The sequence below is a fragment of the Peromyscus maniculatus genome, chromosome 7 (assembly GCF_049852395.1).
Source record: "Peromyscus maniculatus bairdii isolate BWxNUB_F1_BW_parent chromosome 7, HU_Pman_BW_mat_3.1, whole genome shotgun sequence".
NCBI lineage: Eukaryota > Metazoa > Chordata > Mammalia > Rodentia > Cricetidae > Peromyscus > Peromyscus maniculatus.
Window position 1 is genome coordinate 9,023,347 of NC_134858.1, and position 72,089 is coordinate 9,095,435.

The 72,089-nt window shown below is 37.3% G+C and overlaps 1 pseudogene; it reads right to left on the reverse strand.

Moving 5' to 3' along the window:
• Nucleotides 1–25,711: 25,711 nt before the first annotated feature.
• LOC143274178 (cyclin-G1 pseudogene) lies at nucleotides 25,712–27,220 on the reverse strand (annotated as a pseudogene).
• Between the last annotated feature and the right edge of the window lie 44,869 nt (nucleotides 27,221–72,089).

Here is a 72,089-nt window from a genome sequence, read left to right on the forward strand (position 1 = left end):
AGCCCAAGAGGTCAGAGCAATAGCTAAGAACTAAAACGTAAAATCGCCTTTCTTACCCTTCACTCCTGCTGCTGTCCTTCCCCTCAGCAAGAGACCTACTTCCTGTGTATGTCTTTTTATTGACTTTCTGTTCTGCCTTCTCATTGGTTGTAAACACAACCACATGACCTCCTCATCACTGCCTGTCTGTACAGACCTCCAGGGCTTCTATAGTTGGTATTGAGATTAAAGGCGTGTGTCTCCATGCTGGCTGTATTCTTGAACACACAGAGATCTGTCTGTCATGTGATCTGGATTAAAGGTGTGTGCTACCACCACTTGGCTTCTGCTATGGCTTGCTGTTAGCTCTGACCCCCAGGCAACTTTATTTATTAACATACAGATAAAATCACATTTCAGTACAAATGAAATATCATCATAGAGCTGATGATTGTCAGTTTTTATCTCTTAAGCTTATAGTTTTATATTTTTACATTTCTGGACCCTTCTAAAAGTTTTATCCCTTGGCCCCAGCCTTTTAGTGTGTGGTTTTAATTGTGTTAAATTATGTTCAAATATAGAATTAAATTACTTGGCTAAATTTGTTACATTCATGGATTATGTTAAAATTAAAAACAGGATGTGTGACTGGGTAATCCAGCTGAAACCTAGCAATTCATATATCCATGAACAATGGAGATTAATAGATGCTTTCTTATGAGTTTCACTCTTACATGGAATATTATATGTATAAAACACTAGCTTTGTCATCATATATTTTATTAATGTTTAAAAGTTTCTGCTCAAACATTCAGGTTCCCTGAGGATAAAGAGATGTTGCAAGCTCAATACAAGATACCTGTGTTCTTGTGAAGGTTTTAACATTGTGATATTATTATAAGTAAAACATTTTATAATTTCATATTTATTTTCTCTTCTTTTGGGTATATAGAAAAGTAATTATTTCTTTTTATGTATAATGTAATACTTGATTAATTTTTTGGGAATTTCACATCACGCATCCCAGTCCCACTCACCTCCATATCCATCTCTACCCCTGAATAGTCTCCCCCAAAGAAGCCCCCTCCAAAGAATTAATTAAGAACAAAACAAAACACACAAAAACCACCTCGTTCCTCTGTCTTTTCCATCTCTTCAGTACTTCCTGATTTGTCCTAGTGCATTGGGAGCTGCAGTGTGTCATGCAGTATACCCTTTTGTCTAATTAGCTCCACCCTCAAATGTTCATTACAATGAGTCATTGGTCTGGTTCACGGCCTCTGGCCTCTGGCACACCATCATCACTGGACCCTGACTGAAATTCCTTTCATATATCCTGCTGTTGCTGCAAGTCTTGGAGATCCTATAGTTATTGTTCTGCAGGACCAGTCCCTTCACACACTCCACCGGGTCACAGATGGGGTAGATGTTAGGGTGAGCCAACCCAAGGCTCGGGATGTGGGTCTGGATGGGAACTGAGCTGGTACCACCACCCCCAGGCAAGCAGAATGCTCATGCCATCTAGGCCAGCTCTTTCAAGCCTGTGGTAAGGGGTAGGGCCAGCTCTCCTGCTGCAATGTCCAGTGGGGGACAAAGCCAGCTATCCAAGGGCCAGTGAAGGGTGGGACTGGCTCAGCACAGACTTTGGATTTCAACACTCATGGTTTCTATGGCCTCCCTGTGGTAACACAGACCATGGGCATTGACATGGACCTCTGCTATGGTAGGACCATGGGCCCAGAGATGGCCCTTCACAGCAGCCTAAGCTCAGATGTCATCATAGGCCCAGGTGGCAGTGCAGGCCATTCAAATCATCATGACCCCAGTGGCAGCATAGCCTTCAGACACTAGCATGGCTACAAATCACAGCCTAGACTCCAAAAAACCAGGTGGACCAGGTGGTAACATGGGCCACAGACATCAACACAGATCCCTGTTGTGGTAGGACCATAGACCTAGACATGGTCCTTACCAGCCAGCATGGCTCAGGTGTCAACATGGCCCCATTTAACAGCTCAGGCCACTGAGATATATATGGCTCCTGCTGCAGCATTACCCTCAGATACCCACCTGGCCTCAGATCATGCCTAGACTTGGGTATTTTCATGGCCTTTGGTAGTAACAAGAGCCATGGGCATCTACACAGACCCTGCATGAAGAAGGGCTATGGATCCAGACATTGGCTCTATGCCACAGCCTTGGCCCAAATGTCACCATGGCCCCTGGTGGCAGCACAGGCCACTCAGATCAGCATAGCCCCAGTGGCAGCATGGCCCTCAGATACCAGCATGGGTTCAGGTAGCTGACCAGACCCTGGGCATCTACATGGCCTTCAGTGGTTACTGAAGCCATGGACATCAATATAGACCTAGCTGCTATAGGGTCACATACCCAGACATGGCCCTGAGCAGCACTCTGGGCCTGGTTGTCATCCTGGCCCCAGGTGGCAAGCAGGCCTCTCATGTCTGCCTGTTCCTCACTGCCTTCACTTCTTCAGCTCTTCCTCTTTCCACAGCACATGAACAATTCCACTTTTCTCCCATTTCTCTACCATATATTTGCTCATCATGATGGCACCTACCAACCTGGCACTGCAAGGACTGTAATGACCCAGGCTGGACCATGGGTGCTTTTCAGCCACCTGTGCTGAGTCTCACAAGATGGGCCCGATGACAGCTCTTATAAAGGAAAACATTTAAGTGCTACTTGCTTACAGTTCAAAGGCTTAGTCCATCATGAGCATGGTGGGAAGCATGGTGGTAGGCAGGCAGACATGGTGCTGAAAAAAGAGCTGAGAGTTCTACATTCAGATACGCAAGCAGCAGGAAGAGAGAGACACTGAGCCTGGCTAGAACATTTGTTAATTATTTCATGCTGGTGACCATGTCAGAGGAGCAGCAGGTGGCAATTGAAGCTCAAGGTTTCAGCCCACCAGGAGGAAACTCTCTGATGGGTCAGTCTTAGACAGGAAAGGCCCCAAGACTACAGACCCCAGAATTTCTTTGCCTCTTGCTGTGCCTTTATATTTTTGTTGCTGCTATCTTTCTCTGGTAGCTGGCATAGTGTGATTGGGTGTGGGGAGATATGCACTGCCTGTAATGTAGTGTGTTCTCATAGGATCAAAAAGAAACATCCTATTCTACTGGGCATTTTTACCTGTAGATTGTTACGAAGATGCTTCCTCGCTAAGCTACACTGTCTAATTGATAATAACTTTAGGTTATACAGAGATTTGATGAATAAAAATAAGTACAAGGAAATGATATACAGCTAGGGCCTATGAGTTTGACCTAAGGAGCCACATAAATCACAGTTCAGGTTAATAATTAAGGAAAACAATTGAGTCCCTAGGAGTCAGGCTGGCTCTAATTCACTCAATGCTGAAAGATGCAGTCATAGGTTTTGGTGTGCATCATTAGCTGAAATAAAGCCTTAAAATAACTTCAGGAGAGATCAGATGCTTTGATAATAGTTTTAAGATGAATTATCCCAGAAAACAATTTAAAGTTCACAAGGACACATAACTGAGTTATAGATTCATTAGGTTAGGATCAAAAATACAAAACAGCCCAATTATTACTGGCTGACATACTTTCCTTGCTAGGGTTGGTTGATAACCAAAGATGATGATTAATTCCTTGTACCTACTCCTGCCCTCAATCTCCTGAAATAAGAAACTATTGATGAATAAGCATGTGCCCTAAAGATTCAAAGTACAGCTAATTGATTGTTTTTATGTATGGTAGTTTAGGTTTGTGATCTCTTTAAGATTCCTTATAAGATTACCCTTCAATATGATTAATACGATGATTGATTCTTTCTTTGTATCCACAAAATGTAGCCTGCCAACAAAAGAGTTGGCTGAGGAAAAAAAAAATGTTCCTTGTTTGCTCAACTTCTGTTAATCAATCTGTAACAAGTTACTTAGATGTAAATGTATATGGGTTATTGAAGTGACTTTGTTTTTAATCATGTAAGTGAGATGAAAATCATGTTTTTACCTGTATTCATAATAATCATTCACTTGAAAAATGGAATGAAACCACATTGTAATTCCTATATTGCCTGAAAGATTTTGTTGAGGTATATAAGCTGTAGGGAAAAAAAAGTATACGGTATTGAGAATAACACAAAAGAATAAAGAAGGAAATCATCAAGAGAGTGTGTGTGTCTTTTTCCCTAACCCCCTCAGACAGAAAAATATTAGTACTCGCTGATGCCATGAATTCCTTTCGAGCCCTGTGCTGCTGGAGGCTGGTCCCCCAGGCAGCAATAATGTCTATAGCAATTGACTATTTATCCATATAATTTGGAACAAAATAAATGAATTGTTATAACTTATCAGTTGACAATTGCAATTTTTCTGTGCCAGATAATTTTTATGATTAATATAAATAAATTTCCCTCATAAATCTTATGTTTCATTTTTTCTTCCTTTCTTGGCTAAAGACTCCTGTATAGTGTTAAATAGAATTAGTGAAGACAAATAATTCTGATTTATTGTTATTCTTTTTTTTTTTTTTTTTTGGTTTTTCGAGACAGGGTTTCTCTGCGTAGCTTTGCGCCTTTCCTTGGAGCTCACTTGGTAGCCCAGGCTGGCCTCGAACTCACAGAGATCCACCTGGCTCTGCCTCCCGAGTGCTGGGATTAAAGGCGTGCGCCACCACCGCCCGGCTGTTATTGTTATTCTTAAAATGAGGCTTTTATTATCATATAAACTACTATATTTGTTGATACTATATATGTGTATTTTAACAGAATAATATAGCCTTTTCTCCTGGTTTATAAAGAATTGTTTACATCATGTATTTCAGTTGCAATTTATCAAGCACATTTAATTATGGACTTTCTTCTTAATTGGATTGTTATAAAATAACAGATTCTTAACTTAATCATCTGAGATTTGTTGACATTTAAATCAATTGAAATGAATGTGTGTTCTGCAGTAGATGATTGGGATTTCTTTTCATTTGCTCATGGCTGTTAATTATCTTCTTCAGACACGATGGATTTTTCTATAATATTTATTTGTGATATTTCTCTGTGTTATATTTGAAACTATCTTAATGATTCTTTTAAACATTGCTGTCCTGACAGTAAAAACTGAGGCAGGTTTCTGGGTTTGCACAGTTACTCTGTGTTCTGCCTTACATCTTACTCTCCATTATCTGTGACATCAGCAGAGTAAAAATAACTATACATATGACAAACCCTCATGATGTCCTGAGTATGGGTGCTCTGATGTATAATCTGTGTGATGGAGAAAACTGTGAGATGCACTGTCTTCACATCAATGTGTTTTCTTATGGCTGCTGGTTCCTGTAAGGGTGGTTTAAATTTTTCATTTTAAACAAAAGTCTAGTCAACTGATTTTTGTGAGTTTATCTTGTATCCAGTTACTTGGCTGAAAGTGTTTACCAGCTGTAACAGGGAACTGAGTTGTCTTTTGAACCCTCAAAGCCCATCCCCAATAATTCACCTCCTCAAACAAGCCCACATCTCCTTAACTGTCCCCAACAGCTACACCAACTGGGGACAAAGTCTTCAAATACATGTGCCTCTGGGAGCCATTCTCATTCAAACTAACAGATGTTTTTCAGATGATGAATTTTTTTTAAAAACAAACACTATTTTTGGGGTCCTAACATGAGTGCAACACTGAATAACTGCAAAAGAAATTAGGGAATTAGTTCAGAGTTTCATTGCTATATGCTAATTTGCTGTTTCCTGTACATAGTACCAAATGACTAAAACTAGAGTAAGGGGCAGTATCCAACAAGTACTGCTATTAAGTTAATCATAAAGGTAAAACAAGGTCATAAAGTATGTGTGTCTATCTATCTATCTATCTATCTATCTATCTATCTATCTATCTATCTATCATCTATCTATCTATCAATCTATTGGCTGATTTATCTATATATTATCTAACTATATAAATATCTATCTTCATATATAGAGATGTGGTTAGATAGCTTGATTTTCAGCTGATGATACTATTTAGAAATGTTCTAGAAATATTAGGAGTGTGGCCTACTTAAAGGAAGTGTCTAAGTCCGAGTGTACTATTTGTACTATTTCCTGTATGCTGCAAGGAGAAAACTTCTTCTACATGCCTGTTGTGGAATATTATTTTAAGGTGTGTTACATTCATTTATACTGCAGAACATTTGTTTAATGATGCAAAGATGTGTTGCATTCTTTTATGTTGCATTTAACTCTGTGAAGCTGTGTTACTGTGCCTGTCTAAAGCACCTAATTGGTCTAATAAAGAGCTGAATGGACAACAGTGAGGGAGGAGAAAGGATAGGTGAGACTGGCAGGCAGAGAAAATAAATAGAAGAAGAAATCTGGGAGGAGATATTAAGGAGAGAGAAAAGAAGGGGCCAGGAACCCAGCCACACAGCCAGAAATGGAATAAGAAGGAAAGAAAAGAAATACAGAGATAGAGAAAGGTAAAAGCACAGAGGCAAAAGGTAGATGGGATAATTTAAGTTAAGAAAAGCTGTCATGAAGAAAGCCAAGCTAAGGTCAGGCCTTTATAAGAAAGAATAAGTATCTGTGTGTGATTTATTTGGGTGGCAGACCCCCCAAAAGAGTAAAGAGTAAAAAACAAAAACAACACATGCCCTTGTCTTCATGATCCTTCATACCACACACTCAGAACACAAGGATGATGTCTCTGAAATTGAGCCAAATTAACACCCCCAACATATCAAGTATTTTGTCACTGTAATACAGAGCCTGAGTGGCATAAAAGGTTGGTGCTGGTGAAGTGCTGTTTTCCTGTGACTAAACCTTATGCTTTTTAAAGCCTTTGGAACTTATTTGATAGAATAATTTAGAAGTGTTGAAACAAACAGAAATGCAAGCCAAGGGTGTTGAAACAGAACTCAGTGGGTGTTTCTGATATGAGTTCAGCAGAGCAAAACACCAACCAGAATGTAAGATAAAGAATGGTCCCATGCAGTCTCAGAACCAGAACTCCTTGGAAATCAGCCCCAATCTCACTACTGTGACAAAGAAATTGTCTATACTTTGTATTCTGAAATGGTAAGGGAAGCTACATTTTAAAGCAATGGACAAATTAATCAGGCTGAGTAGTTTTTGAAACAGCTCAGCAATTCATCCGTGACATGGGTATTGCTGGATGCTTTTTGATAGATTCACAGTGAGAATTTGTAGCAAAAAAATTTAGAAAATGTGCACTTTGGCCATAAAGGAACAGGGTTAAAGTTGGAGTTAAGAGTTTTTGAGGAGATTATAACATATAAACCAATCACTTTCCATGGGGACAATTGGAATGGTGCCATCTTAGGAACTGAATATATGAGACACACCACAAGCTGGAGGGCATGGAAGAGTGGACTTATTGGAATAACTTTCATCTGGGAATACAGAGCCTCCAGTATGTTCTACTCCCACAAGGAAGTGTTTCTGAGATTTACTTCCACCGTGCTCAACTGACCAAGTGCTTAGAGTCTTCTTTAGCCACAAAGGGGAAATGCCCCTGTTCAATCTACTGGCAGATTTTGTTATAGTCATGTGATGTTTTGTCAGACATGCCAAGTGCAAGAGGTGTGGTATCAAGAGGGTTCTATTCAAATCTCAAAGGGAGAGCTGGGAGACCAGGCACTGTATGTTAGGATCTGGATCTGTGTAAGAAGTCCTTGATAGAGTGGTTTCCTAAATCTGTAAGGATGAAGCCTTAAGCTATGGTGGATAAATTCGAGTGCTGGAGATGTTATGGATGTGGAATGTCTGTTGAGGAAAGCCACAGGCGATGAGAAGAGTGTGAGAGATAGTACGTGCTGTGAGTGGCGAGTCTATTGATGGAACTTAATGAAACATAGGCCACACCTTCAATACTGGATGTGAAGGAGACAGAATGTTTTCCCTGATCAGCTTAGGTCTTGCATTGCCACTGTTCCCCATTCCATTGCTCCTAATCCCCATTTGTTAAAAAAGGTTTTCACCATGCCATTGTGTCTTACAGAGACCAAAGCACAATGGCAGGACCAGGACACATGGGCACATGGGTACTTCATTCTGTAGGGAGGGGTCTGTATGAACATACTCTCAGGGTCTCTGCTAAAAATTAAACTTCAGTCTTTTGTCATAGAAATTAATGTTCTCAAACCATCCTCCAGTTACAGAGGGCAGAGGATAAGGAGAAAAGCACCTGTGCAAATCTCCAAAAGGAGACTGACCCCTGAGCAGATGAGAAAGGTGAAATTTTGAAAGGCTTGCCTGCCTTTGTTTCCCCTCCTGTATAACCTGCTGGCTAGAAATAGATGCAGGACAGGTATTTGGTATGCTAACGTTTGGATCATGAGATGGTTATGACCTCTGGTTGTAGTAACAGGTGCAAGATGCTCCAATTTGAGTATGAAATGCCCACAGGCTACTGTATCACTTGCTTATCTCCCAGTCGGTGATGCTATTCTGGGGAGACACTAGGAAGTTTCGATGGAGCATTTCAGAGAAATGAAGTCAATCTTGCCATGCATTTGAACATCCTTCCCCATTCTAAGTTTTCGGTGTGGTATTGTGTAGTCCTCCTCACACTTCTACCTTTGTTATGCTCTGCTTGAACATAGATCCAGAACTGGGATAACCAAAATCGAAACATATGTTGCTCTGACCCTCAGTAAATTCATGCTCTCTTAAAACTCTTTAAGTTTCAGATATTATTGTGTCACACCTGAAGCAACTCTTTGTGGATTTTTGTTTGTTTGTTTGTTTGTTTTCTGGACCATTATTTGTGCTGTCCACACAAATGGAGAAGACATTAAATGAATGTGCAAATTGTTTCTGTTTAGATATTAGTGCAGATTAGCTGCCCATACCATGGTGGTCCAAGCATGACAACACTCCCTCACACCAGGCAGGACTAGGAAGTAGCCATGACAGGAAGTCAAGCTTGATTCAAAAGCTCCAGGTCCATTCTCTAGTGACCCAATTTCTCCAACCAGGATCCACCTTCCAACAACTCTACAGCCTTTCACAGCAGCACTGCCAGCTGGAGACAAATGGGAAAACACGTGACCCCTGGGGTCAAAGAGAAGATGGTCAGATGCATTGCCCTTCCTCCATATTCAATGTCTACACTCAAGCATAAACCTTTAAATGCCATCTCGTCCTTTTCAAGAGCATATAGAAACTCTAATCATTAAAATGAATAACAGAAATGTCCCAAAGTCCTAATAAAGACATGTAACCAATAGAACTCTCGCAGATTGCCAATGAGGTGCAAATGGAAGCTTCCTGGTTGTGTATTGTGCTCTTTCATGGTTGATAGGGCAAGGTCTCACTACACAGATCATGCTGAAGTCTCACAGTGCTGGCATTACAACCAGCAGGCTTTGCTAACTTTTTAAAAAAATTATTTATTCAATTTTTTTCACTTTACATACCAACCACAGTCCCCCTCCCTCCTCTGTTCCTGCTAACCCCTACCTCTTCCCATCCCACCCCCCATCCACTCCTCATAGTGTGTAAGGCCACTCTTGGGGAGTCAACAGTTCTTCACAGACGTGGAAAGAACAATACTCAACTTCATATGGAAAAGCAAAAAACCCACCATAACCAAAACAATCCTGTACAATAAAGAAGCTTCCAGAGGCATCACCATTCCTGACTTTAAGCTCTACTACAGAGCTATAGTAACAAAAACAGCTTGGAATTGGCATAAAATCAGACACATGGAACAATAAAATAGATTGAAGACCCTGACATTAATCCATACACCTATGAATACCTGACTTTTGACAGAGAAGCCAAAATTGTAAAATGAAACAAAGAAAGCATCTTCAACAAATGATGCTGGCATATCTGGATATAGACCTATAGTGCAAGTAGATCCATATCTATTGCCATGCACAAAACTCAAGTCCAAATGAATCAAAGAACTCAACATAAATCCAGTGACACTGAACCTCATAGAAGAGAAAGTAGGAAGTAATCTTGAACACATTGGCACAGGAGACTACTTCCTAAATATAACACCAGTAGCACAGACACTGAGAGCAACAATTAATAAATGGGACCTTCTGAAACTGAGAAGCCTCTGTAAGGCAAAGGACATGGTCAATAAGACAAAACAACAGCCTACAGAATGGGAAAAGATCTTTACCAAATGTCATCTCTTAAAGTGATACCATCTATTTACCTACCTTAGTATTTTATTCATCTATTGATTGATAATATCAGATAGTCCATTTTATATTCCCAACCCCAAACTGTATATTGATAAAATACAGAACTTAAAGGATAAAATATTCTATGATCAAATCTTTAATATCATTTAATTACACAGATTAAAATCAAGTGAAAATCTTAGCAAAATATTAAATACATATAAATGCTACTTTTTGACAATAGAAAACATATATTTTTCAGTGGATATAAAGTAATCTCTTACTTTCTAACATTTTTCTCATGGAATGAAATATAGGACATTTGAACTAGCAAGTAGATAGTGCTTTTCAGCACATTTATAGAGAAAATGTGTAATATATTTTCATAGGGCTATTTTTGTTAATGGCTCTTCATAAGTGCTAAAGCTATGATAAAAGTCAAGTCAATAAGGGAGAGTTTGTGTAGTGATGAGATAACAGGGTGTCCACTCCTGATATAGAAAGCCTGCAAATTCCAACCACATACCGTGTGTTTGAGAAATTGCATCTGTTGAACTAAGTCATATCTAGCGAATTCATTGAAAGAGGAGTGAGAGCTTTAGACAAACATGTAGCGGGATGCCACTCCTCTACTGACATTAAAGAGGGCTTGAGAGTGAAGGACAGAGGGCAGAGCATAATGCAGTAACCATTCACAGATTCTAAATGGTAAAATTCAACCTGAATAAACAGATGAGTTATCTTGAAAGAATTTCCCCATCCCAGGATAAAAGAGAAAGCATTTTAATATGATTATTTACAAAATAATTTGGAATAGAAAGCATGAATAAACTTGTATTTGCTTTTGTAAATTAATCACTGACCTTGAAAGATAAATATGGGTAGTTAAATTCAAGGTTAGAAAAAACTAGAAAAGATTCAAATTCTTGACTTTGCATTGTGCATTTTCTCCTGAGCTGTGTGTTAGGAATGTCAGTTCTCTTTCGAAGCCTCTAAAATATTGTAATTTTGTATTTTGTTCATCTAAATCTTGGTTTCTTAGACTTTTCTAGTTTTAATCATTTTCTGCCTGTTGAAATTTTACATAACATTGGATACATAAAATATGAATGCAAATAAAATTTTCGCTTACAATGAATCAAACAGTTTTTGCTTTAAAACATTTCAGTATAGGTATGGTTTTATAAATTAATACAATGAAATCAAATTTGCATACTAATGAGAGAGGTGTGGTTGTTCTTTTCACTGAAAAAAAGAAATATTGGCTGAGTATTTATTACTGTGGAAAAGAGTATCTTCAATGCTTTTTGAAGTTGATTGATATTTTTGATTTATACTTGTAAATGCTGAGATTGCCACTTCATATACATATGTAATATAAGATGAAAAAATTCTGTCTAGGGCCATTTCAGAAATTGTTCATAATTCTCTATCAATCACAAGTCAAAATTTTGCAAAACTCAAGTCAGGAACTCAAACAAGAATTACATAATCTACTAGTCTAACCCAGAACACTCCAAAGGTATAATAATGTGATTTTTCCATGCAGAGGAGTGACAGTAGAAAGGGAGTTGTCTTTTATTTTTATAACCAAACTATTAAGTTCCTCAATAATGGCAGAAAATTATATCTATGAGGGAAAACTGCAGTTGAGAATGCACTGGTTTAGAGTGTGTTCCTGCTGTGGTGCGACGTGATGGGATATGCAGTATACAGTGCCTGCCCTGAGCGTCCAGAACCAAGTCACACAGTACAGCAAGGCAAATGCTGCCAGAAACAATTTGACTCATGATACGCTTAATCTTGGCTTTATTTTTGACTACTGAATGTACAGAAATTTTTCTTCTTGCAAAAATTTTCATGATTTCTACACTCAGTATATGTATCTTAATTTCATTCTCACTACAATAAAATCTCCAAAAACTCTGACTGTATGCATGTACATGCACATGTTTAATTTTCTATTTTACTTTTACTGAAATATATTTTTTCATATGATATTAACAACTTCCAGTGTATGTACACTCTTGACCATTTTAGACAGATTTTACTAAAGATTGAAATAATTCCTTTCCTGCTTTCCCTCCCAAATAGTCCATCTTCTATTCGATGCTTTGTCTCTGTCACAAATCAGATTTAAATCTTCTGTTTCTACTTTTTATTTGATAAATATTGCCATGTTTTTTATCCTGGTATTGCATTAACATTAAGCTACTGATTTTGAATAAAACCCATTAAATCAGTACAATCTTTTTGAAATAATCTACTTACCAACAGCATTTGGGATTATATTTAGAACATAAACATTCTGTCTTCAGTGTTCTTTCTTGTTTCTGTATATTTTCAATGAGCTCTCATAATATTGGATAAAAATTAAAAAATATATCCAGGCAATAGTTAAGTTATGATTTCTGGAATTATTACTGCTTATTTCCCAGTGTTTTCTTTTGAAATGAAGTAAGTATTCAACTCATTTTGTTGAAAAATGAGTGCTATTAATAAAACATCAGATTCTGTATATAAAACAAAGGTTTACTCAACCACCATGATGCATACAAAGATATGGATAGATGATGGACACACAAAACAATGCGTGATAATAGAGGGGGCATCATAATAGAGGAGACATTATTACCTTGAGGCAGAAACACATGCTTTTTGCTTCATATTAAAGAGAAATTTAAAAGGGGAACATAGACAAAGAAAGCTGTGTTTTGCATATTACTAGAGCCAATGTCACAATGTTTTCTTCTTCATTTTTTATTATTAAGAAGTTTTCTATTCATTTTACATACCAACCACAGATCCCCTTCTCCTCTCTCCCCACCGCCCCCCAGTCTTCCTCCCCAATCCACCCTCCATTCCCACCTCCTCCAAGTCAAGGCCTCCCATTGTGAGTCAGCAGAGCCTGGTACATTCAGTTGAGGAAGGTCCAAGCCCCTCCCCGTGTACCAAGGCTGTGTAAGGTGTCCCACCATCGGCACTGGGCTCCAAAAAGCCCTCTCATGCACCAGGGACAGATGCTGATCGCACTGCCAGGGGGCCCTTAAACAATTCAAGCTAAAGAACTAAAGAACTGTCTCATCTCTGCAGAGACTCTGTGTGTGTGTGTGTGTGTGTGTGTGTGTGTGCCTTCCTTTCCTTTGATTAGACCCAGGCTAGAGCGAGTGGACCATACTAGTTTGGTCTTATTCTTACATAATATGAGTTTTTAGATGAGCACCTCTGGTTCTAAGGCATCCAGCTTGCCTGCTAGAACTTTGTGTAGTATTGTACAAAAGTGGGAAACCTTTCCATCCATCCTTGTTTCTCCCCAAATCCGTGCACAAGTATCATCATATCCCATTCTATGCACTTACCCATTGTATTAGTTACTTTTTGTTGCTGTGAAAACACCATAACCATGGAAGAAAGAGTTTATTTTGGCCCTTGGTTGCGGTAGGAGAGACCACAGTTTGTGGGAGAGCCATGGCAGCAATTAGAAAGGCAGGCACAGGAAGATTGTGTGTTCAACCCCATACATATTGTACAGAGAACACACTGGAAGTGGGGTGGTAGTATAAACTCTTAAAAGCCTTAATCAATGACATACATCATTCATCAAAGTTCTACCCGCTAAAAGCTTCATAAAGCCACAAATAGCACCACCATCTGGGGAATCAAATGTTCAATTCATGAGCCTATGGGGCACATTTCTCATTCAAACACCTTACCTACTATAGGGATTTCACCAGATAGATTGTGTGCATCTGTAATTATGTTTCATAACTCACTTCTTGGAATACTGTCATGATCTACTTCATCTAAATTCTATGAATGTGGGAGCAAGAATTTACTAGAAAACAGGAGGAATAAAAGCCAGTAGGTACAGAGCTGAGTTCTGCACAGCTCAAAATAACTCAAAGAAAACCTAGGACTTATCCATCTCAGATGCTCTTTACTTTCTAGAGTGCCCTTTGACTGATGCAAAGGAAGCTAGAAGAGATGTCACTCTAGTTCACATCAGCTCCAGGAGACACTGAAACATGCAGTGTAGCCCCAGAAAGCTACAGAAGACAGTGTTTAGTGCATCATAGGGAGACAGAGGACTAGAACTTCAAATTCCTGCTATCTCCAAAACTAGGATCTCAAGGCATAAATACAAAATTGTTCCATGTGAAAAATAGAAGATAATTAATTGCTTAATTTAGCTGCTTATTCTGCATTTGCCTTCATTCTGATAAAGGAAATCTTGATTCTTTCCATTGAGAAGTAACATTTCTCGAATGCATTAAATAACTACACTGGACTTAGACAAGGTTGACTCTACTTCATGGCTCCTGACTACTGGGGGAGCCTCTGTATCCCAGAGATAACCAATCAGTGTTACACTCGGTAACCACAGAGCATGGGATCTGAGCAATATAAATGGGAATTATTTCTCCAATTCCTTTGGAACTAATGTAAAGGAGACTATTTACTTCCATTAATCATGCCAATGGATGAAAGGGCTTCTATGGAGGGAAATCAGGCCTAAACTGAACCTAATAGGATGGAAAGGAGAAATAAAAGGGAGAAAAGAAAATACCATCGAAATATTAATTGTCAGTACAGTAATATCTCCCATAGAAATCTCTCCCTTTTCAATCATTTTTCTCTTGCTTTGGTCAATTTGAGTTTGTCTTTGGAATCTCTACCCAACAGCTTCCTGACAAGAGCAGATTAACGTCATCAAGTTTTACTAATTGCTAAATTACTGAAAACATTTGACAGTATGTTGAAGAAACTCAAGAGTGCAATGTGTGCAAAGAGAAATCTTCTTGGAGAACTTTGCAGATGGAGTTACGCACTAGGTCATGGGAATTAATTTGACACACTGCCAAATAGGCAAAGCAATGTGACTTCTGAAAGTGGAGATGGGTAGTTTCCCTCCACTAATTCTTTATTGGCATTATGATTTCAAGATCTCATCTGTGGAAAAAGACTTGAGAGACATGGTCAGGTGCTTAGTGATGCCTGTGTCCTTCTGGCTGATTCCTGTTGTAGCTTGAAACCATTCACTGGCAGAGATCAAAAGTGACTTTTAATTGCTAATCTCTAATTCCATGGAGTTTGCGTATAAAATTTTGCTCTGAGAAATGAGAGGAAAATCCTGATATATTTCATCCCTGTTATCTCTTAAGAACATATTGTAACTGAGGCACTCTGTTTTGTGCTGAGAATATAAAAATGTGAAGAAAATGGCAGATAATAGTAGAAAATACTTATAGGTAGTAAAGAAACAGCAAAGAAAGTGAAGGAATAGAGTGGGCTTATCTATACTGAGTTATAATAATGAGTTATATAATGAGTTATCTATACTGCAATTTCCTTCTGCATACTTTTTCATTTATAGATGAGATTTAGGAAACTAATAGATACATTTCTAAGTTTTTCTTAACGATAGGGATTTGAATGTCAATGGAGATGTAAGTCAAATATAGCCATACAAAGTTAATTAGACTCAAGCATTCATAGGTAAAACATTCTTAGGCAAACTCTACACAGTTTCCTGGTGTAGGTTGTAATAGACAAGACAGCACTCCAGGGATGGTCATAGTGATTTTTAATGTTAGAGTTATCAGAGAGACTGTGTCTGCTGTAGATCTTTGGGGTTAGGCATCTAACTGTATGTTTTGAACTAGTTTTGCTTGAGTTAAGTAAATAGAGCTCTTTGATTTATGATGGATTACTAAAGATTTGGCACAGACTCCTATTACATATACATAATCATCTTATCATTAGAGATATAGACTGCTACAATATGAATAAATTGGTGTTTTTACACCTAGTTCTAATAACAAATATTAAAAGATGAACAGAGAGGGAGTGAGTGCCACAAGTAGAAAGTAACACATGGCGATAATAGTCCAGAAAAGGTCATGAGACACCTCTGGGAATGGTTGGTAACCCAGAGTAGCAAGCATAGATCATGTGTTATAAAAGCAGTGGGGTTAGTACTGGGACAAGAAACCGGGATTTGATATTGTGAACATCATTTGCACACAAATGGGGAAACAAATTGTTGGAAGGCAAAGTTGCTGTTGAGATAAATTACAGGTTTTAAGGAAACTGAATTTACTAGACTGATTATTTATTATGTTATTTTAGCTAAGCAGTCTTTCAAATTATAATATGCAGTGACCAACCAGATAGCTCAGAGCTTATATTCCAGTGAAAGCAACAGGTTATGTATTAGAAAATGACATCTGGTGTATATCGATAATAGAAGAAAAATACAAGGGTTAGACAAGAGGAAAGGTGGAGAGAGCAGAAACTGTTGCAGGGCTTGGAAAAGTGACATGATCAGCTGGGGTTTAATGACCACATTTTGCATTTCAGCTCCTGCTGATGTAAACAATATTAGTACATGTGGTGAAATTATTCAAATACACATTCAACTCCAGTTTCCTGGCCTTGATAGCCTGAGACTTTTGTGTCAGATAAAAAATGATTGGGTAATAATAGGTGATGTTCTATGGGATCTTTCTAAATATTCTTAGCAAATTCCTATGTATCTGTAATTATTTCAAATATAACCATTTTGAGTAAAGATTCAAGAATAAGTGTAAGATCAATAAGTATATAATAAAGTACACAAGATAATAGTGACTTAGACCAGTGCATAATTTTAGATGTTAAGGACAATTTGAAACTGATGTGGTTTGGGGAATCAAGAGAGACAAAAGAGTAACTATGGAGTTATGCACAGCTGATCATTGGATTGACAACCTGAAGGCAAGAAGCACAGTAACATTTTATTTATCACATTTAAGCACAGTTTGTGGCCCAGTGCTGAAGAAGGGAGCCCACCTTCAGTGGTTAATGGAAAGAGCTCCAGAATAATGAAATGTCATTGGATGCTGAGCTACCATATGGGTGAGAGCCACAAATGGGTTGATGGGTTTAAGGAGCAAAAATAATGATGGAAAGAAAAACACAACATGTTGTGGGAAAATGGGTCAGGTGAGTGGACAAAAGGAAGAGGATGTTTTATAATTGAAAACGAGAAATGATATTTTGGGAAAAAAATCTCTTATAAAGGGTGACTCTGCAATCTAGACCTCAAACTACAAAGGAGCCTTAAGATGCTGAGGAATATGATTGAGCATTCCTTGGGTATATGCCCAAGAGTGGTATAGCTGGATCTTGGGGGAGATTGATTCCCAATTTTCTAAGAAAGCGCCATATTGATTTCCAAAGTGGTTGTACAAGCTTGCATTCCCACCAGCAGTGGAGGAGGGTTCCCCTAGTTCCACATCCTCTCCAGCATAAGGTATCTTCAGTGTTTTTGATCTTAGCCATTCTGACAGGTGTAAGGCGGTATCTCAGAGTTGTTTTGATTTGCATTTCCCTGATGATTAGGGATGTTGAGAAATTCCTTAAATGTCTTTCAGCCACTTGAGTTTCCTCTGTTGAGAATTCTCTGTTTAGTTCTATTGCCCATTTCTCAGCTATGTTCATATCAGCATTGTTTGTAATAGCTAAAACCTGGAAACAACCTAGATGCCGTTCAACTGCAGAATGGATAAATAAAATATGGCACATATACACAATGGAATACTACTCAGCAGAGAAAAACAATGACATCATGAGGTTTGCAGGCAAATGGATGGATCTAGAAAAAATCATCCTGAGTGAGGTCACCCAGACTCAGAAAGACAAATATGGTATGTACTCACTCATAGGAGGATACTAGATGTGGAACAAGGATGACTAGACTGCTACTCACATCACTAGTGAGGCTACCTGGAAAACAGGACCCCAGGAAAGACACGGGGATCACCCGATGATGGAGAAATGATTGAGGTCTACATGAACACCTGGACATGAGTGGGAGTAATGAAGGGCGAGGGTCAAGGGAAAGAGAGCAGGAGATCCCAGCTGGATCAAGAACAGAGAGTGAGAACAAGGATAGGATACCATGGTAAATGAAGACCACATGAGAAAAGGAAGAAACAAAGTGCTAGAGAGGCCCACAGAAATCTACAAAGATACCTCCACAATAGACTGCTGGCAATGGTCAAGAGACAGCCGGAACTGACCTACTCTGGTGATGGGATGGCCAAACACCCTAATAGTTGTGCCAGAAACCCCACCCAAGGACTGAGGAATCTGGATGCAGAGATCCACGGCTAGGCCCCGGGTGGAGGTCCAGGAGTCTAATTCGCGAGAAAGAGGAGGGTTTGTATGAGCGAGAATTGTTGAAACCAAGGTTGGATAAAGCACAGAGACAAATAGCCAAACGAATGGAAACACATGAACTATGAATCAAAAGCTGAGGAGCCCCCACTGGATCAGGCCCTCTGAATGGGTGAGACAGTTGATTGGCTTGATATGCTTGGGAGGCATCTAGGAAGTGCTACCAGGTCCTGTGCTCATTGCATGGGTTGGCTCTTTGAAACCTGGGGCTTATGCAGGGACGCTTGGCTCAGTCTGGGAGGAGGGGACTGGACCTGCCTGGACTGAGTCTACCAGGCTGATCTCAGTCCTCAGGGGAGGCTTTACCCTGGAGGAGGTGGGAATGGGGGGTGGGCTGGGGGGAAGGGGGGCATATAGAACTGAATGGTATTGTAAAAAAAAAAAGAAGAAGAACATTTCAATTCCTCTTTCACGAGGAATGTTTTGCAATGAAATATATTATGATAAAAAAATTTTAAAAGAAAGATGTTGAGAAATAGGTGAAGTTAATGTAAGGACTAAATTGAGCCACAAAAATTAATTCTGGACTAAAATTTGGGAAGTTGGCATCACAACAATTGATTGGTAAATATACTGAACACAAATCAATCAGGGAAAATATATTCACTTTAGAAATTTGTGTAGATGATAATAACAGCCTTTATTAGAAATAGTTATGTTGAAGTAGTATTGACTTAGAGTGCACAGGCAAAAAGCCCTTACAAATTAAGTAGAAATTTTGTACTAAAGGAATATTTTTAGAATCTCAAAACCAAATGTTCAACTCATTAAAAATCAGTAGAAGGAAAACTTGTTGAGTAGAACCCCACTAAACTCAGTCATTCGTAGTACTTCAGGGAGAAAAAATAAAGCATACCAAAGGGGAAATGACTTCAGAAATCTCTCAAAGTGAAGGTACTCTGACTTTAGAGTGAATTCTTTTGGAGTTGAATGTCACAGCAATTTAATTTAGGAGGAGATACTATTTTCAATTTCAATTTTACCTGAGGATTTAGTAATAGGGAATTATATTTAACCATGGGATATCTTTATTTTGGTATCTTATTTCAGAAAGATAATGTTAAATTTTAACTCACTGCACTATCCCTGATAGGCTCTTTGTGCTGATATGGCTGAGCATAATTTTTATTAGAAATAAAAATGGAACACATTTTCAACCCTGGGTCCAGAATGATTTAATTAATATCTCTTTAGACATATTTCAGAATCAAACTGGTGAAGCAAGTTTCAGACATTGTTTTGTTAAACTTGTTCACATTTTTATTCTGGTTGACTTTGGGATTGTTGTGATTGTCAGAACAAATATTTAGATTGCTGCAGGGTGAGGCACATCTCTTCCATTCCACATACTCCCTGTGAGATTTCACTGAGGAAAGCAGTTAAGCCTGAGGAAGAAGTCTGAAGAAAGAAAATGGAGCTTTGCAGTGCCGCACATCCCCCTCTTTTGTCCAACGCATGCTTATATAATGGTAGGAAATTGCAACCAGTTCTAAGGTTCAGTGCTATAAGACTAATTATCCAGAAATATCATCTAGTCTCTTCAAAGTAAACGTTAACTAATATGTCTTCATGGCCTGACATTTCCTTGTTTATTTTATGAATTGTCTTATCCACATAGGGATGAAGACTGCTATCACTTAGAGTGTCATTCAACACACTCCCACAATATCAAGATAATAAGGAAACAGAGTATTCAGCTTTGTTTTGTTTCTTTGTCTTATTTCTTTTTGTTTTGTGCTTACCTCACTTGTACTAGATGAAACACTTAATATTTAATAAATCCAAAATTTGGAGGCAAGTGGATCCCATATGTAAGTATTACTCATCAGTATTTTATAACATATAGTGATTTCTATTAATTTACATCCTTAATGCCTCATAATTTTGCAATAGGGTGTGTATCTGCTTCACCTGGGGTTCATGTAAGAGCACAGGAAAATCTAAACATCAAGGATAAAGAAACAGAGATGGAAGAAGGCAGAATTAAACAGGTATATCTCTCAAGACTACTTTATTCAGAAATTCACGTAAGTTTTCAAGTAAAAAAATGCCATTTAATATGCAATGCTCCCACTTTTAATAAAATATATAGTTGTAAGTTAATAATACTCAACTCATATATATGCTACTCATTTTATAAAATATTTCCACATATCTAAATTGATAACTTTGAGATTCAGGGAAGAAGCATTCTCTCCACTTGAGTAAATTTTGAGAAATTCCATTTCAGATCATTGTCATGAAAAGTGGGCATGACTGTCATTCCATTAGCATATCATAAATCTAACCACCTGCAAGTATTCCTTAAAAATACTGTTGATGGAAGTACAGTATGCTCTTCTTAAAATTAGCTGGGAATTTGTCTCCATCTATCAAAATGAATTCTGTGGTCATAGATTCAGAATCTGGATCTAAGGGCACAGATGAGAAGGTACAGGCATTAGGTAAGGAATAACCTAGCACTCAACTACAAATGCAAACATTTTGTTCTCTCACTCTAATTTTTCTAATCTAATCTAGATATTATATTTCACAGGTCAAGACAATTTAAAGCTGCTGTAGGGCAAAGGGGCACTGCAGACATTTCTTTACTAGTCATTAAGTTCTTACCAAAAAATGATAATTTAACAGGACAAACAGCATGACAAAATTTTAATCAATACTTTATGAAGTATGGGAAAAGATCCTTCAAAAATAAAAACCCAAAGACTCATAGGGAAGTGTCCATTTTTATGCTTGGGTTTGAGGGTAAATGATCACCAGGTTGGATAAAGAGGGTAATCTAATGCCAATAGAGGAAAATAGTCCACCCTCACAGTTCAAATTGACCTCACTAGAGAGCTCCACTTATTTTCTGGAATAAAGCAAGCCTTCTGGAAAGAGGTTTTTAGAATCTACTATCAAATGATGGCGGGCAAAGGTTTCTTCTTCACTGCTAGCTCTAACACAGGAATGTGGAGCAAAGTCTCATGAATACTTCTGCAGTTTGTGACTTGCTTTGGGGACAGGAGTCAAAGTTCTATGGGAGAATCTGGGAAAAAATAAACTCCCCCTTCACAGCCTACCTTGCAGAAGGAAGTGTTGATAGCAGAAAACAGTTTCCAAGGTCCTTCTGATTACTTAGGTTCAAGGTCATCAGCATTGTGAAGTTCTGCTCTGGGCTGTCCTTTTCTGAGCACAGACACCATCCAGGTTCTTCCTCCTGTTTCTGAAACACTTAGAACTTTTTAATAGGTGGTAAATGCTAGAAATGGAGATTGGACTCCCTAAAAAGGTATATTTTTGTCTCCCAACAAGTGTAACTTATGTATTGATCAAAATCATACACTAAGAATATTATGTACTTTGCTGTTGCTGTGATAAAATGCCATCATTGGGCAATTTATACAAGAAAATGTTTATTTGGATTTATGGTTACAGATGCATAACAGTCTGTAGATGAATTTCTAAATGATCTTATTAATAAAAAACCTGGAGCCAAATAAAGGGGTGAAAACCTTAGAGAGATCAGGGAAATAGGGAAAGCCACCAGCCAACCTTACCTCACCAACTCTGCAGCTTCCAAATGCAATGTACTTCCTGTCTTATCCTCATCTTTATTGCTTTGCCGTTCTGCCCTCTCATTGGCTATCTCAGCCCAGCTACCTCACTTCCTTGTCACTGCCTGTCTGTATAGACCTCCAGGTCTCTATGGTTGGTACTGGGATTAAAGGTGTGTCTCTTGTTGATGCTTTTTAAATTCAACTGTTTATCCTTCTTGGCTTGAGGGTGGCTTCATCTCTTTTATTAAATGTCAGTCTACCATTGAGAGGTTAGACTTCGTCAGCCTAGTTACTCCTTCAAGAATAACTGCTTCAGCTACTGTTCCACTGCACATCAGAAGCCATCAGTACACTGCCTGTTTAGCTGCCTTCGAAGAAAGAGACACTGCCTTTTCTGAATTGGAAAGCCACTTGAGCGATGGTGCCATATTGTCCTGGCCTCAGAGGACACCTGTTGCCAAAGCTGCAGTCACACTTGTCTTGGCAAGGATCGATCGGTAGTCCTTTGTTTTGTGTCCTGTTTGTCCATTTTGGATAGCATATTGTCAGCAGTCGAAGCAAAGACACTTTGTTGCCCAGTGGCTAACTTTTGCTATAGTGGAAGTTAACTCTTTATGCAGTTTCTTCAATGCCCATATCTTTTCTGAAGTAGATTGGTGCTTCCAGGAGCAGACATATCTCATAGTCATAAAAAAGAAAAATCTATGTTACTGAAACATTTTAAATGCCATATTCTGTAGTTTTCTGAAGGGTTTGAAAATGGCCTGTCTATCTAAAATATATCTCTGCTTGACCTTGAAAATATACCTAATATGACTACAAGTTCTATTGTAATGTCTACTAACTTTCATTTCTTTATATCCTAATAGTTGGTAATAATAACACTCAAGGAATAGCAATTTGCATTGCATTGTTAAATGAACTGTATAGGTACAATATCCTGAACAAGATTAGAAATATATGTACAGCATTTTCTCACAATATCAATCTCAATATATATAATTTGTATACAATATATAAAAATCCAATCCAACGTAAAGTATTTAAAACTAGCGGTTGTCTTTTAAAAGTAGATTTAATAATCTATCTTTTTATCTATATCATATCTATATTCTCTTTTTTTCAGAGTAGAATAAATGATCTACACTTTATTCCATCATTTCTATACCTCCTTTATTCAGAGTAGATTAAATAATCTACCTCCTATTGATACCCCCTCTTTTCCTTTTTTTCAAACAAGAACCTTACATCTAATCTCCTTTATTTACCCTTTTTCCTGCCGTTAACAATAACAACTTGTAAACAACCCTCCTAAACAATGACAACTATTCCAAACCTGAAACACACTGAAAGACCAAAATTCACCCACCTACCTCTTGGGAATATAGGTGGCATGTTCTTAAAATTACTTCCTACTGTTTGTGTGTGAAGGCATCTTTAGAGGATCCTGAAAAGAAATATTTTGGGTTAATTGTCAAGTTCCAGAGTGGTAGCTGTATCATTTGTTGTCTAGTCTCTGCATAATGCAAAAGTGCAGGGCTTATCTCAAGTCATAGCTGAAATAGTCTGCAAGGCTGGATCATCTCATCTAGCCATCTCGAAATTGTCCTGAGCAGTTTGTAGTCCAAAGCTGATCTTTTGGTGATGTTTTTCAGCTTAGTGGTATTATTGTTATTGTCCATGTGGGGCCGCATCATCTTACTGGAAACTTCAAATTCGATGTTAGGCCTGGTAATGATTCCCTGAAGAAAACTGATATAGACTCCAACACAAAAACATGTATAGGCAACTAAATGAAGCCTTTTTTCTAGATTTAGTTAGTACTCTATATGACCAATAATATTATAACAAAAGTTAAAAAAATATATATTAATTTTATGAAATGATATAAAATTCATACCTTAAGAAAAGTTTTTTTTTTTTTTGCATTTCAACAACTTTATTGAAAGGTATATTCCTTAGTCAAAACATAATGGTAGTTGGTTAGTTTACTTCAGTCCACTCAAAATCAACATTGTTTTTCAAATGGAGGAACATCAGCCTTCAGAAAGAACTGAAAAGTTATCCATGAAACATGGTTCACAAAGGTTAACGATGAAATACTCCTGTTCTTTGGTTTATTTTTCAGTAGTCATTATCCATTACATGTCAAAACGGTTACAGCCACTCTGGGTGGACTCAGGCTGCACAGTGCACTGAGGAGCAGCCTACAGTTTAACAGTGGAGATGATACAATCAAGGCCAGCACTGAGAATCTGAGCACAACTTCGGCAGTCTTATGGAGTGCCTCCTTACTACCCTTAAGACACAGTAGAAGTTTTGCAAATTACTCTTTCTTTTAAAACAAAATACATTAGAAGCAGAGGCAGTTTTATAAAAACTGTCTGTGGTTAAAAAAAACAACTTCTGGAGTGCTTTATCAAGACTGAACTAATTTCAGTGCAATAAATACATTTTCAGAGTGATCATTCATCCAGTTATTAATACAGTAGAAACAAATTTTTTCAAATGGGACTAGATTGAAGCAGCAATTCTCTAGAATTATTCTTTTATCATGGATACAAACAACCTATTCTCTAAAAGAAATATTAAATTTTCAAAACTTGTGAGATCTGCTTTATATAAAACACCCACAAGTTTAAATGTAATTCTCATATAGCAATAAAAATCCCACCTCTAAATTAGCTATTACTTGGTTATGGGTGCCAAGAAACCATTTACTGCTTAAATTAACCCTTTATAATACCTTAAAAGTGCATTTGTGAAATGTTGGTTTTGATGTAAACCTCGTAATTTAAATTTTGAGATTTAAATTAAGTAGTTTACCATTTTCAATACCACCTAAGTATATATTGATCCAACCTAGGAAGTTAGATCAATGTTAAAATGAAGGTTCACAGTTTTACTTCACATTTATATCTTTAGCCTTGATTTGAATGTTTCATAGGTGAATTCAAATCTAAGCATAGCTCTACCAAACCTGGATTCAGTTTTCCCAACACTGAGACCATTCTGCTAACGTGCTGATGTGCTGAGGTTTCATAGCTTAAATTCTGTACCATAGGATACTCATGGTCAGAGTGGCAGAGATAGACTTCAGGAAAATGTTTTTGTTGTTGTTGTTGTTGCTACCGCAATCCTACTGCCTAAGCAAACAACAAACCCAATTTAACAGAAATCTGCCTACGTACTTGGAGCTACTAAAGGTGAACTGATGTTATCTAAAATGCATGATCATATGTGTATTGTGTTGCGATTGCAGGGGGAGGGGGGAGCATGTGCATATGTCAGAGAAGAACTGATGGAAATTTGCTCTCTCCTTCCATCATGTGCATCCTAGGGAATGAAGTCAGGTTGTTAGGCTTGGGGGCAAGCACCGTTACCTGCTGAACCATCTTTCCAGCAACATTTACTTTTTTTTTTCTTTTTTGGTGTTTTTTGAGACAGGGTCTCTCTATTATATAGGTCTCTAGTTGTCCTGGAACTCACTGTGTAGATCATGCTGGCCTCAAACTCACGGAGATCCACCTTCCACCTACCCCTGCCTCCTGAGTGCTGGGATTAAAGGTGTGCACCACAACGCCTGGCAACATTTAGCTTTAATCATAAAAAAGATAAATCTTTGCTATGATTAAGAAATTTAGATGGCAAAAATGTATATGTATCGGGGACTAAGTTTATATTTTTTAAGCATATAATTACCTGTAATGGACCAACTGCTTAGAGATAAAATACTAAATATAGAATTGAGACACCTCAGCAATTTCCAGAAACCTAATGTGGAGACTCTCTGCCCTATATCACTTTGTAAGTACATCACCCAAGTGCATACTATGTTTTCTTAATCAACAAAAGGACTTGAATTTGTTCATATGTGGGTCAAACTTTTTGTTTCATCCTTCTGCTTGGGTTTAAGTAACTTTAAATAACTTACAGTGAGGTGATATGTAATTTAAAAAATATTATTTCATTAACTACTTTTATAAATTCAGGTTTGGAGGATTCTCTTTCCTAAGCTAATAATTTGACGAAAGTGTTAACATATAGAGGTTTGCTAAGTCCTTTCTCTTGAGACTGCTGTGCATTGTACATGGTAAATGCCTTCCAATATTCACTAACTAGATCAACAGTCATTTTTCCCTTTACTATTTTAATCCCATATTGTTTATATTGAAGATAGTATTTCAGTTCTTCAGTTGTAGAAGAAAATTATCACTCTGGAAAATTTTCTGTATAGAGAGGATAACAACCAGATTTGCCAGCTAAGAAGCTGTTTCCGGGATTGTTGGGAGGTGAGTTATTCTGTAGTAACTGTGCCACAGTTGCCGGGCAGTGCGTCCAGACACGATCCACTTCAACTTCTGAACGTTTGGCTTGGAACACTTGTTTGATGAATACTCAGTTAAACACTTGGATACAAGCTCTTGCCAAAAGGTCAAATCTCGGCCATTTATCTTGGAATGTTTCTGAATACATTCGATTCCTTCTGTTAACTCTACATACTTTAGTGCTTGGATCTCCAAAGCAATGATAGACAATGCCAGCACAGAAGGCTTTGCCTTAGAAAATATGATCCTGCAGTGGCATGCCTTAAGTTGGGCTTCTAGTCTTTCAAAATTAAGATCGTTCCTCCTTTCAAATGGCAGGTTCTCTTGAATGAGTGAGTAATAGAGTTGCAGAAATTGAAAGGCAGTAGTAGCTTTGACTTTCCAACATACTTTCTCCAACACAATCTTTTCCATTCTCATCAAGTCAGAAACCGTGAACCTATACTGACTTATTCGGATCAAATCAGTAGCCAATGGGACATTCCTTTCCTCTTCTATCGATTTGACAGCCAAATAAAAGCAGCTCAGTCCAACACACCCAAGATGCTTCGCCTGTACCTTCATTTTAGACAAGAATCTGTCCAGTAAATTCACAGCTAGGGAAAATGTCTCCGTGTCGAAGCCAAAGAACTGGGTTAGACTGAGTAGGTCTTTCACTTCAAAGTCCCTGAGTCTTGCAGTCATTCTAAGGCCATTATCATGTGCCGACTCAATTAGTTTCAAGCCGCAGACCTTTGGCTGACATCTAGACTCCTGTTCCAACAGGGTGTTCAGCTGGTGTAGCAGTTTCTGAGAGTCAGTTGTCAGTACCTCTATCATCTTGACAGCCACAGCTCCTCCGCGGTGGTCACCACCCTCCCCGGGCCTACTCTCAGCTCGCCCTACGTCCCCGATCCGAGAGGCCGACGAGGGGAACGGACTCGCGGGCGGGCAAGCGAGCAGAGGCCCGGGGAGGGACGGGCGTCCCGGGTAGCGGGTCCCGCAGCGCCCTAAATTGGCGCGGCGTTCCCGGGGGGTCCCCTTAAGAAAAGTTTTAAGGATCAAAATAGAACCAAGAATTGAGATTAGTGGCAATAGAATAGTCCCTTAATCTTTTGGTTTTATTCTGTCCCATATCAGATGGATCTTCCTTATGACATGATACAGAGATTTTGCATTTTCCTTTTAACAACATGCTGTGTTTAGAGAAGGAGAGAGCCATTCTTCAACTCCAAAACCAGTTTTAATTTTTAATTGAACTGGGACTACATAAAGACGATTTGTGTGAAGTGTCTGTAGAGAAGAGCAGAAACAAACATTTAGGAAGAATTATGAAATTTTATATGTGATATACCAATAGATCAATTTACTCTTTTTCTTGGGATATTTTTTCTAAATGATTTGTCCTTTTTCTTCAGATGTCTCATTTGTTCAGTGTTCTTCATATTCCTTAGCCTTCATTCTCCTGAAAGACAAAAACAAAAACCCTCCCCAAGACTAACTTTGGGGAGGTTCCCTTTTGGCAAGTTATATCTGATTAAATGAAAAGCATTTGTTAGTAGCAAAAATTAGATTAAATTGGATGTTCATGCTGGTTGATGAACTATCACCTCTTCTAATTAAGAGGTCTCTCTTGTTCAAATTGAAACTTTATCAATTTTGATGGTATTCATAGCTTATCTTCTCTTGTAGAAACAAAAGCAAAACCTTGTCCCCAACATTACACATATCCTGGTTTCCATTCCAAGATCAGCACCTTTTAAAAGTATATAGGCTGATTTAATTCTGTAGTTTTTTCTATTATCCAATGTCTCTCTGCAGCTGTTGTTCCTTTCTCATTAGCACTGAGAAAATTCAAAGTTAATAGAGTACTATGTAATCTACTTCTGGGGGGGTTTGTTACCTTTTCTTTTTATTTAGCATATCTTTTAGAGTTCAATTTGATCTTTCTATAACTGCTTGGCCTGTAGGATTATGTGGTATACCTGTAACATGCTTCACATTTTAATAAGCAAAAAATTGTTTCATTTTAACATAGACATATGATGGAGCATTGTCAGTTTTGATTTGTGTAGGTATACCCATGATGGCCATAACTTCTAGCAAATGGTGATTACAGAATTGGCTCTTTTAGTACCCAAAGCAGTTGCCCATTGAAATCCTGAATAATTATCAATGGTATGGTGTACATATTTCAGTTTTCCAAATTCTGCAAAGTGAAATACATCCATCTGACAGATTTCATTCCTCTGAGTACCCTTTGGGTTACATCCTGCTGGTAATGGAGTCTGATTGTAAAAGGAGCAAGTAGGACAATTCCTTATAATTTCTTTGGCTTGTTGCCAGGTTATGAAAAAATGTTTTTTCAAAGCTTTACTATTGACATGATGTATTTTATGAAATTCTTAAACCTCTAGTACATTTACTATCAATAGTTTATCAATCTCATCATTGCCTTGTGCTAGAGGGCCTGACAGACATGTATGGGATCAGATATGAGTTATATATAAGGGATGCTTCCTATTCCTGATTATATCTTGTAACAGAATAAACAACAAAGTTAATTCTGAATCATCAAGGATAAATTCTGAAGTTTCAATACATAAAACTACCCTTTCAGCATACTAAAAGTCAGTAAGTATGTTGAAAGGTTCAGAAAAATCCATTAATACCAACAGAATAGCATACAATTCTGATTTTTGAACTGAATTATAAGGACTTTGAACCACTTTATTTAAATTTTCTGATTTGTAACCTGTCTTTCCTTGTTTGTTTGCATCTGTATAAAATGTACAGTCTCTAGATATGGGTGTTTCCTGAACAATTTGAGGCAGAATCCAATCAGCTCTCTTTATAAGTTGAATTCTATCACTTTTGGAATATTTACTGTTAATCTATCCCAAAAATTTACTACACTCTCTTTGCCAAGGTTCATTTTCTGCCCATAATTTGTCAATTTCATCCTTAGTTAAAGGTACTACAATTTCTGCTGGGTCTATTCCTGCTAATTGATGAAACCTCAATTTTCCTTTAAAATCAAATCAGAGATCTTTTCCACATAAATTTTTAATTTTTACTCTGTTTATATGGTAGAAATATCCATTCCAATGCAATATCTTCCCTCTGCATTAAAGTTACTGTAGGAGAATGCTTAGAGGGTAAAATAATCAAAATGCCATCGAGCTTTGGAACCACACCATCCATATGTCCTTCCTGTACTTTCTTTTCCACCAAGGTCAATTCTCTCTCAGCTTCAGCTAATAATTCTCTTGGACTATTTAAATCCTTGTCACCTTCTAAGGTTTTGAACAAAGTATGCAGTTCATCATTTTTCACCTCAAGAACAGTTCATATATGGGAAATGTCTTTGAAAGTATTAAGAGTCCATAATTGATCTCTCCTAATTTGCACCTTTTGGGATCTAATTTTTGTAGACCTATTTTGTACCCTAAATAATTAATAGAATCTCCTCTTTGTATCTTTTCAGGAGCAGTTTGTAATCCCCAACAAGGCAAAATTTTCTTTACTTCTTCAAACATTCTTTCTAAATTATCTGCATTTGAGTTAGCTAGTAAAATATCATCCATGTAATGATAAATTATAGATTTAGGAAAATTTTTATATATCACTTCCAATGGCTGTTGTACAAAATATTGGCACAAGGTTGGGCTATTCAACATTCCCTATGGGAGAACCCTCCATTTATATCTCTTAACTGATTGAGAATTATTATAAGTAGGTACTATGAAGGCAAATCTTTCTCTGTCTTTTTCTTATAAGGATATTGAAAAGAAACAGTCTTACAAATTGATAACTATAAGAGGCCATCCTTTAGGTAACAGATTAGGCAAAGGAATTCTGGATTGTAGAGAGCCCATTGGCTGAATTACTTTGCGAATTGCTCTAAGGTCTGTTACCATCCTCCATTTACCAGATTTCTTTTTAATAACAAATACAGGAGAATTCAAAGGGCTGGTTGATTCTTCAATATGCTGAGCATTTAACGGGCTCGTCTAAAGCCTGGAGTTTCTCTGTTGTTAAAGGCCGTTGCTGAACCCATACAGGCTTGCCTCTTAACCATTTTAAAGGTAGAGCTGTTGGTGTCTTTGAAAGATCATCAGTTGTTGTGCCCTGTTCTTGTACAATCTGGATGGTCAGTGACTACTCTTTATAATAATACCTCCTAATATTTCTCTCAGAAACATGTGTTAGTTTATGGTTTGTTTCTGAGGTTGGAAGAGTTTTCATCTGAGTATTCCATTGATGTAATAGATCATGGCCCCATAAATTCATGGCTTTATTAGGCACATATAGCTTTAATTTTCCTCTCTGTCCTTCTGGTCCTATATATTTGAATCATCTTGCACTCTGTTCCACTTGAGATAATGTTCCAATCCCTAATAACTGAACATTTACCTCCTGAAGAGGCCAATTTGGGTACCAAAATTCTGGTGCAATTATTGTAACATCCACACCTATGTCTAATAAACCTTCCAAGAGAACATCATTTATTCTTATTGTTAATGTTGGTCTTTTATAGAAGTTTGCCAAAAAAAATTCACTTAACTGTTTCTCTGAATTTCTTATTCTCCCTATCACAACTATTCTATCACCCCGAGCAGCGTGATTTATTTCAACAGGCATTTGGTTATTTAATTGCTCTGAGAAGGGGTTTATTCTATGATGGCAGGAAAGATCAGAACTGAATTTGCTGTGAGGGCCTGCATGATGGTCCTCTGGGAGTTTCCCAAGGGCAGAGGCAAAGGATTACCTTGTCTGTCCCTTGTTGATATACATTCATTGGGCCAATGTTTACCCTTACTACACCTCCTGTGGTAAATGTTAAAAATGGGGATTAGACTCCCTACAAAGGTGAATTTTTGTCTCCCAACAAGTGCAACTTATGTATTGATCAAAATCATACACTAAGAAAATTATGTACTTTGCTGTTGCTGTGATAAAATGCTATCATCAGGGCAATTTATTCAAGAAAATGTTTATTTGGCTTTGTGGTTACAGAAGCATAAGAGTCCATCATGGCAGGAAAGCATGGCAGCAAGTGACAGACATGTTGGCAATAACAAGAAAATGAATGCTTACCTCCTGAACCCAAACACAAGGCATAGAGAAATAACTGGATGTGGGGTGAAGCTATACACACACAAAGTCTGCTCACAGTGACATACTTCCTTCAGCAAGACTGTGTCTCCTAATCACCCCAAACAGAGCTACCAACTGGGGAAAATGTTCAAGTAGCTGAGCCTACAGGAGACATTCTCATTCAGACCACAATACTAAGTTGGCACCTAAAATATTATTTTCCTTTTGATATAATGTTGAACATCTGTATTTGTAAAGAAAATTTGCAAATTTTCAGGATCAGGTAAAAGGTTCTTAGAAAATTTATTCTAAGAAAGGACCAATCATATCCACTAGTAGATGCTGTGTGGCTTTTCTTGGGGAAAAATGGACAAAAGTAAGTAAACTCCAGATACAGAACAGGCAATGGGCCAAGAACATCACTCAATAAAGGTATATCTAACTGAACTTACGTGTTTACTGGTATTACTTACAAGAGGGTTGGTAATTCCCAGACCTCAAGGTCACCCTGTAATGGGGGAGATTGCACTGAAGGTGTGTCCTAGAGCTCCTAGGGGAATCAAAGACAGCCTGCAGACCCCACCATCTCTCTGCTCCAGAAGCTGCAACTACTTGTGTAACCTTACAGGGGAGGCAACTTGGTGAATCTCATGAGTTCCAATATTTACCATTTACTTCCTGTGTCTGAAGGGCCTTCATCCAGGGAAGAATGTTTCAGTTCTGAGGAAATGGCTCCATAACCATAACAGTGTATTTCTTACAAAAAGACATAAAGGCAGAAAAGGAAGACAGAGAAACAAGGGAAGGATTACACATTTACTGTACTTACTGTTTGGTCAATTGTTGTTTTTGTAACGATTCTTCACCTGATATTCTGTGATTAATGAAGCAGTTTAAGATTCTCCATGAAAACACAATCACTTTTGTCAATGACTTGTGTTCAAATGTTAGTTTGAAGACAGTTACTACCAAGAGGCCAGAGAAAAGAAGCAGAGACTGGAATGCTGATCTCTGGTTGAAAGCACCATCTATTGGGTAGTTGAAAGAGATGCTTTGGACATTCACATCAGGACCACATCAGCCAACAGACGAAATCCCATGGGAAAGCCTGATATTTTTAGTTCTGTTTGCAACAAGCACCTGGTATATTACTGTTGTATTTATCTGTGAACTGTAGCTGGAGTTTTCCTGCCTTGCCCACAATCAGGACAAATCTTTGTCTCCCACCAGTCCCACAGCCGCTCAGACCCAACCAAGTATATTGCTTCAAACTGTATGGCCATGACAGGCTTCTTACTAACTGCTCTTATAGCTTAAATTAATCCATTTCTACAAATCTATACCTTGCCATGTCGCTCGTGGCTTACCAGCATTTTCACATGCTGCTTGTCTTGGCGGTGGCTCCAGGCAGTGACTCCTTCTGTCTTCCTTTTCTTTCTTTTCTTCTCTCTCTTAGTCCTGCCTATACTTCCTGCCTAGCCATGGCCAATCAGGTTTTATTTATTGACCAACCAGAGCAACACATTTGCCATACAGACCATCCCCCAGCACAGCCAAGTGCAGACCATGTCAGACACCTGCACTCAGGCCCATGGTCCTAATCATCCTCTATGCGGACCTGCTGGGTAAAGCCACGAGGAACCCAAGAACAGGCTCCCATGGGACATACAGAACATCCCACAGCAGTGAACAAATACAGAAAGAAAACCAAAACATTAAGTAATGAATGCTCAGTTATCCTGACATAGAGATAAAGACAAGATTCACTATTCCCAAATGATCTATGCTTACAGTACAAAACACCAAGGGAAGTTCATCAAATCCACATAGCATCTTTTTACTCAGTGGAATGACACTAACAATTTCCAAGGTGATAGAAACATCACTGATGCATTTCCTAGATAGCTGGAAAGCAGATGCTCCTCCAGTCACATTATCCATGTCTTACATAAATTTAAAGAGTGATACCTAAGAGAAAATAAGTGGATAGGTTTTAAAACAACGTGGAACAGGTTTTATGTCACTGGTATCTCTTATAAAGCTTTGCTTTCCACTTATTTATGTGGGCTAGAATACTCCATGCTCCTGCCCTCAATTTCTCTGGTAGGTAGCTGTGAATCATTCATACATGTTAATCCACTTTCAATCAGAATTTGACAAGAGCAATCTAAGGATTTTATATAACCTAAAATACTATGAATCTCTTGATAGCCAAGTAAAATATTTCTTTCAACCAAGAAACCACTACTGCAATTCCTATTTTATAATGGGGAACTCACTCCTGTGTCTACTGGCAAAGTCTTTAAAAGTGGTGAGAAAATCAGAATGTCAACAGGCTAGCCCCTTGTAAGTCATGGGGTCAACAAATCCTTGTTTTCTATTCAGAAAGTAATTTGTGTTTCTAATGTCTAGAGGCTAAGCTCTACCAAGGTTTTTCTTGAATTTATCAGAGTTAAAATACTTTACTATATAGAATTTCCTGTCCTCTGTCTCCTATCTTTCTCTCTGTCTCTGTTTCCTCCCACCTTCCCCCCTCTCTCCCATAGCACAGACTGGCCTGAGGTATATATGAGGGTCACTGTGAACTTCTGATCCTTCCTCCTCTGTCTACCAGTAGAAGGATGTCAAGTGCTTGTACCAAGATAGTTCTAGAATTTATAATCTTTTATTATAGATTTCCATTTTTCAAATTCTGGTTTCTGGCTCCTCCCTGTCCTGGTTATGTACAATTACAAAGCGAATTAAAAACTTAAAAATATTTATACATACATAATATATGCCTGAGAAATCCTGACGAGCTAGGAAATGCTGTATCTACTCTTGACAGTCTCTCTTCTTGTAGATCATTATTTTCGTTTTGTGGTTTTAGTTATTGTTGTTGCTGTTGAGACAGATTCTCATGTAACCCAAGCTGGCTTCTAACTCACGATATAGTCAAGGATGACTTTGCCATGCTGATCCTCTGCCTTCACCTCCAGAGTGCTAAGATTACAGGCACATGCCTCCATATTGGCTTTCCCACATGTCCAATTCCAAATCTACTCTTGTCTTCCAAGAATAATAGCCCTCTTGTAGTTTTCTGTTTCTGCATATGCATCATCATGTCTTGCTTCATAATCCTACTTCTAAATATTAGATTTCTTCAGAATGTAGTCTGTGCATTCTAGAGGTACACTATAAATACCTGCCCTGGATAATTTGATTCCATTCTTACAACTTTCAGTAACGTGTCCACAATCCTCTGATGAATGTCTCTAGACTGCTTTCTCTTAAGGACTATATACAAATGAACAATAACCTCCATCTTTGAAGCTACAACAGTCACTCTGTCCCCTCCTGCTCAACATAATCTACAGATTCTCCAGTCATTCTAGCCTTTCTGTGGCTCCATTTGTTGGAAGGTACAGAGAAAAATCTTGAGGTTCATCGTGGCCACAATTTTCATTAAGCCACTCCAGAATCTCTATTAATTCTGCATGCAAAATGTTTGTCAAATGAGTTTCCTTTTCTGTTTGTCCACTATCTGCCTCTAAGTCACCAAATCATGGATGTAGAAGTCACAGCAATTGAATACATTATAAAAAACTGAATGAAATGAATTGGGAAATATTTCTTTCTAGCCATATTGGGGCTTTCCTCACACACATAATTATTTGCATTTTTATTAAAAATATTGTCTGGAAAGACTATCTCCCTTCTCTGCTTTTCTTCACTTCTCTACATTTGTCCAATTTCATATTCTTTAAATACTTATCTCTTCATAACCAGCTGCCAGCTCTTATTCTGACTACACAGTCATTGAAAATATTGATTAAACTAAAATGAACAAGTCATTTAAATGAAAACACCAAAAAAAATAGGATGACTTTTTTCTAACCCCTAGATTTTTCCCTTTATTTTTTTAAATTTGTATTTATATGTGTAATATTTATTTCTTTTTGAGACAGAGAGACACACTGTAGGTTTGGCTAGCCTGGACTTCACTATGTAGTTGACACTGGCCTTGAACTCAAAGGAACCCTTCTACCTCTACTATTTCCTGATTACAGCAGTGTGGCTACACATACAGCTTTTCCATTCTCTTTCTCATGTTTATCACCAGCTACATCCCTGACTTGGACTTTCTCTTTCCTATATATTTATCTCCAACAATTATTAATAGACAATCAAATAATGTAACTTAATTTGCTGATAATTGGAATAGTACCCACTGGGTGCATTCCTTTTTAGTTTATTTAATTCACTAAGATATTTCATTGGATATTTATCTATTTTGACTTTGTAGCATTCTTTAATCTATTGTTAATTTTATTTGAAATCCTCTGAGGAGAACATACTCCAGTGCATTCAGCAATGCTGTATTTAATCAATCTTTTCAGTCTCTTCTTGACTCTTGTAGAGAACTTTTCCATTAACATTTTTGCATATGTTTCTTGAGAGCTTCTTTGAGCTGTTCTCATCTTTAGTGGATGCACATGTCCAAGTTTCATACTTATTGCTGAACCCTCTCTAATTTGTACTATATTCAAACGTGTGAATAAAGTCTCCATTGTCGTGTTTACTTTTACAGTTTTTCATTTCTATATATCTGATATATATGAAGTATCACTTGACATCTCTTTGTGATTTTATTGGGATCGATGGATTTTAATGATTATTAATTTGATATGTTCTAGATTTCCAACAAAGTATATATCTAGCATGTTTTATAAAGTTATGGTAGGTAGAAATTATTAACATATTCTGAATTTTTCTTCATTGTTCAACATGTTTTTTAAACAGCTTTCTCTCTTCTATGTATTGTCTCTTCCCTGTCTTTCAAATATTTGGGGATTTTAAGGATTTTTTTAGTTGGATGTAGTTTGTGTGCCTAGTTTAAGAATTTTTCCTTTATTGAAGGAAAGAAACTTGTAGTTGGAGTATATTTTTAAAATTTCCTGTTTGAGCAGTTTCCATGAGTGCCTCTAGTACAAAGGACATTCCATTCTGTGTAAATAATGAGGTGGGAATATACCTTCCTGTTTCACTTTATGGGTTTCAAAATCCCCCCACATCACATTTATAAGGCTTTAGGGTTGTTTCTGCAGCATCAATGTCAAAATTGCTTACAAAATACTTACATTTGAATTTCACACAGCCTCTAAATTGAGACTATAAATTAGCAAGTATTTTTTTCCATTTGTATTTGGAGAAAATATTCTTATCTATCTTATCTTGGTGAATTTAAAGTTTTATGTCTAAACCATTTTTTTTATCATAACTTGTATTACATTCTTAAAACTATCTCTTTAGACCTTAAAACATCTTCTTAGATAAACAACTTAAGCTTTTATGTTTTTAACCTTATAAATTTTATATCTCTTATGTAAGTTTCTTTTATGAATTTGATAACAAGGAAAACTATGAAATTATAGCTATTGGTGAAGCAATTTCCTAAATTGTTCCAGTATAATCAAAATTCAGGAGTCAGAAATTGAGATAAAGATCTGATAAATCCAACAAATATTTGTTTATAGTGACTTGTCAGTAGTGGATGGCATAGTATGCTATTAACTTTCCAACTGAAACTTTTATGGTGGCATCATAGGACACCTCTGCAGTTTGAAAGTTACTGTGAAATACTTAGCTGAGTAGATAGAAGAATAGGAATGTGTAGTTAGAACCTGAGTGGATTGTAATTGAGACAATCTTGTTGTTAAGGACATTCAATGCATTGAGTTATAATCTCGGTGCGCCTTGATTTCTTTTTCTGATGAATGTTCATGTTAATATCAATCATGTGCATTATAAGGAAGGTTTTAGGATCAAATAAAAAATGTGACAGAAATTTTTCTTAAGTATAGTCAGGCATACTGGTGCTCACTTGTAATCCACTCCCCACACTCAAAAAAAAAAATTCCTAAAGTACCCAATTGGACTAGTATCAACATCCTGTACTACCATTTATCAGGAGGCTGATGTACACTGTGCACCTTGCTGAGTACTTCTCACATAGTAATTCAGGAAATACTTCATTATTGTTGCTTCAAGAATGAGCCAGGTGAGACTGGGAGAGTGATAGGCCTCATTAAAATTACCTAGAGGAATAGCAATTTGAATCTGAATGTATCTGAACCCATTCTGTGTCTTTAGCCCTTTTGCTAGAGTCAATCCAGGTTTCTATGCTTCACAGACATAGTAAGATAGTGACAAACAGGGTGAGAGCTCATGTGGGGATCTGATCTGTATGACTTCAAGGCATGGCTCAGCTATGCTTTTCCTACTATTTTTAAGGTGATATGTAGTTCCAACCGCCATTGAGACTCTGGCAACTGTCATGCTTATGATTCAGGGCCAGGGGAGGCACCTGGAGACCTGAGATCTAGATGGGCCACTGCTCTCTGTTCCGGGACCCTGAACGGTGGAGGTGGACCGAGCAGAGCTCCAGAGAACATCGCTGGACTGTGATACACCTTCCCCAGAACCTGTGACCTACCTATCCCTTAATTTGTAAGTTACGCCATTAAATAAATATCCTTTTAACTACGTGGAGTGGCCTTAATAATTTCACCAATAGTGATATGTTTATACTTCATTTTGAATGTGCAAGAATGGCCAGAAGTAAAACTCTGATACATTTAAAGAAATCTCGGACATCTCAAGTAATTATGAGAAAAATAACCCAGAAGAGAAAAGTTGAGCTGAATGATGCATGGTGATACTGTGAGGAATTCTTTTTTCCTGTTTTCTTCTTCACTGAAGGTAGAAGTCATTAAGCTGAGTCCAATCTGTTATCATTTCAATGGTATGGCTCCAGTTTATGTCAAGTGAGTAGGAAATACGTACATTTAACAAAGATAATAAAAGAAGAAGATAAAACCTGAGAAAAGAGAAAATGTGTGTCTCAATCTGACATAAATCAGTCACCACTGACTTCTGCAGAAGCTAGCAGCCTGCTGCAGCAGGGTGAAACAGGCTACAGCTGGTTTAAATAATGAACTTGTTTCTAGCAATACTACAATTTTCACAGCATTCACATTGCAACTTGTTTATTTTGAAGTCACATCTTATTAAATCCTGTATTAATTATCACTAAGATAGTCTGAATCACAGACTAATTTGTTCTTCAGCTCAGCCCACTAATATCAACATTAGTTTTATATCCTGATTGATGGTTAATGTCAGTGAGAATTGCAATGGACGTAATCAGTCTTCATTTCTCTCTAAATAATAATAATAATATGTTTACCAAACTGACGTTAATACTTTATATTGTGCAGTAAAAATTTCAGTACCTAAAATGCTGATAAATGTAGAATATGAAAACATTCACTCTATTCTGTACATATTCTATGCTATTAAATTATATTGCATTCTATAAAATAGAAATAGGGCCCTTATTTATTATAGGTGGCCCTTCTATTTGCTATGAAGTTGTTATAAACTGATCACATATGCACACGTGTGTGTGCACACACACACACACACACACATTTATAGTATAATTTTGTGTTCAAGGCAGGTGCCACTTATCATCACATTTGTCCTATTTATGTGCTACTTAGTACACATCTGTTTCTGTAATTAAAAGCATGATTTGCTTACTCACAGCTACTATAACTAAAACATGTTTTAGTATTTGCTTTTATACATTTGGATGTGGCTGTGTTGTCATCTTTTGTACATTGTTAGAATCTCATGTTTTAGTTTTGACTGTTATATCCTTATAAATAAAAAGTCTGAAGATACTGGCTTGTAGTAATTGAGTGAATTACTCAATATTTCCCTTACAGCTTTATTAATTAGTTTACTATATGTATCAAACCTTCATTTGATGTAAGAATGAAAATTTATTTAATTGATATACATATCATATTTAATTGATATTTATATTTATAATCATAATCATAACCATAATATTTATATTAATAAATATAATATTAATAAATATAAATAAATGTAATATTAATAAATCATAATATTTATAAGTCATAATATTTATATTAATATTTACATTAATAAATCATAATGTTTATATTAATAAATATAATAACATTTATTAATAATATTAATAAATATAATATTTATATTAATATATAATATAATGTAATATAATATTTATATTAATATTTACATTAATAAATCATAATATTTATATTTATATTAATAATATCAATAATGTAAATATTAATAATATTTACATTAATAAATCATAATATTATATTAATAAATATAATCATAATATTTATATTTATAATCATAATCATAATATTTATATTTATAATCATATTTAATTGATATACATATGAACTTAAATTTTTTCTAGTAATAATTGATGCTGTTTGTTGTGGATGTCTTTCTGTGTGCTGTGAATATGTGTTGCCATAGTTTAAAAATAATATAAGCCTATGTGTGTTTATTTGGGATCAAGCAGCTGTGTGGCGTGGGTGGGAGAGATTCTGCACGACTGGAGAAAACTTCTGGCTACAGTTGTTCATTTTAGAATTTCCACCCCTATGGCTAATTATGTCACAATGACATAAGAGCTTTTGGAAGATTTTGTGCACTGATTAAAAATTGGAAATATTATGATATAGGAAATTAGGTCTCTGTGTAGTTCCACAATGAATGGTTTGAAAATGGAACAATTAAATGACAGGATAATTGTGGGGGACCTGCTCCCACTTTTTATCCCCACAGCACTCTTGAGGAGTGAGGGATAAGAGATATAGATAGAAATATAGAGGGAAAGAAAGACAGATAGAAACACAAGATAGCCTTGGGAGGGCCTGGATCCTTATCCACTGGCCCCTTCTGTCTCTTCTAAAGGGAATTTTTTAAAGGAATGCCAAAAGGTGGAGAAACGACGTCCCCTAGCACAGCTAAGTGCAGACCCTTCCAAACACCTGGTAATGATGTATATGGTCAATCCATCTCCTTATGCAGCCCTGCTGGGTAAAACAAGCTCAGATCTCACTAGGAAACCTCTGTGGTCTCCCACATAAAATCACCATAGCTGGGACTGATATAATGTCAATTATAATCATTATCATCTTGGTAATTCATGTTTTATCTCAAAAAGTTGTTTGATATCAGTGCCAAATGGGAAAAATTGACTTAAAAGTGAAAAACATTCACACAAAGACAAAAGAGTTTAGAGCAGAAGCTAATTCAACATTGCATTTTGAAATTGAAGAGGAGTGGCCCAAGTCTATTAGAAAACCAACCTTAATTTATCCAATTACCATTCAAGAATGACCACTAGATGATAGACATCCCAAGGCTGTTCAGAAGTTAACTAGTATCCTATAGAAATATTAGATATGAAGAGATTTAAGGAAGCAATATTTTCATGTGGTATCCATTCATCTTCTGTGAAGCAGATATTAAACTTATAGGCCATTTGGAACAGAATTATTCTACAAGAGTAGAAAGATTTAGTTACAGCAGTATTGGAAGCTGGTCCTCGGTTACAATGGAGAACATGGTGGAGAGATGAAGCTAGGGTCATTGAACAATGAGGTAAAGCTAGAGGTTATGAGATTTCCCAAGATCAAATCCTCAATGAGGGCCATCATGCTGATGTGGAAAGACAGACTGCACTTGATAATTACACCTTGGCCCTTTGCCATACAGCAGCTTTGAATGCTTGGGACAAGATTGAAGAATCAGGAAAGAGGACTGAGCCATTTACTAAATTTATACAAGGTCCAAAAGAATCCTTCCCTGATTTTTACAAAGATTGACTTCAGCTGTAAATAGAATAACATCAGATCCAAAGGTTAGACAATTGTTAATTGAATCTTTGGCTTTTGAAAATGCTAATTCAGAATGTAAAGGGATGATCAGTCCTTTAAAGGCAAGATCAACACTCATAGATGAATGGATTAGAAATACAGCTGATATTGGATCTCACACTTACAATGATACTTGGATAGGAGAAGTGATTTCTAAAAATTTTAAGAAAAATCACAAGGTTAGATGTTTTAGTTGTGGTAAACCAGATCATCTTAAAAGGAGATTGTAGGCCAGGTGTTCCTAGGAACAATGATTTTTCTAGAGAGAATTCAAACAGAAGGCCTCAGCCTTCTGGAATATGTAGAAGGTATGGCAAAGGCTGATGGACTAATGAATGCAGATCAACATTGGACAGGCAAGGTAACCCTTTGCTATTGGGAAATGCCTTAGGGGGTCTCTCACAGGCACTCATGTCAAATTTGGTTCAATCATCCTTCATAGCTATTGGGTAAACTCTTCCACAGAGCAATTAAAAGACTTAATGCCTGTTATAGAAAACCATACTGCTCTGAATAGCAGAACAACTTTAGAAGATAAAACAAAATTTTCAGGAGAAACCATAAAGCAAATATTTTGGCAAACCTCTATAAATAAGACTAAAAGTTAAAAACATAAATAAATGGCATTGAAATAGAAAGTTTAGTAGACATAAGGGAAGATATAACAATATTTGCCCCCAATATTGGCATACAAATTGGTCTCTTCAGGAGGTAAATTTCAGGGATTGGAACATATTTTAGGGATTATAAAACAAAGCAAAAGATGGCTCTAATGTGTAGGGCTAGAAACATGAAAAGGAAAATTAATGACATATATGGCTAACATAGCAATACTTTATGGGGACATGATTTGTTACAGCAATGGAATACTCAAATTAACATTCTTCCAATCTCAGAACAACCCAAAAATTAATGTATATTTCTGATAAAAATATTAAAATATATTATAAAGAACAGCCACCAACAATTCAGGTTGTACATAAGGAGGGCACAATAGCTGTTGACCTTTCAAAGGTACCCACAGTTACCTGACAAATCTGTCTGGGTGGAACAATGGTCTTTAACAGCAGAAAAATTACAGGCATTAGAACAGTTGGTACAAGAGTAGCTAAATGCTCAGCATAATGAAGAATCTGCCAGTCCTTGGAATTCTTCATAATTGTCATTAAAAATAAATCTGGAAGACAGAGAATGGAAGAGATCTAAGAGTTATTAGTAAGATGATTCAGCCAATGGACTTTTTACACTCTGAACTTCCCTTGCCTTCTCTATTACCTAACTATGGTCTATTGTAATGATTGATTTAAAGACTGCTTTTTCACTATACCTTTGCAAGAACAGGATAGAGAAAAATTTACCTTCATAGTGCCTACTTATAATTCCCATCCTGTTAAAAGATATCAGTGGAAAATTCTTCCACTGGTAATGTTAAACAGTCCTATCTTGTGTCAGTATATTGTACAACAGCTGTTAGAAATAATTTGTAATTAGTTTCCTAAATCTATAATTAACCATTATATTGACGATGTCTTACTAGATGATTCAGATGCAGATACCTTATAGAAAATGTTTGAAGAAGTAAAAAAAATTTTGTCTTGTTGAGGATTACAAATTGCTCCTGAAAAATACAGAGAGGAGACTCTATTAATTACCTAAGATATACAATATATTCACAAAAAATTCAATGGCAGAATGTAAAATTCAGGAGAGACCAATTATGAACTCTTCATGATTTTCAAAAATTTCTGGGTAATATTAACTGGTAAGGACCACAATTGGTTTGACAGTCAAGAACTCAGTTATTTATTTCAAATCTTACAAGGTGATAAGGACTTGAATAGTCCAAAAAAATTATAATCTGAGGCTGAGATAGAATGGTCTTTGGTAGAAATTACAGGATTCACATGTGCATCATTTGGATCCAGAGCCTGATTGTATTCTTGTTATTTGACCTTCTACACAGGAATTCTAATGCAGAAAGAAGATGATAACTTAGAATGGATATTTTTACCACACAAAATTAAAGACCTATTTAGAAAATGTTTCCAATTTAATTCTGTAAGAAAAAATAGGACTTCGTCAATTAGCAGGAATAGAACCAGAAAAAAAAACTGTGGTACTTTTACTCATGCTGAAGTTTCCTCATTATGGACAGAAAATTAACATTGACAAAGAGCTTGCAATAATTTTTTGGGGAGAGATTACCAATTAATATCCCCAAAGCAAGAGACTTTAGTTTGTAAAGATAACTAATTGGCTCCTTCCTCACATTGTATAGGGAGTACCAATTAATGGAGCCCTACATCTATGATGATGCAAACAAATCAGGAAATTCAGGATGCCAGGAAATTTAAGTAAAGTTGCTCAATGGCCTTATGGTTCTGCTTAAAAGTTAGAATTATATGCTATTTTCATGATATATATAAATTTTCCAGAACCTCTTAATATAGTTACTGACTCTCAATATGCTGAAACAGTTGTTTTAGATACTGAAACTACTGAACTTATTCCAGAAGATTCAGAATTAACTTTGTTGTTTATTCAATTACAGGAAATAATCAGAAATAGAAATCATCCCTTGTGTATAACACATATCAGATCTCATTTGGGTCTACCAGGCCTTCTAGCACAAGGCTAGCCATTGGGCAAGAAGCTGCCCTCGCCTCAACTGCTGACACTATGCTGTCCAAATTGAACAAACAGGACACAAAATAAAGCGACTGCCAAACTTTGCCAAAACAAGATGGGATAGTCCTTCAAAATTGCTGCTTCACACTGTCAGACATTCATCTTTGGCCTATAGACCTAGACATTACAAAGGAACTTTTGGTGACTGTCCAGGCAGCCAGCTGTTTCTCTTATTTCTTAGTTTTGGAGGTTGCTTGCTCTGCACTTCTTGTTTACTTGGGTAATATTATATCCTTCTCAGGGCTCTGATTGAGTTGAAGCCTAAACAGTTATAGTTTTTCTTGTTAACAATTTCAGAAAAGAAATTCACAAAAAAGATGTAAAGTGTAAAACGTTGAGAGAGATAAAAACGGTTGTTTTGGTTTAGTAATACAAGTTAGAATAAAAGGTTAATTAGATACAAAAATTTGTACCTATTACCAAGATAGAATAGATAATGGAGTATTTTTTCTGAATTTGCTAAATGCAAATGGACTGGACATTGTGAATGTAATTCTTACCTGATAATTGTTCTTATATATAGTTTTACTAGGTTAGAGTTGAAATCTTCCTTTTTTATTTAGACAAAAAGGAGGAAATGTGTGATATTTTGATCAAATTCTGACAGTAAAGCTTGCTTTGAATCAGAGGGCAGAGAAACCCACTTGCTGAACAAAATTTGCCATAGAGGTTTTGGAGGACTAAGGACAGATAGAGAGACACAGGGTTTAAAGAGGATCTCAATGCTTTTGGATAGAGTAATGGAAGAGTTATGAAGTCACTGGTGGCTTCTCTACCACTTCTCTGATCATTCAGATTCTTAACTGTAGAGATCCACAGAGGTTTCCTAGTGAGAACTTACTCAGGGTCTGAGAATCTGAGCTTGCTTTAGAACAGCAGGGCTACATAAGGGGATGATTTCACCATGAGCATGGTTAACAGGTGTTTGGAAGCATCTACCCTTGGTTTTTCTGTGCGGTGTCATTTGATCAACCAATGGGGAGTTCTTTTGCCCTGACCTTTGGTATTGTTATTAAAAAAAAACCTTTTGAAGAGGCAGAAGGGACCAGTGGGTTTTGAACATGTCCTCCCAAAGCAATCCAGTTTCTGTCTTTCTCCTTTTCACTATCTTTCTATCTAAAAGTTTCATATACCTCTCTTCTCTTCATAGGAACACTTTTAAAAGGTTGGAGCTGACCTCCCACACTTACCCCAATATCTGACTTCCAATTTTCTATTGATAAAGAATAATTAGATAAATGCATCAAAAAGGGGTCTTCATTAAACAACCAGAAGGGATTTACATTTATCCTATGTGTCATAAATAAAACATAGGGATGTAGAGAGTGGACCTACAAAGTTATTCTGCATGGGGATACAACATTCTGGCTTGCTTGTCATCTTGCAGCTATCCATGAATACTGAAGATCCTTGTAGTCACTCTGCTGTCTTCACTACTTGTCTCAACTACAATCAAGGAAAAATGTGTTGAGCCTGACATACATTGCCCCATGTAGCTATTTCACCACCTTTCTGTTCTTTAGAATGAAAAGATATGAGAGTGCTTCTCTTTAATCCCATACAAAAGTGTTTATCTGCCAGCCTGAAGACAAGGACAGACATAATCTGAGGAGTTTGTTACACGGGTTAATGGAAAGGAATAGTAGGGGAAAGTATATTTTTCATTAAACATAATGGAGCTTATCAGTAGGTAAGAAGATATAAACAGAAGCTGTTGAAATAAAAAATAATAATCAGGAAAGTAATCTGATATGTGACCACTGGCATTTTCCTTTCTGTGAAGTACATTTTCAATGCCTATCTATGGACCATAAGGAATAGCCCTGCTCTGTCATTCTTAAGTAAACAAGAACACATTGCCTCTATTTTAGTCTTTTTTCCTAGGATTGAAAAAACATACAAGTTATGATATTTAGCTAAAAATATATGACATTGACTGCACATATACATAAAGTAGATAATATAAACAAATGCCTTTTGGTAGTGCAGAATTTTCTAATGTATTCCTTGAACTACCCAGGCAACTGTGGTAATAATAACTATTCAATTTATCACATACTAATCACTACAGCTTCTTAGGTCTCATTTGTAGATGAAAATTGTACTGCCTGTTAGATTATTGTGTCAATTATGTTGTAATTTTTCACCATTTACTTTGGAGATCATTATGACTCATGAGATTTATCATGTTCTCCTTTTTTTTTTTGGTTTTTCAAGACAGGGTTTCTTTGTGTAGCTTTGCGCATTTCCTGGGACTCACTTGGTAGTCCAAGCTGGCCTCGAACTCACAGAGATCCACCTGCCTCTGCCTCCCGAGTGCTGGGATTAAAGGCGTGCGCCACCACCGCCCAGCTCATGTTCTCCTTTTATGGGCAAATGACTTGGCCTTACTAAAGCAGGAGATCACTGTGAAATTGTGTTTACTTTTCTTATTAAATCAAGTATTCACAAATTCTTTAGGTTCATAAACAGTTGCTGATATATGCTAGGCACTACTCTGAGATCTAGATATCTGTCAGTAAATAAATAGAAGTAAATGTTCTGAATATCTCAGGCAGTAAAATGTCAGCTTTTTTTGTTTGTTTGTTTGTTTTTTGTTTTTTGTTTTTTTGGTGACTTGAGTCAAGAGCCCATGAACTGAGATAGCATCAGAGCAGCAGAAGCATCAGGGGGACAGTTTTGAAGATGCTTTGGGTGGCACTAAATGACTTATATTCCCTTTTAGTGAAATGAAGTATTGGAGAAATTTATTTTGTTTTTTAATGGAATAACATTGGCTCACACATTCTTTGGGTACAAAATGGAAAGAAAAACACTAAGCAGAAAGCTCGCCTTCCTTGTGGGAGATGACAGTAGTTTGGGAAAGTGCTGTTGGCCTATACCAGATGCAAGGAGTGAGTGAGTCAATGAAAACATTGAGTTTCCATTGAATATTTCATTCAGGAGTTTTCTTTTTTTTTTTAACCTATACAACTGGAACAATATAACATTTTCTAATAAAATGTTAGATTTTTATTAAAATGCTATATTTTATAATAAAATGTTAGATTTTTTTTGAAAAAAAGCTTTGGAGTTAAAGAAAGAAAAACTAAAATTCTCTAGATCCCCAAGACAATATATATAGTAGAAAGTTATTTATATGAATTTTATGTAAAAGGGACCCTTTCAGACTTAATATACTTCTAGAAGGCATAATCATGTCAATGTCCATGAGACAAAAGGAAATCACTTTGCTAGTTATCTGTAATTATTAGCTTGACAGCCAAGAATACCCTGTAAGTATAGTCTTAATGAGGATTTATTAGATAAATTTGGCCCATGGGCATTTCTGCAGGAGATTATATTGTTTCTTAACAATTCATGAGAGAATACCCAACTCACCATGAGTGACATTCTCTATGAAAGAGCTATTGAAAGGAATGAAAGATGAGAACTCTGGGTGCAAGCAGGGAAGGTTGCATTAATTTTCTCTTTGCTATTGACTATAGATGTTTTGAAATTAGGTGTTTGAGTTTTACCCTGACTTCCTTTCAGTTGATGGCCTGTAAACTGGAGTTGTAAGTGGAAATAAACCCCTTTATCCTTTGACTTGTTCTTGTCAGGCTATTAGGCCACAGCAAAATAAATGAAAATAGAACCAAGAAATCCAAGAAGAGTAGACTGTAAACCATGAGTAGTCCCATGCTTTCATATTGGAAGATGAAGACTAATGAGCAAGAAGAAAAAGAAAAATGAGCTAGGAAGGAGGAAAACAAGGATATTAAGATACTCTAGAAGTTGGGGAAGAATATAGATCAACTAGATTATTCATGGTCAATAGAGAGTATGATAATGAATCAGAAATATCTTGCAAGTTTTGTAAACTGAGATCTTTGAGGACCAGATCAAGATAAGTTCAACTAGAACGGCATGAGAGATGGTCTCAGACCAAGGCTTCAAAAGTCTACTTACAGAGGACAGTGATGGCATACCAAGGCTTTCTGCTGTGAAGAAAAGCAGACAATGGACAGTTTTGGAAGAGGGCCGTGGTATAAAGAGTATATGAAGCTTGTTAAGATGGTTGAAGTTATATTATTTGCCACCTGATGAAAATAAGTTTGCAGAGAGGATAGCTTTTTTTTTTTTCATTCTGAGAGGAACACTGATGATATTACAAACACTTGAGTTCCTTTTCCCTCGAGCATCCTAGGAGTCTATGAGACAGCTTTAATCTGGGGCATAGGGGAAGTGTGAGAGAAGGGAAAATTGGTTGTTCAGAAAGTACCTATAGTATAGAGGTCAACATTCCACATTCTGCCACTAGCTATGATGCCTGTGTCCCTCATATATGCAGCATTTAGGCAAATGTTCTAAGTTTCTTGCCGTTGTTGGTGGTTTTTTACACTTTTGGTTCTTTTGCTCTTTGGAGGGCCTACCACTGAGCTCACCAATAATCACACAGAGGCTTATTCTTTCTTATGAATGCCTAGCCTTAGCTTGGCTTGTTTCTTGCCAGTTTTTCTTAACTTAAATTATCCATCTACCACTTGCCTCTGGGCTTTTATCTTTCTCTATTCTATATACCTTTCTTTTCTTCTTACTCTGTGGCTGTCTGTGTAGCTGAATGGCTGGCCCCTGATGTCCTCCTCTTCTTTTCCTTTTCTTGCTCCCCAATCTCTTCTTCCCATATTTCCACTCCTATTTGTTCTCTCTGCCTACCAGCCCTTTCTATTCTTTCTCCTGCCTAGCTGTTGGCCATTCAGCCCTTTATTACACCAATGAAGTGTTTTAGACAGGCAGAGTAGCACTACTTCACAGAGGTAAACAAATGCAACATAAAAGAAAGCAACACACTTTTGCAACACATTCCACAGCATAACCAAATGTAATACATCTTCAACTAATATTCCACAACATCTTGCTTTTGGGGGCTTCTTTTCTTCTTCTAAATTTGTGTCCTGAATATGTGATAGCAAAGTTGCTGCTTGAAATCACTAAAGACAAAGGATGAACCTTCAGAAATAGAACAGATTTAGCCCAGGTTATCTCACTGCAAATTCTAGAAACAGGAAATCCTAGGTGCCATGGCCTCATCTTCTGAGTTTTAAGGACTGCCTTCCATAGCTATTTTTAAAAGTATTTCACCTCCTTCAACCATCATAATGCATTGCTTTAAATCTGTTAATATGACTGATCTTGTTATATGTAATAAGCACATAGGCTCTGAGAGAACAGATGGGAAAAAGAACAGGTACTTTGATGCAGAAAACATGATACAGATCCAGGTATCTCTTCATGAAAAACATGGATATGAATGAGAAAGCTCAACAATTTTACCTTATAAAGTGACTTATTATGAAAATGGACGTTTTGTAACAGAAAATATACTCTGTCACTTTGAATTTATTTTCCAAGAAAATTGTTTTTTTATGCCAAGGGATTATCACAGTTATGTAAGTGCAAAGAATTGCTTCTCCTTACATTCCAAAGACAAGGAATATTAGTTTGTCTTTGTTAAGATTTAGTTCCTCAGATATTCTTCATATATAAACTAAAATATTTGGCATTAATAATTTAAAGAGCTATGTACAACCAGCTGATTTTTCCCCAGGAACAAAATTCCTAGTAGGTTATGAAGTTCAAAGTCATTAGCCTTAACACATGTCCATATGAACAACACTAAAAACACTCCATAGTGTATGTGCTGCTTTGAATGTAATTTCCTTCATAAGTTCATCTGTAGTGGCACTATTAGGAGATGTAGCTTTACTGCAACAAGTATGGCCTTGTTGGGCAAAGGGTGTCACTGTGTGGTGGGCTTTGAGGACTCATATATGCTCAAGACACACCCAGTGTCTCAGACCACTTCCTGTTTCCTGCAGGTCAAGATGTAAGAACTCTCAGCTCCTCCAGTACCATGTCTGCCTGCATACTGTCTTGCTTCCTGCCATGATCATAATGGACTAAACCTCTGAATTAAAAGCAAGCCGCCCTCTTGCTTTATAAGGGCTGCCATGCTCATGTTGTCTCTTCACAGCAATAAAAACCTTAAAACAGTGTGTGTGTGTGTGTGTGTGTGTGTGTGTGTGTGTGTGTGTGTAAGAAAAGGGGTAGATTTGAGAGGATAACATGGTCAGAGTTGCAAATGGAAAAGAGAGGGTGGCAATGATGTAAACATGGCACTTACGTATGAAATTCTAAATATATCCCATTGCATATTAGAAAGTTTCCAAGACACTTAAGCATTGTGTTTAAGTATAGAATGTTTGTTTATAATCACTGACATACATGCACTGAGGGAGATTTGGGGAGGAGAGGAGGGATGGTAGGAAGAAAAGAGAGACAGAGATAGAATGCAAACAAGCAGGTTTGAGCTATGCACCAAGTAGGAAAGGAAGAAATAAAACAGCACTCAGAGTTCACCAAACCATCTTGAATAGTACATTTATATGCTACAGACTACTAGATAAATATCTTAATTTACTCAATGTTAAGATAAAATAAAAATCAACTAAATTGTAAGATGTGGTAGAAGTTAATATATCTTAAAAGAGCCCAAGCAGATATTCTTTGTTTTGTTTTGTTTTGTTTTTGTTTTTTGAGGCAGGGATTCTCTGTGTAGTTTTGGTGCCTGTCTAGCTCTGTAGACCAGGCTGGCCTCGATCTCAGAGATCCATCAGGCTCTGCCTCCCAAGTGCTGGGATTAAAGGCATGAGCCACCACTGCCCGGCCCAAGTAGATATTCTATAATATAAATTAATATCAAAAGGTCAGTATTAATCATAACATTAAATACTGCTAAATGCATCCTTTAATAAAGTTTCAGTTTAATGACATGTATGTACTGAAACAAACTGAATAACTTGATCTGTTCATATATGTTGAGAAAAATAATAAAAATATAAAATCTATAATCCTCATTTATGAAATTTTTAATATATTTATACATGCAATATGTATTAATGTGCACATGTATATAGATGCTAGGAAAATATTTTTAGATTAACTGTAATGTAAAATGAAAGCAATAATCCTACTATTCTAAAGGGACCTATGAAATAAAAATATCTGTACTCTGATACAACACAGTAGGAAGTAACTCATGAGCTAACGTCTGGCTAGCAAAAAAAACAGAGAATATTATAGATAAATTGAAAGAACTTATTTGTCAATAGTGTTTGGTCCAATATCCTTGATTCTTTATTCAAATTTATGTGTCTAAATTAACTTAACACATACTTAAGCCCATATATACATTTCATTTCTGAACTACACAAGCCTGTGACTCACAGCCTTGTGTTCACTGGATTTTATTTTATTTTTCCCCAAGTATCTTTGATAGTTCGATGCTACCTATAAATGCCTTTCATGTAAAATGACTGTCATTAAATATTGGTCTTCAGTAAAAATCTCTTAAGATGACCATGGTAAACACCAACTTTTATATGAGTATTATGCAAACTATTTTCCTTGTATCTGATGAGGTTCTCTATATGAGAGTAGCTAAGTGCATTAATAATATAAATGCTTATCAATGCAACAATAGAAGCGAGGGGATTGAGACTGTGTTGAGCAGTGACCCTTTACTCCCACAGAAATAAGTTAATGAGTTTGGCAATCAGCCTTATTTCACTAATGATACATTCCTTCAACTTCTCATCCTATTCAAATTCACTTTGACTTTTAGCATTGAGGCTTTTTACAAATCTTGAGTACACGCTCAGCCTGTGGCTCCTCATCTCAGTTGAAAACTCCTATTTTGTGTTTCATTAAGCACAGTCAGCCATGATATAGCTACCTAGACATTCCAAGATGTCATTCTTGATGTTTTGTTGATTGATGGGTGGGTGATCTTTGGTTGTTGATGTCTTACTTTTTTAATTTTTATTTTTTATAATTTCAAACAGGAAAGCCGAAGTTTACATTATTTCTACTGTGTCTTTTCCTCCTCCAACTCTTGTACTTCTCTGACTCACTCTTAAATTCATGACCTCTTTTTCTTTAATTATTTTGTTACACATATTTTATATACAACTTTTAAATACTACCTGCTGAGCACATGAAGTGCTACTTGAATGCATATGTGTTTTGGGCTGACCACTTGAGATTGGATAATCTATCCAGGGGCTCATCCCTAGAGAAATTGATTCATTAATTGCCTTTAGCCTTTCCACAAGGGATGGGACCTTGTGAAATGTCCCCACCCATATTGGCATGTCTGCTATTATTATCATTATGCAGGTCATGTTGGTAACCCTATTGCTGAGACTTCATGGGAGCAGCTTCCTGTTGTGTCTAGGAGGTACTATCTTGCAGCAAGTGTATGGTCTTCTGGATCTTACAATCAATGATCTCTAAAATTTTACTTCTTCCCTCTTTCTCTCCTTACCTCTTCCCTTTCTTCCTCCCTCCCTCCCTTGTCCTCTCCCTCCCTCCTTCCCTTCTTCTTTCCCTCCCTTCTTTCCTTCCAGTAATTAATTACTGAAGAATAATCAAAGTGCACTATATAGATGGTTCTTTATTCAGTCGTGTGCTTGAATTTTCACATGAAGCAAATGTCCGAAGGCTCAGTTTCTGCACTCAGGTTGGCAGTCACAACACTGCAGAATTTAGAAAATGTATGTCCTTGATTTTACAAATTTAGTTAATTCTGCTTGTGGATACAGTAGTCCGAATATGTGCCTATATATGGAGGTAAAGTGGCTTTAGAAGATCAGGGATATAGTTTTTATTTTCAAATCACACTCAACATTTGGCTTTTACTTCAAAAACAAAGGTTAATAGGTCAAAGAAAATGTTTCTCACTAGAAAATGTGTCCCTGACTAGACATTGAAAACAGATTCGTTAGAAACTCAATAGAGGAATTCTTCTCTAATTTAGCAGTAGTCATTGTTGTGTTAGTCAGTTCACAACCAGACTTGACTTTTGTCCTGGGAGAAGGGAAGGCCACAGGTGTGTCCTCAGCTTTGCCTGGACTATTTCTGGGGCTTGAAACTTCAGGAAACTAATGATTGCTAGTCATCCTTCCAGCAGAAGCTTTCAGCGACATCCCAAGTAGACTAAGTGTGTTCTGCTTGTCATTAAAAATGAGAATGGAATACAAATAAACACAATGGTAGGACTGAGAGTCTGTAAATATTATCAAGGGTCATTAATCAGCAAGGCAGAGTCATAGGATGGTTCCTGTGTCCCTTCTAACTGGCTCTGGGATTCAAAACTGATTTCAGTCTTTGCTAGACTGGAAGTGGTGGTGTTCACTGTGGGAATGAATGGTTTGTCACAGAAAGTATAAAATCAGTTGTTTTAAAAATGTGTTTTGTTTCTTGATACGATAATCACATAATTTCCCCTTCCCTTTCCTCCCTCCAATGCTTCTCATGCATCTTCTGGTTCTCTCACAAATTCATGGCCCCAATTTCCTTAATTGTTAACACACACACACACACACACACACACACACACACACACACACACACAGTATTATGTATTTTTATTTTCAAATCACACTCAACATTTGGCTTTTACTTCAAAAACAAAGGTTAATAGGTCAAAGAAAATGTTTCTCACTAGAAAATGTGTCCCTGATTAGTATTACCTGCTTAGCCCACATGTTACTTGTATCACTTGTATGCTTAGATTTCAGGGCTGGCCACATGGGACTAGATAACCAATTGAGGAAGGAAGACAGTTTCTCCCACTCTCAACCTTCCTCAGTTCCACTGATGTCATCACTGCTCAAGTATTATTTGTGCAGCCACGTTGATGAAACTTTATGCGTGGAGCCTCTTTGACTCTTTTTTCTCACCCCTGATCAAAGAAACTTCCCCTTATAAGAGACAAAGACCATTTATAGAAAACCACAACTAATCAACACACAGAGGAAAAGAGGTCAGGTGCTTCTTAGCCCCAGCTGATCCATGAATAACTCCATCCCTGCACCAGAGGCTCAGTGTACATTGTAGAAGATGGGATGACATGATGGTAAGAACCAGAGGACCAGGAAAATCATCTACTTTTCTTCCTAAGTTAAAACATTGTTTTTCTATGGTTTCTAGCATGTAAAGGAAGAAGCTAACTTGAATCATTAGCATGAGGTGTTGAGATACACATGGAAAATTTTCAAGCAAACTCTTTTTTTCATTGTATGATGCTACTAATGGCATCATAATGACGACCAGTTAGCCAAATTAGAAGCTATTAGCTTGTTTGCTTGACATCTAAGCAAGATAATGTAATTGCTAGCATCCCTTCCTTGCCTTAGAGAGTAGCCAGCCAGGTTCTTTTTCATCAAAGCCAATCACTGTAGACAGTCAGTCTGACCAAAGAACATTAAAAAGATTTCTCCTCAATAATAAAGGCTTTTTAAAAATTTGCTTGTATTATATTAACTACTCTTTAAGCTCTCTTATTCAATTTGCCTGAAAAGGTCCTGTAGTAGTAAATCAGAAGTGGACAATTCCCTGGACACTTGAGGCTCACTGAGCAATTCGAGACTACAGATGAAGAGGCATAGGCCAACCTGTAGGGTTATGGCTGCTGCAGGCATTTACTTAACAAAACAAAGTGCTGAGGCAGGAGCACTGCTATTCTTCAAGAATGTTTATTACAAGCTCTTTATGGTATCAGCATTTTCTTCCTCATTCCTCTTATCACTACTCAGTAAAATTCCATTACTCAACTATCAATTCTGATTTAGCAACAACTTGTCTGTTTCCACTATCAGCTAAGCATGGGAACAGATGAGCCACCGAAGGCAATGCAGTACTTCCTCAAAGCACAGGGACTGAAGATGGGCTCAAATTTTATGTATCGACTCTAAACAGATGAAATGGCAGAAGCTAGAAACAGACCAGAGCTACAAAAGCTTTGCTTATTTGAGTTTTACCTATAGACATTAAGAAAGGATCGTTGTCAACTATACATATTCAGACAGAGCTCATATATGAGGGCTTCTAGAAATGAAATCATTATTAGAATTTGGAAGTCTTACATATTGTGCTATTCATAATACAGGTAGGTAGGTATCGCTCCAATTATGAGAGTAATTGATAAAGACATGGAGGAACTTCAGATAATCGCAACCAGCATCCTTGTGTTTTTTATGAATAAGCAGGCATTCCAAGAAGATAGAAATGCTCTACTAAGCAGAGTTAGCTGGCCAAATCCACCTCACCAGTGACTATGTGGGCATTTCCTGTCTTCGAACATGCATGTATTCATTGTTATACCTGTTGTACATTTCATACATGCCTTATATTGTACATATAATATATAAAGTAAAAAAGTTTAAAAGAAGCAAATTAAGAGTATAAATACCTAGAATAATTTGAAAGGGCCAATGCTACTTTAGAGAGTCCTCATTTCTTTTTTTTTTTTTTTTTTTTTTTTTTTTTTTTTTTTTTTTTTTTTTTTTGGTTTTTCGAGACAGGGTTTCTCTGTGTAGCTTTGTGCCTTTCCTGGGACTCACTTGGTAGTCCAGGCTGGTCTCGAACTCACAGAGATCCTCCTGCCTCTGCCTCCCGAGTGCTGGGATTAAAGGCGTGCGCCACCACCGCCCGGCGAGAGAGAGAGAGAGAGAGAGAGAGAGAGAGAGAGAGAGAGAGAGAGAGAGAGAGAGAGAGAGAGAGAGTCCTCATTTCTAAGAGCCAAAATTTGCAAGGTTTACACTAAAACATGTGACATATTAACTTAACATTTAAAAAGCCCAGTTTGATTGGTGTTAACTATTTTTAAACAGTTCCAACAATTCTAAATTCTTTTAGAATAACTATGATTTAATATCCCAAATTAAATGGGTAATTATAGAGTAAGGGCTTAAGTTCTGTCTCAGAAATCAGTTACGTTTGATTCCCTCCAGAAATCAATAGCGTCAATCTCAGTATGGTGGTAACTACTATCTTTGTACAAAAGCTCAATGTCTTTATACCATCAAGTGATACAACAGGCCACAGGGAAGAAAGATAACTATGTAATTATGTTAGACAAAAATACATGGCATTGAAATGGAAAGCATAGCAAGAAAGAGGGGAACATTTCTAACTATACTTATTTATGTGCATGGGTGTGTTGCCTGCCTGTATATATACGTGTCACATATATGCTGAGTGCCTGCAGAGACCAGAAGACATTGGACCCCTGGAAACCAGAGTCATTGACTGCAAGCTGCCCTGTGAGTACTGGAAATCAAACCTGGATTCTTCCCAAGAGCAGCCAGTGCTCTTAACTGCTGAGCCATCTCTCTAACCCCAGGATGAGAATTTTTTAAAGTTTCAGTATTGAAATTCTAAATGAAGTTGCAAAGAAATCCTTGAAAGGCAAGAAATGTAGACATTAATAAACCTGAAGGAAGTTTTCAAAGGAAAAAGTTCACACAGTCTGAGGAAAGAATACTTCTAAATCTATGAAATGGGAATAATAATGCTGTTACTCTTAAACCTGAGACTCAGACACATAGAAATCAGCATTGGAAAGACATTGTTAAGCATTAATTTTATATGTGCATAAGCTGAATCTTATTGCGCATAACTAATTGCATTGACAGGGAAGAACATAGCATGCACATATTTCTTTGGCACAATATCGAGGGGAAAGCTGTGATGGTTGTAGGCTCCTGTCAAGTTGCCCTCAGTTGATAGTTTTCTCACAGCTCTTCTGTAGATAGTATTTGATTCATTATGTATAAACTCTTTGAAGTCTAAATTTCACCAATTAGCAGCAATGAATTAATATAGGACCCCATATCTACCTATCCTGGTGGATGTCACAGAGTGAATCCTACAGCCTGCAGGCAGTAGACTGGGCTGGTTACTGGACCTGTAAGTGTTGATGCTCTTACTAATTTACTGATGCTCCTTTAACACCTTGAAATAATAAAGACCATTTAAAATAGCTGAACTCACTTTGAATAAATATTTGTGTCTTCACTTGCACACTGTTTTTCATTAACAGACTTCTGTCACAGCACTTTGCAAGTTGTTTTTTTGTTTTTTGGTTTTTTTTAATATCCTGTTGTTTTCTGTATCTGATAATCTTAGAGAAGAAGGGAGGCTACCTGAAAGTAAACAGATGTCTCCTCTACTTTCTCTCTGTATATAAGAACAGAGTCTCTCAACCCAATTTCTCACCACTGGAGATGCTTACTCCAGATGACCTAAGGAGTCCTTACAACACATGATACAGTGATAAACTTCTCTTTGCCTTGATATAAATGATCATTCTCTACATGTGTCTTTGCTCACACATACACAAGTGCATAAGTAAATGCACACACACACACACACACACACACACTCACACACACACACAAATTAATGTAAAATCAATTTTAAATTGGATTGGGCTTATTCTTTTGTTTTCTCTATTAAATACTACTAGCATAAAAAAAGGTTAATGCTGTTATTACAGATGCTGTCTGTTGTCTTTTGGGGCAATGTGATATGGAATCCAACTATCAGACGTGACATGGGGTAGCCCCCTCAAATACAACCTTAGTAAGTAGCCATGTCCTTTCCGCCCCGTCCCTGTTGCTCTTTCTTCTCCTTCCTTTTGCTCCTGCACCAGCAGCACGGGCTTAAAAGCTAAGTTGACTCACGTTGTCTTCCGCACTGCAACACTCACGTACCAGCGGTGGACACATTGGCACTACTCATTAATCATCCCTGCAGTCCAGATTTCTTGTCACTTAAATAGGCATGCCACACATTATGAAGAGGCACAGATCCAATTCAATATATTTTTACTAATTTTAGTTACTTGTCCTGATTGTTGAGTTATATCTGTTAGATATTCTGATTATATTTTATCCTTTTTGTTTTCCCCCAGTGTCTAAATTCTGAAAAATACTGATTTCTTAGTATTATTATTTACTTAAAAGAAATGGAGGGAAGTGAAGGCAAATAGTGATAGTGAGAATTCCATGCTTCATGTGATATACAACTGTGTAATGTGAGTATAGAGATGTATCAACATTTTTTCAAAATGAAATAAATGATATAATTAAAATTAATGCCCTGTGGGAGCTGAAGAGATGTCTCAGTGGTTAAGAGCACTGTGTGCTCTTCCAGAGGTCTTGAGTTCAATTCCCAGCAACCACATGGTGGGTCCTTTTCTGACATGCAGGTGTACATACAGATGCAGCACTTATATACATAAAATAAATCTAAAAAAAATGATGAACTATGAAGTTCAAGAGCTGACTTAAAAACTAAGTATATAGTTAACTTTAAAAAGAAGGTCCCTTTTCTATATGTTAGTAATCAGTTCCATTCTAATAAAAATTAAAAACACTTCAGAATAAATTGCATAAAAACTGAGCACTGAGCAAAATTGACCATGATCTTGAATAAAAACCCAGGATCAAAGAATCAGGTAACTCTTTCCATCTGTTCATAAGAACATTTTTTCTTTCTTTCTTTCCTTTTTTTTTTTTTACATGAATCTGCTAAGCAAACATCTTCCTGCTCTAAGTGATGTTATCCTAGATTAAAGATACGAATACTTACAACATAGATGTATGCAATAAAGCAAGCAAGGTTTATAATTATGAGCAATAGTAATCCTAAATTAGCACATAAGGGTGACATCATTCATGAAAACACTTTAGAAAAGCTTTGTCATTGCTTATCATAGTTCAATTTTCTTAAAATATGACTTTTAACCAGGTGGTGGCGCACACCTTTAATCCCAGCACTCAGGAGGCAGAGCCAGGCGGATCTCTGTGAGTTTGAGGCCAGCCTGGTCTACAGAGGGAGATCCAGGACAGGCACCAAAACTACACAGAGAAACTCCGTCTTGAAAAACCAAAATTAAATGAATAAATAAATTAAAAATTAAAGTGAAAAACATGAATTTTAGTTTGTTTTGATGACGAGAAAATCTAATCATTTTTTCTGGGACCCAACCTTCTCAGCTAATATCATGCAGAGAGGAGTCTCTTAGTTTTCATGTCTCTTTTGTAGGATTATAAATTTTAAATGTATGATTACTTGTTGGGAACGTTGCAAAAGACCAGTTATGTTCTAAATACTTAATAACTTATAATTTTTATTTCTTAAAATTTGTATAACAGTTACATATAGCCATACTCTAGAGTGTATGTACACTGAGTTAGTGCCAAGGGTCTTTTTTTTGTACTAATAGTTCCTTACAAGACACATTTTGATACTTTTAGGACTATTTAATACCCACGTAGGAATATTTTATAATGCTTCAATAATTTAGTGAATCTTAGATTGTTTTTTAGTTTGTGTGTGTGTGTGTGTGTGTGTGTGTGTGTGTGTGCACGTGCGCGTGCACACGCTCAATATACAGGTATCCACAGAATCCAGAAGAGGATGTCAGGTCACCTGAAGCTAGAATTGATTAAAGACTATTGTGTGCCACCTGATATAGGTGATGGGAACTGAATTAGATCCTCTGCAAGAGCAACATGTGCCTGTAATCGATGAACCATCTCTTCAGGCACAATAAATATTATTTTATACAAGAGTCAACCCCTATCCTTTTAACAGAAGGGAAACTGAGGCTTGAGAATCACCTATGATGACTGGATTTATAAGTCAGTGAGCTTGGATCTAACCACAGTGTGCTGTCTTCTAGGACCTGAAGACCAAAAACCAACACTGTTTTCTTCACTATCTTTATCTGGTTCCTCTTGTGTAGGAAAAGAAAGATTACATAACAGTTTGCTTTGGGGGTACCTAGACTAGAAGCTAAGCAGATACTAGTATAGTTTTTGGCTTGTCACAGTGTAGGACTGAGATATCACTTGAGAATTCTTCAGAAAGCAGAGGGTTCTCCTGTGCTCAGAATAAGGAGTAGGTGGCTTTCTGTCTTTCCTTCTGGATTCTCTTTTTCAGCATTTGCCTTACAGGGCATTTATTTCCCTGAAACTAGTTTATTTTCCGTTTATCCTTGTGTGCTGAAAGGAAAGTCCATAGCCAATATAAATTCTGTGGCTAGTGAACAAAGACATTCTCCTTAACCTCAGTTCTTGAGCTGTGGCCACTGTGGAATTAGAAGTAGCATCAGGGTCCTCAATGGAGTAATGAAATAATTAAGGATTGGCGCCATCGTAGACAGAAAAGAAGGAATGTGGCCACTTAAGGTTACATAAGGCCACTCCAATTCCTAGACCAGTCTACCTTGATGCTATGGTTCTTGTCATCCTTCTGAAGCAGCCTTCATCTTATAGAAACTCTTTCATTTCTTTATTCCTTTATGTACAGAGAATAAAATGCTTTTACCAGTATGTCAAAATGGAGCATGTACACAAGTCCTAATAGCCATCAATAGCTTCTAACTATTAGAGGATTATAAGATGCCTCAGTGGGTAAGAGTACTTGTGTCCCAGGCATGAAAACTCATAGTCAAATCCCCAGAATCACATAAAAAGCCAAGCATGGTCACAAACATCTGCAACTCTAGTATTATGACAGGTGGAAGTAAGTAAAACACTGGGGCTATTAACTGAAGAATATTAACTAGGCAAATGTAGCCAGAAGTTTCTCTGGTCCCACCCAGCCCCACAGTTACACAGCTGCTTATAAAATAATCACTCAGAGGCTTGTATTAATTACAAACTCTACAGCCTATGGCTTCAGCTTCTTGCTAACTAGCTCTTTCATCTTAAATTAACTATTTCTATAAATCTATATGTTGCCACGTGGCCCTGGCATTACTAATCTGCTGACATATTGTTGCTCCTTGGGTGGCGGGTTCTTGTCTCTCTCTTAATTCTGCCCTTCTTCTCTCTGTATCTCTGCTTGGATTTCCTGCCTGGATGTAAGCTTTCTTGCCATAAGCCAGAAACAGCTTTATTTATTGTCCAATGAGAGCCACATATAATCACAGCATACAGAAAAACATCCCACAGCAGGCAAAGATGTGTTACATTTGTTTATGCTGCACAATATTACTTTGACTGTGTAAAGGTGTGTTACTTTTGTTTATACTGCATTTGCTTACTGATGTAAGGATGTGTGTTTAATTATGTAAAGATGTATTGCATCTGTTTCACCTTGCTTGCCCAAGGCACCTGCTTGATCTAATAAAAAGCTGAATGGCCAATAGCTAGACAAAAGAGGGATAGGTGGGGCTACCAAGAAGAGAGAATACATAGGAGAGAGATGAGAAGAAGGGGGAAAAGTAATGAGAGAAGAGGAGGAGGAGAGAACAAGGGAGATGTCCAGGGCCAGAAGTCAGACAGCTGTCAGAAAGCCAGACATAGAGACAGCAAAAAGTAAGAAAAGGTCAAAAGCCCTGAGGTAAAAGGTAGATAAAAAGAAACAGGTTAATTTAAATTAGAAGAGCCAGCCAGAAATGTGTCTAAGCTAGGCCAAGCATTTAAAACTAATAAAAAGTCTCTGTGTCATGATTTGGAATCTGGTTGGTGGCCCAAAAGAAAAAGCCTGGTTTAGACAGCTAAATCCGCTACAAGTTCAGTGAGGTACCCTGTCTCAAGGGAATAAGGCTGACAGTAACATGGGAGAATACCTGGTATCCTCCTCTGGTTCCCACTCACATATGGCACCTATACACACTTGTTGGTACAATGCTACACACACACACACACACACACACACACACACACACACACACACACACACACACACACAACTAGTATATGTGTACTCATTAGGTTTTTGTCAACTCCACACAAACTAGAGTCATCAAGGAGAGGCCACCTCAACTGAGGAAACTGCCTCCATCAGATTTCCTGTACAGACATCTGTGATGAACATTTTTTTTATGTTGTGCTCTTTAAAACACCAAGTTCACCTGTGGACAGAGAGGATAGACAGGATTAATGATTGATGTGAGAGGCCCAGGTCTTGGGTCATATAAAAGTACCAAGCTGAGGGTTAGTTCATGGAGAGCAAACCAGGAAACTGTATTCCTCCACAGCCTCTTCTTCAGTTCCTGCTTTCATGATCCTGCCTTGAGTTCTTGCCCTACTTCCCTTCATGATGAACCATAAGCATTAATGTTAAATAAACCCTTTCCTCCCAAAGTTGTTTGATGAGCATAGTGATAGAAAGAAAACCGGAACCATGTGTAAGCGTAGTGACAGCTCATGGTCAACCTGCCACTTCACTCAAAGTTTCAAGTTTTAGCAGTCTGTACACTGAATGTACTTGCTATGACCTCTTCAAAGAGTACGGCTAAACAAATACAAAGTACTACAAATCAGATGCTAAACCCATTTAAAGGATGAGTACTACATCCATTTAAATTGAATGTAGGCATACAAATGGCTGAGGAACACCGCGATTAGTAAGCTCAGAGGAAGCAAGTCACTGATTGGATTATGTTCTAAATTAAGAATAGCATTGGGCTATATGGTTAAGAAACCTGATGTGCATCACATATTTGTTAAAACACACACACACACACACACACACACACACACACACACACACACAAAACTACATATTACAGACCAACAAAGTGGCTCTGTGAGGAAACCTTTGCATTGCTTCATTAACTCTTTTATATACCTGTCTGAATCAATGTTCTCTTGCTTTGAAGAGAGCCCATGGACCTCATGACCATGACAACTCTTATAAGAGAAAGCATTTAATTCAGGACTTGCTTATAGTTTCAGAAGTTTAGTCCCTTATCACCATGGTGGGGAACACGATAGTGTACAGGCAGACATGGTGCTGGAAAAGTAGCTCAGAATTCTATATCCAGTTCCACAAGCATCAGGAAGAGAGAGACACTGGGCCTGGCTTGGACTTCTGAAACCTCAAAGCCAAACCCCAGTGACACACTTCCTCCAACAAAGCCACACATATGCCAACAATACCAAACCTCCCAATCTCTCTGGAGTAGTGCTACTCACTGATGATTAAGCATTCAAATATATGAGCCCACGAGTTTATTGGGGTTACTTACTGAAGCATGGATGAATCAAAAACAATTGTGACACTACTAAGCCCACCCTAGGCTGATGGCAGCTTGCACAACCTGTGTCCTTGGAGTTTCTTGTCTAATCTGAAGGCAGCTGCTTAGAAAACTCTTTTTGCAGCAAGGCTTTATGGTTTGTATAACCTTGGAGAGGAGCCTTGTGAGTCTTGTAACTCTGAGATAATGAAGCCCTGGCCTTCCTTCAGGTGAAGGGAATGGCTACACAATATCATCTCTTCATTTGAACTTAAAAGAAGAAATAGACATATTTGAGAACCAAGAACTAGAATGGAAGAGTATTTCTGTAGCTGAATTTGAGCAGATGCTTATGTGTATTTGTGTATTTTTTATTATTGTCTTCCTATAGTCTACTTCACATGTTATCACCCCCATACCTACACACAATAGGTACCAAAGGAAAATGAGAATATTTAATTAGGTTGAACTAATATCATTAAATATATACACACAGATTGCAACAATCTTGCATTTCCTCTTGGAATACTCATGAGGGGAGATATAAAGAATTTATCCACAGACAACATATTTTCTTAGATGACCCAAATAAAAATATTTAAAAAGAAATATGTTTCATTGATTGATAGTATACTTAAAAGAAAAACAAACTCTGTGGTCTCCCACAGACCTAAAGTTCAACATTCAGATCTACACAATTTCTTTTAAATTGAACAAAAATCAAGTGTAAATGCAGAGCACATGTAAATAGGGAGAATCCTAAACAAAGAGCATGGAAGAGAAATTTTCCAGTTAAATGTGTCTATAGTGTGTTTTTCTTTGCACATTATGCATCTGAATAGTTAATGAGATATAACACAAACAGGTTTAACATTAAAGTACCCTTGGCAACAAGGTTAAGAGGAATCAGCTTCTCCAATGCACTTTGTCTGGAGTTCACAGCATGGACATGAATGTTGAGCATCTATGACACTGGGCATTCTATCACAGCCTAGCCTAGATAACACGACATACTATTTTAAAGCATCTCAAGCTCTTGTCTTATTCTAAATTCTGATGTTTTCCAACTTATTCTCACACCAGTGCTTTTCCATACTCGAAGTTAATGCACCATTTTCTGTGTCATGAATTGTCCAGGAGCTACAAAGTGACTGCATAAAAACAACCCTTCCTACCATTCCCCAAACAGTATTTCATACTTATGAAGCTGTTTTCCAAAGGGAAAATCTTGCTTTCTGTGCAGAAGGAACTGTGGTCCCCAGTGGAGCTGTATGTGGGCACATATATGCAAACAAAGATTTGTTCTTTTCTGCCAATATTGTCCCATTAATCCAGTGTTTCCCCCCACAGCTTATGTCTGCTCATTGACTCTTGTTCCTGTTAACATTGTGGGTTTTTGTTTGTTTGATTTTGATTCCATATGAGAAGACAGGAATACACTGTTCCTCATCTGAGACTTTTATAGTTCAGGACATGTTTTTTAACAAGTATCATTTACACAAATTTATTTCAATTGAAATTATACACAAGCTTTGTTTTATTCTGAACATAATATTTCTAGGATCTGAACACTTTTATTTTCTTCAAAACTGTTGGGGAAAACAAGAAAATAAATAAAATTGCAGCATGATAAAGAAAAGTGTGAGCATGTCTCCCTTGTCACCGTATTCCATTTTTTATACTTCTGACAGAGCAATCGTTCTGGGGAATAAATGGTTCTTGTCACTCCATTGATTAAAACCATTGCATTGGCCACCTATCACCCAGGAGGAAGATGTCCAAGAATCCCAACAGAGCTTGAGAGGCCCAAGATCTGCAATTCACCTTCCATTTATGCTAACCACCAGTGCATTTTTGAATGACAGGCAAGAATAACTGAACATGTAGAGTACCACTCTGTGTCCCATTGCCTAGAAAGATGCTGGACATCAATCTGCGGGGGACACTTATCTTTCAAGGCAGTTCAAACACCCTTCCTCAAAAGAAGGATCTTTGAAATCACAATCTTTCCTAAAACTTGTAGCCAGAAGTTTCTCTGGTCCCATCCAGCCCCACAACCCCATGTTTCTCTGGTCCTGTGCATCACATGGTCCTGCAGCCACTTATAAATTAATCACTCAGAGGCTTAACATAATTACAAATTGTATGACAAATGGGTCAGGCTTCTTGTTAGCTGGCTCTTATAACTTAACTCAACCCATTTCTATTAATCTATATGTTGCCACATGGCTGTGGCGGTACTGGTCTGCTGGCATCTTGTTGCTCCTTCAGCAGCGGGCTGGTGTCTCCCTTACTCTTCTTTCTCCTTTTACTACCTCTCTTGGATTTTCCCACCTGGCTCCATCCTGCACTGTCATAGGCCAGTGCAGCTTTATTTATTATCCAATGGGAGTAACACATATTCACAACATACAGAAAGACATCCCACAGCAAAAATTATTCTCCAGAAAGAGCCTGTAGATGGTTCTCACCTTATGCTTTTAAAATTGTTTGCCAGCGTCTGTCTCCTCCTTGAGCTCCATTTGAATGTATTTCTTCTTTTGCACGTTGCACATCTTAGTTAATTTATACTTAAATAAAGAATGAGTTATAGGGCTGGGGAAATAGCTCAATGGTTAAGAGCACTTGCTGATTTTGCAAAGGTCTGAGTTTGGGGTCTGATGCCCTCCTCTGGTCTCTGCAGGCACCAGGCAGACACATGGTGCACATACAGACGAGCAGGCAGACACATGCACATACATAAAAATAAATCCATTTAAGAAACATTTTAATAAATATTTAATAAAATCATAGTAACAGTTTGTATTGAAATATACATGAAATTAAACTATTTAGTATATTACTTTCCAAATAGCTAAATAAATTAATGTTAATTCCTTTATTTTAAAGTTTTTGGCAAGTTAATTTGAAAAAATTCATTATCATGGGTTCCACAGCGAGACAGAAACAAAAGGATTTTTAATATGCATACATACATATATGCTTATATGTGCATATACACGTAATATATGTATTTATACATATATAAAGTATAGTTCATGGTAAGATATGTATGCAAGACTTATCATAGGGAACTGCTTTATTGGCTCACACCATCGCGTCCTATGTCAGTTTTAAGGAAATCACAACCGAGGAAATGTACTTATCAGTATGGATACCAAACAGCCTGCTCCTCCTTGCTTGTGCCTGGAGTATACACCCTGTAGGCAGAGGAACCACAAAATAATTCTGCTGTAGTAGGATGAAGAGAATCTTTTCTTCCTTCAAAGTAATATTTACTGGGGCTGGAGAAGTGACTCAGCAGTTAAGAATACAGGCTTCCCTTCCAGAGAACCTGGTTTGGTTCCCAGCACCCACATGGGGGCCCACAGTACTCAGTTACTCCAGGTACAGGAGATCCAAAGACCTCTTCTTACTTTGTCAGTATCAGGCACACACATGTATACATACAAATATGCAAGCAAAGCATTCATACACATAAAACAATAAGAAATAAATATTTTAAATGGTGTATTCATAATAACAAACTAATGTAGAAAATAAGTTTTTTATCCATTTGAATGTAGAAACTGACAGTTTCCCCTTATTGGAATATGGAACTTAGGGCTGTTTAAACAGTCAAGAATAAAGCTAGTTTATATTCTTGTAGAGAAAGTCCTAACATTAGGTCTTCTTGATGAACATAAGTTTGGTAAAATACAATTAACAACAGTCACATAGTTCTGGGTAACAATAAATGGATAATAACTAACATGTATATAGATGTTAGTATAGGTCAAAGTGTCTCACCTCTGTAACTTCATTCAAATTATTTATCACCTAAGATTTAAATATTATTAATAACAAAGTGTGCTGGCTAATTTTATGCTCACTTGACACAAGCTAGAGTCATTGGAGAGGAGGAAGCCTCAGTTGAGAAAATGTCACTATGAGATCAGACTGTAGATAAGCCTGTATGGCATTTTCTTAATTAGTGATTCATGAGGGAGGACCCAATCCATTGTTGTATCCTCAGCTTGTATTCCTGGGTTCAATGAAAAAGCAGGCTGAACAAGCCAAGTGGAGCAAGTCAGTAAGCAGCACCCCTCCACACTTCTGCATCAGCTCGTACATCCAGGTCCCTGCCCTGTTTGTGTCCCTGTTCTAACTTCCTTCAGTAATGGAATATCAGGTGGAAGTGTAAACCAAATTAAACTTTTTCTCCCCAAGTTGTTTTGGCTCATGCTGTTTTATCACTGCAATAGTAACCCTAATTAAGACACAATGTTTAGACAACAAGTGGATGTTTAGTCAAGACAGAGAGCCCTGTACTGCCCAACATGAAGAGTTTTAAACCAGGATTCCAGTCAGCATGTGGCTCCCCTTTCTGGTAGTGAAAAACTCTTGATGAGTTTATCAGTGCTGGAAAGAAGGATATTAGTATAAGAAAGAGAAATCTGTCTATAAAATCAATACATGCCAGTGACAATGGGTTTCCTTAAATTGTTAAGAAAGAGTAACACAAAAGAGAATGACAGAGCTGCATTTCTCTGATGAAACTACACATAGTTTCAAGTGTCCATGTAAAAGAAGATCTTGGGATTTTCTAGGGCTCCGTTATAATCACAACAGATGCTTCTGGAGGACACTAACCCTTCACAGGTGTGACTGAGTTTATCATTTACTCCTTTCTACAGCTAGCATTCTCTCTACTTGCTAATGATCTTTACACAACATGGTCATATTTTGTATGAGCTATCTACATCTTTTTTCTCAGGGCTTCCTTGGTTTATAGAACAGCTGATTTTTGCTCATGGGAATCTATCCATATTATGGATCCATATAAGGATCTATCCTTTTTTTTTTTTGGTTTTTTGAGACAGGGTTTCTCTGTGTAGCTTTGCGCCTTTCCTGGAGCTCACTTGGTAGCCCAGGCTGGCCTCGAACTCACAGAGATCCACCTGGCTCTGCCTCCCGAGTGCTGGAATTAAAGGCGTGCGCCACCACCGCCCGGCACAAGGATCTATCCTTAAGTACTGTGCTACTGTCAGATTTCTCTGACATACTTCTCCTCTTTTTTCTTCCTGGTTCTGGCTGCAGACCAAACTCTTTGTTTAGAGTAGTGTTTCTCACCTGTAGGTTGCAACCCCTTTGGGGGTTGAATAATCCTTTCATAGGTGTCACTTATGACCATCAGAAAACACAGATATTTACATTACAATTCATAACAGTGGCAAAATTACAGTTATTTTGGTTAAGAGTCACCACAATATGAAGAACTGTACTAAAGGGTTACAGCATTTGAAGACTGAGAACCACTGGTTTAAAGAAATGCTTGTCTGTAGTCTCAGTGTTGAGTATCTGTTTCTCACCTTATTTTTGATGGTTATATTGTTGCCATAGAAATAGAATTCTCTGCAGAATGATTGTTGGAAAAGACACACAAAAAGAACCATATGGGGTGAAATTTTAAATACAAACACTCTTCTTTATTAGGGGTAGGAACTGAAATCAGATCGTCCTGTTATAGCTCTTGGTGATTTGTTTTAGGCATAGCAATGAAAATTATTATCCACCTTTATAGTTGATTGAATAGGGGTTGGGTGATAGAAGTGTTTTGACTAAAAGAAGTGTTTGGTAAATTATTTCTCTGCAAGGTTTAGTATTGTCAGTGTCAGTAGTTAAGACATTTAGGACTTTAGATTTTCATCAAGTCAACAGAAAATTCCCTTTCCATGTGTATATATGTGTTTCTATTGATATTTAACAGAAGAACAGATATTTTATGAATGGTGCTGGACATCCACTTTGTAAAGAATATAGACATAGATTATATACTTCTTATAGAAAGCACTAACATCTCAGTTCACTAAAGAGCATTATTTTTAGCCTGGTGATGTGCCATGACTAACAAAGAGCTGAGTCAATGCTGCTGCCCAGTATCACAGGATAAGATCACACTGTATGTCACAAGCACAGGGCAATATCAACAAAGTATGATCTCCACTGAACACTGAGTGTGTTGAATTATTGTAGAGTTTATTCTGGACCTGATGATATTGACCCATTTGACTGGCACTCCAGGTTTGAATCTGACACTATCATCTGTAAGTCAGGTGTTTAGAAACATCCATAGTAATCATAAAATTCTTCAAGTGGGTTTTGAGCCTACATCTGCAAAGACTGGCTAGGTGAGTGGATGGACCAGGAGCCTGATTTAGGGGCTGCCCTGAGTCTACTTTAGCTAGCAAGGTCTGGTACCTTGAATATAGGGGCATTTACTGGCACTGGACTCTACTAAATTGAACTTTGTCACTATGTACATTAGAGCATTGGAAAGCTGAGATCACAGAGCTTCTGGAAAGAATATTGAAGTGGGAACATACGGTCTTGTTTAGAACCTGGTATTATATGTACTAGCCAGGTTCCCGGTCACAATCAATCTGGATTTTTTAGAACCATGTAGAATCTCTGTCCGTAGGGACTTACCTTTCAGGTTGGATAATTGGGGGTTTGGAACTTAAAAGGCATTCTTTCAAAGAATAGTTTGATTCCCTGGAAAATCCTGGAACCCCCGTATAAAAGAATATTCCTGGAATATTCATTTGTGGAAGCCAGGCTAGCAATGGTGTCTACTGACAGAAAACTGGACTCTGGGTCCACTAAAACATGGGGCTGCAGAAGCCAGAGGAGTGCTGAGCCACATGAAGTAGACCAGCATGGAGACTCTGTGAAAATTCACTAATCTTGAGTATGGGGAATTGGGACTTAACTGACACTAGACTTTTATTGGGAAAGGACCACTGTTGGAATCTGAGATGCCATCAGCTTCTTCCATACTGTAGATGATATCACTTCCCAGTGAGGACCAGTGCTGGAATCTGAGATACCATCAGCTCTCCTCCATACTGTTTGTGGCATCACTTCCCGGTGAGGACCAGTGCTGGAATCTGAGATGCCATCAGCTCTCCTCCATATGGTAGGTGACTCCACTGCCCTGTGTTCAGCTGCATCTGTTACATTCCGAGTTGCTGTGGTAAAGTACCAAACTGAAACAACTGCAGGACTGGTGTTTAGGTTTTGGCTTTTCTTTTGGCTCACAGTTCCAGGATACAGTCCATCATGATGGGTAAGTAATGGCAGCAGGCATCTGAGGCCGCTGGTTACATCTCTGTAGTTATCTCCTAAGCCAGGAGAGAAAGGAATGCTGGGATTCAGATCACCTTCTCATAATTATTCAGCCTGAGACTTCAATCCATAGGGATACTTCCAACTACATTTAAGGTGGACCTTTCCAACTCAATTAACCCAATCTAGAAATGCATACAAATATGCCCTGAGTTTTGTTTTAATGGTGATTCTAAATCCCTGCAGTTGTCAATTAAAACAAAAATCACAATTGCTATCAACCTTCCCACACTCCAGGCTTATTTTCTATAAAGATGCAAGTGTACTCAAGTCAGCACTTCCCATCTTACACATAACAACCCCAATATAAAAGAAAACCTATACAATGAATTAAAGAGTAGAAAATGATTAGCCCCTAGGTTTATTTATTCTCATTCTCATTCTGCAACTCTGTGCTTTTGTCAGTGCTACAGAATATCAAACCTAGAACCTCCATTCAGATTAACCTAGTACTGAAACAAGAGGGTTGGAGTACCATACCTGATTCAAATCTAATGACGGCCTTTGCTGTTGTAAAAGTGCAGTGGTCCCATGCAGGATGTGCATGTTCTGCCTGTGCAGTTACAGGGAAAAGAAGAACAGAACCCCACAGTGCCTCACTGGACAGGTAAGTACGTCACTCATACTTGTACATTTTTTTGTTCTAGATTCTTCATATCATGTATACTAAGAAACCAATAAAACAAGTATATACTGACTTTCAGGTCTGCTGCGTTCTAAAGACTGGTACTGCGTAGGAGAGCAGGCTGGTTCAGTCACAGATCCAAACTACAATATAACACCACGAAACCAAATATTGAATGCTGTGGAGTCTGAGCGGGGGTGTAGAGTATGTCACACCTCCTTTCGCCTCCTTTCCTACAGTGTGACTAGACTACAGGCATAGGTATAGATTAGCTTCCTTTATTTAAATGAAGGAAATCCCATTCTTACCTCATCTGCTGGGAGTCTTGACATTGGGCAATCCTCAGCTTGCAGAAATGTCAAATTAATGATATGCCCTTCCCCCACATAGGATATATTCAGTTGCACATTGGGTGTGGGAATAATGGCTCAGGTAGTTAAGCTCAATGTGAACTACTGTCATTGGCTCTCCAGAAAAAAAGCATAGGTATGGACATGGTTAATTTTACATCTATCATTACAGTTTAATTTCTCCTTCCATCCTTTTCATCTTCCTCTCTCCACAGGTGTTGATCCCATGGTAACTAACAGTAGACACACTGAACATTAAACTTTGCCTCAAATTTTGCTATATAGAAAACCCACCTACAGCAGCGAATGAAAAGAGTGGTCCCCAAACATATTAGCTTTATTTTTGTATTAATGTTGGATGTGTAGAAGCTTGATAAGACTGCAGATTTTCTCATAAATTATTCACCTAGTTTTCCTCAATGTAAACAGAGCTACAGTGCAATTAGAACACTAAGGAATTAGCATCATTTAATAATAATTAAACAATGAACTGTTTTTGCTTTTTGCAGTTTCACTCAGATCCTTTTATAATTACATGAACTAACAGAAGACACTATTATTTTTTAATCTCCAGTTGCTTTGTCTTTCTTTGTCTTTTATATTTTAATTCTTTTGAGAAGGATTGCCCTAGGCTATTTTCTGTTCCAGTAGTAAACATCATATCCAAAAACAACTTAACAGGAGAAAGACACTTACTTGGCTTCCTAGGACACAATCCATCACTGAGAGAAGTCAAGGCAGGAATTCAAGGAGAAATTGAAGCAGAAACTAGAGGAGTTTACTCACCTCCTCTCTGTTTCAGGCTCATTTGACTTTCTTGTGAAACTCCAGCTCACCTGTCTAGGGATGACAATGCCAACAGTGGGCTGAGCCCTTCCATACCAGTCATCAATAATGATAATATATATGTGGCCACAGGCCAATATGATCAATATAGCACACCAGTTGTGATCCACACAGGTAATGCTTGGCTGTGTCACACTGACACCTGAATCTGACCAGGATGAGGGTCAACAATCTAATCTTGCAGGAATATATTGTCGTGTAGGAACTTCTATTTTATGCTTATCTAACATATCTATCAACAAGGCTATTTAATGACTTACAGGCATAATACCATACCCTATATTTGTGAGCATTATAAATATGATTTAAACCAAAGGAAGGTGTAGGGATTCAGTCTTAATCTCAGGATTCATTAGTCCTACAAGATAGCCCACTGGACAGAATCTCAAAGCAGTTTGGAAGCTAAAGATGATGCTATAGTGGTACCTCTAGGAATTAGAATGCACCTTAAATCAAGATTTATGTGGTAAATTGACACCTGACTA